At 39.4% G+C, this 66,229-nt stretch overlaps 8 protein-coding genes across 8 annotated transcripts; 3 read left to right on the forward strand and 5 right to left on the reverse strand.

Annotated features, from left to right (window-relative positions):
* Nucleotides 1-2,450: 2,450 nt before the first annotated feature.
* Nucleotides 2,451-3,665, forward strand: Asppvi_003763 (M4 family metallopeptidase; the record flags this gene model as incomplete). Its single annotated transcript, XM_043299724.1, has 1 exon — nt 2,451-3,665. One exon carries the CDS (start codon nt 2,451-2,453, stop codon nt 3,663-3,665), a length of 1,215 nt encoding a protein of 404 aa, XP_043155659.1.
* Nucleotides 3,666-10,807: 7,142 nt separating this feature from the next.
* Nucleotides 10,808-12,142, reverse strand: Asppvi_003764 (uncharacterized protein; the record flags this gene model as incomplete). The annotated part of the gene is made up of 4 exons (XM_043299725.1): nt 10,808-11,245; nt 11,294-11,638; nt 11,688-11,846; nt 11,909-12,142. 4 exons carry the CDS (start codon nt 12,140-12,142, stop codon nt 10,808-10,810), a joined length of 1,176 nt encoding a protein of 391 aa, XP_043155660.1.
* Nucleotides 12,143-13,130: 988 nt separating this feature from the next.
* On the forward strand, nt 13,131-15,349 carry Asppvi_003765 (uncharacterized protein; the record flags this gene model as incomplete). The annotated part of the gene is made up of 7 exons (XM_043299726.1): nt 13,131-13,347; nt 13,406-13,605; nt 13,661-13,763; nt 13,821-13,860; nt 13,919-14,171; nt 14,222-14,359; nt 14,414-15,349. The coding sequence occupies 7 exons, from the start codon at nt 13,131-13,133 to the stop codon at nt 15,347-15,349; spliced, it is 1,887 nt and encodes a 628-aa protein (XP_043155661.1).
* Nucleotides 15,350-34,176: 18,827 nt separating this feature from the next.
* Asppvi_003766 (SGNH/GDSL hydrolase family protein) lies at nt 34,177-35,213 on the forward strand (the record flags this gene model as incomplete). The annotated part of the gene is made up of 3 exons (XM_043299727.1): nt 34,177-34,292; nt 34,348-34,814; nt 34,876-35,213. The coding sequence occupies 3 exons, from the start codon at nt 34,177-34,179 to the stop codon at nt 35,211-35,213; spliced, it is 921 nt and encodes a 306-aa protein (XP_043155662.1).
* A 647-nt stretch (nt 35,214-35,860) lies between these two features.
* On the reverse strand, nt 35,861-38,463 carry Asppvi_003767 (uncharacterized protein; the record flags this gene model as incomplete). The annotated part of the gene is given in 5 exon segments (XM_043299728.1): nt 35,861-36,229; nt 36,246-37,088; nt 37,157-38,090; nt 38,146-38,293; nt 38,445-38,463. The coding sequence occupies 5 exon segments, from the start codon at nt 38,461-38,463 to the stop codon at nt 35,861-35,863; spliced, it is 2,313 nt and encodes a 770-aa protein (XP_043155663.1).
* A 1,916-nt stretch (nt 38,464-40,379) lies between these two features.
* Asppvi_003768 (uncharacterized protein) lies at nt 40,380-42,510 on the reverse strand (the record flags this gene model as incomplete). Its single annotated transcript, XM_043299729.1, has 3 exons — nt 40,380-41,919; nt 41,970-42,339; nt 42,444-42,510. 3 exons carry the CDS (start codon nt 42,508-42,510, stop codon nt 40,380-40,382), a joined length of 1,977 nt encoding a protein of 658 aa, XP_043155664.1.
* A 1,938-nt stretch (nt 42,511-44,448) lies between these two features.
* On the reverse strand, nt 44,449-45,936 carry Asppvi_003769 (uncharacterized protein; the record flags this gene model as incomplete). The annotated part of the gene is made up of 1 exon (XM_043299730.1): nt 44,449-45,936. One exon carries the CDS (start codon nt 45,934-45,936, stop codon nt 44,449-44,451), a length of 1,488 nt encoding a protein of 495 aa, XP_043155665.1.
* Nucleotides 45,937-49,339: 3,403 nt separating this feature from the next.
* Asppvi_003770 (uncharacterized protein) lies at nt 49,340-50,663 on the reverse strand (the record flags this gene model as incomplete). The annotated part of the gene is given in 2 exon segments (XM_043299731.1): nt 49,340-50,080; nt 50,094-50,663. 2 exon segments carry the CDS (start codon nt 50,661-50,663, stop codon nt 49,340-49,342), a joined length of 1,311 nt encoding a protein of 436 aa, XP_043155666.1.
* Between the last annotated feature and the right edge of the window lie 15,566 nt (nt 50,664-66,229).

Below are 66,229 nucleotides of genomic sequence, written 5' to 3' on the forward strand. Positions count from 1 at the left end.
GGAGAACAGTCACTTGAAACGCATCCTATTCTTCAAAGATGGCGTGATCACATGCTCCTCTTGAACAGAAAATAACATGCGACCCTCAGAATAAACTATCTGATTGAATATCAGACTCACATTACGCAGCAGGTCAGATGAACCATTTAAGAATGACACGGCAGGCACTGCATGCGGTTGGTTATGGGTGATCTAGGCCCTATTCTGAGACCCTGAAAGCAGCCCAGCTCCTTGGCATCCGTTGACTCATGTTTTAAAACCCACAACCCACCAGTTGTCAATAGAGGTCAAGAGTGGATGGCGCATCTGGTAGGTCTTTTATTTCTGGAGTATCGCAGTGAGGGTGAGCCTTCAGTTTCCATGTTTGAACATAGTCAGTTGAATGATGTGGTGATTATTATACTAGGTTAGAAGCGACTAATGGTCCAGGCTCGACAACGAAGTGTCGTATCTTGTACGCTGATTGAGCCACGAACGTGATGTATTGTCGAACACAAGGCGAGTGACGCATCCCAAAAACGTGTAGTAAAATGCGACAAAGTACGGCTTCGCATATTAAGAAGAATATATTTTAAACTTGGTATATATAGACAGGTACTCTATGACATAAAAATCGGTGCCAACGAAATAAATAGAGTTAGTAAGGTTTTTGAAGTATACATGGGTAGAGCTCGATAAGGCCGAAGTTTGGGCCGTGCGTGGGCTGGACAATCGGCCCAAATACTAGTTTACGCATGATATGTGGGTATGTATATATATATATAGAATATGTTGAATTAGATTACTGCTTACCGAATGGAGAAATTCGGCCATTCCTTTGATAAACCTTCCAGTATAGGTGATTCAGCTAAGATGATCATGCATACACTAGAAATCTATAGAATTATGATTATAAATTTGATATTACTAATGCAGAAGCATTCCAAGTCTGAATACCTTCATTTTCCAGGGAGTATAAGCCATTGCGCAAATTACCTGTCAGTTACTAGACTATAGTTATTCACGCGCGCACATACTGGTAGCTGGTAACTAGTAGCTAGTTTAGATCTTCCATATATTCGGAATTTTCGTCATTAGAGAACATTGGGATAGCAGTGATCGATCATGAAAATCAGTTAATCACTATAGGTCTAACCAAGTGGGTATGTTTTGTGTTCAACCCGCAACTAAAGTTCAATGCTCAGAGAGGTCCGTACTTTCAAGGAAATTAGTGTGAGGGCTAGTCTGGACATGGCTAGTGTGTTTATATGCCTTATAACTTCTCTGATCCAAATAAGGCATGCCTTTAAGCAGCTATTTCCCCGTTTGGTTCCACTTGCGATCAACCAAAAAGAATAGATTATTAAAGGGCATTGCGCAACTCACAGGTAAATTTTATCCACTAAAAATCGCCGAAAACCAGTAGATCTTTTGGGACTATCTAAGAACGGAGATAATGTCAAATAGAGTCAAGGGCAGCTCATTCACACCACTGTAGGTAGTTATACTTGGGCTTTGTACTGCTTGGAAATAAGAGGCACATGCTAGAAGTTAACTGAGCAGTCTTCCAAACTACTAAAGATATTATTACTCTAAATTCCCGGCACTGTACTATCGTCTCCTAAACTTGTCATAAGTAGACCAAGTAGACTACCACAAAAGCACCTGCCCCCTGAGGTCATCATTTTGTATAAGCTAACCTCTGACCCATGGACATTGTAAGCTTTAAATACAGAAAGATGGATTAGCTATGCAGAAGTGGCGGTTCTTTAAAACTACCTAGGGAACAGAGCCGCCTGGACTGAAGGCATTCCCTGGTTCAGACTGGCCGCATGAGCATAATAGGGTTGGTTCATTGCTGCAAACGGTCGCCTTAAAGGGAGACTGAGACCAGGACGTTTGGTTAAAATAACTAAAGAGAACTAAATCAGTTTTAAATATCGACAGGGCATTGTGCCAGCTAATTGATTTACGAAGGGCGTAGCTCGCGTAGTACTATCACGTGCACAAGACAGTTGCATGCGACATCTGAACTCTAAACCAAATCAGATCCCTCAACCGGGCATACACCCCATTGCGGAATACAGTAGAAGTAGTAATTCGCAGTACTTGTGAGGTATTTCATGCATCGCATCCATAAAAGCCAAGGCAAATAAGGCCCAGAACATTGTCTATCAGGGCGGAGATGAAGAACAATGACTAGCCTGGCTGCATCCATGAACATAGACGGTAGAAAGCAACACATATGACGCAGCCTGAGATATATTTTCCCTTTGCCATAAGACTTTCGTACATCAGCTGAGCAATCATGACGACATAGAGGGACAAAAAAGATTAAATATATTTATCACGTTATGCCTCCAAGATCCTACAAATAGGAGGCAGTATGCTTCAGCAGGCAAAACTTCTTGGTCCTCAATTACAATATTGCCATTTCTGTATTGCCCTTGTATACACGCTACAAAACCAGCATGGCTCCAATTTGTTGCATTATACCGGAACATGTACACCAGAAGATCATTGAAACAGGACAGGCACCCCAACATGTCATCAATGCCTGTCAGTCTACCATTGATAAAACAAGGGAACTACAAACTATCCGTGCCCAACACGGCCAGAGTCTCCTATCAGCTCACGGCCAGCAGCAGCCTTCTGAAGGTATCATTCCACCTTATATCCTTGAAACTATTGCCCGGCATGCTGTAACAGAAGAACAACGCGATTCATCCATCTATAGACTTGCGCATGATACTGAACATCGCGTAGTCGCTGGAACCGTACGCCACTTATTTCGTACGGTCTATAATGCACATCACTCAAGTGATGATCTTCCCCGTGATGATATCATGATCAAGGAAGGAGGCCCTCTCATCACCAAGGAGCGAGACCCAAGTCTCGACGCAAATGAATGCTACATCGGATTTAAGAAGACTTATGACTTCTACTTTGACCTATTGAAACGGGACTCAGTCAATGATCAAGGCCTCAAGCTCGACGGCTTCGTGCACTTTGGTAACCAATTTCTGAACGCCCTCTGGGACGGCAGAGAAATGGTTTTCGGTGATGGAGACGGTGTTCACTTCAAAGGCTTCACCGATGATCTGGACGTCATTGCCCATGAACTTACTCACGGGGTAGTACAGTACTCAAGCCCACTTGAGTACAGCTTTCAGAGCGGTGCTCTGAATGAGTCACTTGCCGACGTCTTTGGAATCATGACCAAGCAATGGGGGAATGATCCAGAGAATCCGCAGACTGCAGATCAATCTAACTGGCTGATTGGGGAAGGTATTTGGGCCGATGGCATCAATGGAAGAGCTCTACGCGATATGAAGGCGCCTGGGACAGCTTACAATGATAATAGAATCGGATCTGACCCCCAACCAGCGCATTGGAAGGACTTCAAAAAGCTCCCAATCAAGAATGATCATGGTGGTGTCCATATCAACTCTGGTATCCCAAACCATGCCTTCTACCAGGCTTGCAAGATGATTGGAGGGTATGCCTGGGAAACTGCTGGCCCTGTTTGGTACAAGGCTCTGACAAGCGGTAAACTCGGCGAAGATGCTACGTTCAAGGAGTTTGCAGACCTTACTATTCAAAATGCTGGTGAGTATGAAAAGGAGATCAAGGAAGCTTGGAGCCTGGTTGGGTATCCGTTCGTTGAGAACGGAGATGAGTTGTGACCGCCTTTCGGATGGGCTAGGGCATTCCATCATCCCTGAAAAGTCAGTCAACTGCTGAATATTCATAAAAGTGTATTATTTTCCGCGCTCCACCGCACATCTTTAAATATTCCATTAGGTCACTCTTAAGTTGCATTTCTGGTGACACCAGGATCCAACAACTTGTAGACTAGGTCAGTTGAACTCCCGAAAATGGAGACGCAGAACACAGTGGCCCAGATCCACTGGCCAAACCGTAACTAACATCTCATGGTCCTGGAAGATCTCGGCTTGAATAATTTGAAACGCGCCCGTATTTACTATTCGTCCCCAGTATCAGTCAGAATGGTGCCATCACCAGAGAAACTTGAAATATAGCTCAGTCGAAACTCATCAGCCCGGCTACTTCGGGGTTCGGCTGATCTACAACAGATTTGTCCGATTTCCCGCCCCGCCAGCTATCTTGCAATCGCCTGTAACATCCGCCTTAAAACGTAGCAGCTTCTTAGAGCTCAAAAAACCGACCTGACCACGAACTCCGAAGGTCTGCAGAACTTACCGCATTCAACCATGATATATCAGGATCTGCTGCATCCCCAAGCCTATCGTAGTGGCACAGTTACACGCGCAGCCACTTTGTACGAAGAAGCACAAGCGTTACTCTTTGGCGGTGCTGATACAAACGGCACAACGGTTATGCACGGCTCTTTTTTATGTATTGGACCTATTGAACTCGCCAACGGCGTATGAAAATTGTAAGCGGAGCTGCGTTCCAACTGGCGAGTTTTCGATAAGTCCCCAGCCTCTCCGCGGTCGAGAAATTTCCGTATCCGGTAAACATCTCTTCTTGCACAGTCTTTTGCTGGATTGCAGATTGAATCTACTTGTGTGTATACCCTAATGCCCCACGAACAATATACTGCTGGACCCAATGCCGCTGGCACCGTGGCGGACCCCGGCTTTAATTGAAATTGATACTGAACAGGACAGAGAGAAAGCAGAGGAAAAGGCTTCCGCCAGACAGAAGGCAGCAGGCGTCACATTGTTCTCTGACGCGTCAAACCACCGGAACCATCAGCGGGCTGCAGCGGTAGCCCTTGACCAGGATGGAAAAATATCCAATCCCGGCAGATCTGCATTGGTTCGATGGAATATCGGTGTACGCTGCAAGGGCTCACGGCAATATACTATGCCAATAGTCTGATCTATGAGATCACACAGAAGAAGCAAGAGGCCCCAAGCACCAATCATGAGCTTGCAACTAACCTGACTGACAGCATGTCCGCACTACAAGCGATGGCAAATTCATGGAACAACTCTGAGCAGCGCATCATCCAGGCTGAGCAGGGCCATGGGTACATCATGTGGTATCCTTCTGTGTAGGGAGGGAGAAGTGGCTAAAGAGCCAGGATACTGTGCGGCCACATTTGACCTACCTCCCTTACCTTGCAGTCCTCCTCCCAGCATATCTGAGATATTATTGAATGCACTTCCGATTTTCCTCCGTAGTATGTTCCGCAAAGTCTTTAGTCTCGGTCAATCCACTAGCATGTGGACGACTGTTCCTTTACTCCAACTCGCACTTGTCGTTCTCCTGGAGGCCATGTCGCTTGCCATGCGTGGTCAGCCAGGAGTGGCCGGCTCGAAGCTGCGCAAGTAAGTAGGCTGGACTCCGCGGTCCCGGCCCATACATCCGCCGCATGCGAATTGAGGGTAGAGTCGCATCAATCTGGCGGAGGTGCCCTCCATTCTTAAAGGGTTTCCATTCATTCTTGTTCCTATTCTTCCTGAACTTTGCGGCAGATGGATCCCTCCTTCCCCGAAAGAAGGTGTTGGAAAGGGTGCATCTTGTCAGTGCCTACTGCTTCTCTGGCCAGGCGGTCTACTGTCATTCCTCTGATCATCGCAGTGTCCGAGGACACATTTAAGGCGGAGGAGAATCACACGCGCATTCAACTCTGGCCGATTGAAGTATGGCCTCAGTCTTAGGCATTGCTCTGTATGACGGAGTCTGGGTGGGCAATATTCAGAATCATGTGGTCTTTACAGATCACGCCATCTCCGCAAACCTTGCGGTTTTCAATTTTATTTGCTTGATTTACTATCCATCATAGGTAGAATGCGTATGCTTGTCATTAGTTTTATGTTAGTTATATGTTGTTTCAAAAATTAAACGTGCCGCCTGCAGTCGCTATGATTGAGGAACTGTTTGAAAACTTGACAGTTTGTACGTACAACTATCTCATCCGTGCCGTAAGCCAATATCAGCTGTCTTCATGCATTGTTCATAATCGGTAGTCTCCTTCTATCTAGCTCAAAAGTTAAGCGGTTATCCATCAATGCATACGGCGGGGATAACCAAGGTTCGGATGAGCTGATAAATGTTTATTGTTGATCGAGTTGTCTAGACAAATCGGGCCGCATGCGATTTCATTAGGTTTTCCATATTGACTTTTACATCCGCAGGTATGTCTTAAGAAATACTTTTTGCAACTGAAAACGGAAAGTGAGCGTAAATAGACTATGTGAGCAAACGTATGACACTACAGCTAAACGGTATAAGTATTTGGAACCACGGTAGATACGTAGTATGATCTTATAAAATATGACTTAAACTGTGATTCTTGGATATCTTCTATGTTTATGTCAAGTGTCAGTAAGGGCACAGAATAACAAACAGGATCTTGTCTAGTAGAATTCGGAGGATTAAGCTGCTGGTCAGCGGGCACATGACCAAAGCTCCTTCACTTGAATCACCGGTATGAAGGCTGAATAGTTGTTTTAGTGGTTTAAAAGAAATATCACAGTAATTCTCATCTTTCCAAACGAGGAGGCGGGAGTCTTCATCTAGTGACTTGACATTAATTGCGGCCTCTCGCCCTTTCTCGCTGTTGTGGTTATCCCGGAACCGAAGATAAATATGGGGCGACGGATCATGTTGACTAGTGCAGTATCGCGTGGGTAAACCCACCCAGACACCATAGGCGTGATTGTCATTGTGGATTTATTGAAGAAAAAAGGCTGATTGTAAGTCGTAATATGATGAAAGTAATCAAGGGCTCAAAGAAAAATGTCCACATTCGATGGAGACTGCGTAATATACAGGAAAGTATGGAAAAGCTTACATTTTTTTTAGGCCTCAGGAATATTCGAAGTGCAGACAGGCCAAATATGTTGCCACTGCGATATCATAATGCGGCTAGACTCATGAGGCAACTCGCTGCCAAATTTACCATTTGTATCCCTTACACTGTGGCTACTGGTCTCGATCTGGCTGGCGTGTGTGCGTGATCTCCTGGAGGTTCTTAGTGGGATGCTAAGTTCTATTGTTGGCTGCTTGAGGGTCTCGCATGCTCACTTTCCCCGTTTATATTGCTCTCTTTTCTTCTCTTTATTCTATCACCTTTCAGCGTTACTTCTGCGGAGCTGTAATAGCGCTCCACGAGAAGAAAGGAACGCATGCGATGACTATTTAGACTCCTGGGACAATCTTCGCCCGAGGCATCATGGGTAGCTACAATTGTAATTCTTTTACTGAGGCAGTGGTTAGTGGCCCGTTCGCTGTGGTGTCACAGAGATTGACATCAGTTATAATCAGTATCAACCCGCCGGCATCCACCAACAAGCGTCTTCCACAGGTGGGAGGAGCCGGTGTGCTGGCTGAAGCAGAACCGGATATGTTACACCGGACGAAGAAAATCTGGTTGAACTGCTGCAAACTCCCTCCTGTATCTCTCAGGGCCTCACTTCTGGGTCGGATGCGTTCAGTTCCATTCAAATATTATTTGACACTATCCTGTCATTTGTGAGTGCGGACATTGAACAAAGAAGTTATTTTCTTGAAATTCAATCTAGTACAATAGGGAAGGTGCTCATCATCATTAAGTGTTTTAGTGGTATCGGGGCTCCTCCTGTTAGTAGGAAATCATATATTATTACTATAGTTTACACAGTTTTGAGAAGGACACCTTACAAAAACCATCTACTGAGGCTGCAAGCATTTTTGCCACTTAAGTATTGAGTTTGGAAACTTAAGAGACTTAAAGAAACTCTGTTTGCAGAAAAGAGTATCAAGTACCAGGTCTTATATTATAAGTAACTTAATAATAACAACCATCCTACTCTTACTTAGAATAAATGCTGAAACCATCCAAAGATATAAGCAATAAGATATATCAATAGGATTACTGTGATATAATGGACCAGTTCTAACAAATCACTGGGAGTTACACTAATCCACTGATGAAAGATTTAAGGTTCCTCTCTAGATATCTTCAACCCCTGTCTCTCACTGACTTTATGTATAAAGGTAAATCTACATACTATATATTAAGCTCCATGTATAGAACTAGCCAAGTACTAGAATTTTAATCTATATAATTCCTTTAATAGTAAGTATTAACATAGATATTACAGCTAGCGCTCTTGCAATTACACTTACTATACTTATAATTATACTTAGATAGCTTTTTTAGTAATACTTTACAACTGCAGAGGATTATAGGCACTATTAAGAAACTATTATTAGGCATTAGGTGATAAAAACACACCTACATTAGCAGTAGCAGGAATTCTGCTTTAAGATACTCTTTAGCACACCTAAGATCTACTTATCTAGTGATGGTCAACCAGGAAAGTTCAGAGAGATAGTTATTAATAGTACTATTTCATCATAATAGAAGACTCTCATGCCAGTGAACCCTTTCCATAATAGAATATCTATATATAAAGTCTTAGGAAACCCCACAGACAAAATAGCATCCTAGCTATCCTTTCTTTATTAGATTTATAATACATCCAAAGCAGCAACAGTTCCTAAACTATATAGAAGATTAGGATACACACCATCTACACCTGTAAGGATTCTAACTCTTATCTTTCAAAAGTAATTATAGGATCTCTAACTACCTAATATCATCCATCCCCTAGCAAAAATAACCATCTCTACTATTACAGTTATCACACAGTACATGGAAATGAAATAGAAAGACTTCCATCCTACAGAAGGTATTATAAGAGCTAAGGAATACTTACATATCTTAACATCCACAACTATGAAGTCTCTTAATATTATATTATAGTATAGCTATATAATATAAGGCTAATATCTATAATAAGCTGAAATTAATATATATAGCTATTAAGACCAATCATATATCAACAGAGAGCCAGAAGAAATATACATCCCTTAAGCAAGAGCTGATAGACTTAGCTATGGCATTATCTATAGCAAGCCTAGACTTATAATACTAGATTTCACTATTGGTACACAGCATGAAATTATTATTACTCTTTATGTACTAGATGTAACTAGTAACTCCTCTATTATTTTAAGAAATATTCTAAGGAATTATCCTGAATTCTAGTTATAGGTGGCAGATATTATTATAATGTCAACAAAAGTAATCCATTACTACAGGTCAAGCCTAGTTTAAATCCCTACACCTAGTAATAATATCTATAGTTTTACAACCAGTGCAGCAGGCCAAAGAGCTTTTCAATCATGCCTTACAGACTACCTAAGTATAATAATTTTATTTACCTAAAAGCAAGGGAAACCTTAGCATTATGCTGTAAATTAAGCAATAAATATAATAAGTAGAATGACTAGGAGCAGCTATAGGTTATCACACAGAGGCCTAAATATCTTAATTCTATACATAGAGAAGCTGACACTCTAATATACTACCTCCAGCACCTCAACTGGGATCAGAGTACTTTTAAGTTTCTTAATCTATTAGGTACCTATATTCACTTCACTATTTTCTATATTAATGGTGAGATGTCCCCACTAAAGGCTAATAATCCTAATTATTAAGAAGATATAGTAGGCTATTTTAAGTAATTACCTCAGATCATAAATTATATATATATAACTAGCTTTGATAGTAAGGAGGCCACTTTAGACACATAGGCTGCCATAATACTATGTACATATTACTAGGGCACCTACTATTTCTTCATCCTATAAGAAAGAGTCCCAACAGCATACTTTGGGAGTTAATTACCTGTATACTTGGGCTAGTTGTACAAAGATTTAATGTACACCCTACCCCTCAAATTCACTATCTATGATGTTAGTTCATTGTGCCAAAGATGAAGAAGGTAGTTAGTAAATACTACCTATAAAATCATTTTGGCTAGTGCTCCTTGGATAAGAACACTTAGAAGTTATAATTTATAAAGTAGGATTTACTTAATTAATAGATATAGTTCATCTTAAACATAGCACCCCTCACTCTAGCAGCTTAATATCATGTTTTTCTCTGCTGCTCGCACATTTCAGTCACTTTAGTTAGACTCTTTTCTCTTAACCATGACCAGAGTGCATCCTGCAACTTGGCAGCTCGACTTATATTATGCAGTCTGTTACATAGTAAGACCTGGCCATTAGGGGACAAAAGGACAGGGGAAAAAGGGATAATACTAGTATGCAAAAATGGTTGACTGCAGCTTGATTTTCGGTATTAGGCACCAACATGTATGAACATTGAGAGATTAATCCCTCGCCTTTTCTCCCCTAGCATCCTCACTGCGTGATTAAGCGCATCGGCAACAGCATCATGCCTGATTGTTAGGTCATTGTCCACACCACCTTTTAGATGCTGGTAAAATGATCCCAAAATTTTGATCGCTGCCTCATTGCTAGTCTCCCAAAGTGTCCCAATCGCATGAGGATAGCCAATCAACTGGAAAGCACTTGCAGCATGGATCACTTCATCAGGTAGTTCTTCAGATGAGTTCTCAGCAGTGGACAAGCACAAAGGAAAACTATGACCCAAATAAGACAGCGGCCTGAGGTGGAGGCTTGCCAGCAGTTCGCCACATGACAGTGTACTTGTTTAGAGTATCTCATCATCAAGACTTTCATGAAATTAGGCTTATTAGCCTCGACTTACTAGTCCGCCTAAGAGGAAGCATAGGTAAAAGAAAAGATAATATTATTTATAACTTAACTAGGACAACATAACTAAACGGAAAAGAAGAGAGCAGAGTCCGCTCTGCTAGCAGTGGTGTTATTATCATGCCACACATCCACCCTAGGGGTGATGCCTTAGGGCGGGCATTAGTAATCTCAGCAACAAAAAGAAAATCACTTCTTAATTCTCTGCTACACCAGCTATCCATGCTCAGTCCATTCAGAAGGAACAGCATCCGATGGCTTAACGCAGGCTTATGGCAGCGATTGCAGGTGCATGGGAAGCAAAAATGCATGGCTCTGGGTCTACTGTCACGGTTTCTTTCGCCACAACGCCAGTGACCCCCATCTTGATATAGTCGGCGAATTGAGCGCCATATTGTATGTATCTCTCCCTATCTGTGTCCCAAATGTCGCCTACAGTGAGTTCCTGGTTATTGTTTCCGACAATACCTCTCGGAACTTCAATGTGTATGTGTAGGCCTTGCTTCTTTTCCTTATGGCCTCGTGACCAGGTGATGGTCCCCTCCGGTAGATCCCTAAGATCCTGTTCATCACCATCTCGTCCGTTGTAGTCCAACTTAAAGACGCTTTCCTGAAAATCGTGAATATATAGCCCGATTGGGTTTGCAATGGATATGACGCTTTTTCCGCGAGCAAGGCTGTTAATAGCTGAGCCGATCTAAACAATGTGAGTCTCATATTGAACTCAGTTGAATACCATTCTTACATGAGGATCAGAGTTGCGGTCGGGGTCTCCATATCCACTGCATCGAATGAGTTGATCAGGATTAGTGATTAGTTTATCATTCGAATCCTTGCGAAGAACAGTGGCTTGCGCGGCAATGTCAACTTCAGCACTGAGAGTGTTGTTGCGTTGAATAAGGTGAGCAATTGTCCCACTAGTCGTAGATGAATTCCAGCGGTTTGTCGGGTTATACTGTTTCCGCTCAGAATCCATGGCATTGGTAGTGAACAGGTCTTCCCGGGTGATCTGCGACCTAAACTGCGGGTTCAAGTCCTGATAGAGCCGCACAATATCCTCAGGTTGAACGGTGCCGAGGAAGCCCCAGTACTGTAGAGATATCAGTTGATTATGACAAACTGTATGAGGTTTAACTAACTTCTGGGCCCTCACATGTCATAACGACTCTTCGGACCTTGCTGGTTGTTAGGTCTGTCCCATTTCTCTCGACAGACCATTCCAAATATTCATCCTGGACTTCGCGGCTTGAATCCGCAGTCAGCCATCGTTGATCATCTTGACCATGATTTTTTAAGACCTGTTATACATAGTCTTTAGTTCGTTTAATCACAATTGAGCACAATGGCTTATACAACATACTTTCTTAGGGAATGCTGTCCAGGTAATTGCAACCCCTTCCTGACTCTGGTCGTATGCTGTTTTGGTGCCATTGAAAAACTGGTGCAACTGAGCTCTGTTGAAGATATCCCCTTTAATCTCATCATCTATCCACTGAGAAATGTATTGCTCCGACCACTTTTTCTGATTAGTAAGGGAAAAGTCTTGGAGTTCTGCCGGAGGTGAGAACTCTTTGAGCTTCATCTCATTACCCATGATTGGATATAACGAGTAACTAAGGTACAATTTTACAATACGATCTTAGTAAAAGAGGGAGGACTAGCGTTTATCGAGTAGTCGCAGGTCTCACCTTTTATCTGTCAATGCACCGTTAATCAGAGTGCATCGACGTTTTGTCGGTGGCAATCAAGAGTGGCAAGTTGGATCACTTCATTTTCCGTTTTCAGACCTGATTTGTAACGCTCGAGCTATCCCCAGACGAAATTCCGCCTAGTTCCCAGGTCTCAATATCATGTTGCTCTTCCATCAATGCAGCTGTTTGTTTTCCAAAAAATCATTTTTCTTAAAAAAAAAAAAAAAAAAAAAAAAGAAATAAAGGGTGTTGTTGGATGCCAGAATCTGTCGTCTGTTTGCCTTGACATCGTTATTACGGACAGGCCTACGGTCAGCTGCCATGAGGGGTTAAAACGCATGAATGCTAACATAGGTGCTTCCGTGAAACTGGACACCGGCACCTCGGTGATGTTTTTTCATTCTGTACAACTGCACTGGGTCTTGCCCATGCAATTGATAGCGCGATATAGGTTCTAGGCTTTGTCAAAGTTACCACAGGGTGGGATAACATCTGGAAAGCTAGTTGTATTCTGCGTTGCGTGTGGCGAAGAACCCAGATTACATCATGTATGTGTAGAAGGATTGGAACTAGAATACTGGGGTGGTGGTCTCTTAGCGTCCTGGCTGCTTTTTGAAGATTGTAAATGTAACCTTTTGTTGGCAACAATAGGCCACCCACTCCTTCTAGGTACCAAAATATCTTTCGTCCATATATGACCGAAAACGTCATTCAGGATATATAAGTAACGATGTCCCACTGGAAGTTAAAAGGAGAATACAGTTAAAAAAGTAAAACACGTATGAAATGTAAGCTACTCAGTTTTCCCAACTGTATAGGCATCGCTCATACATCACATCTAAGCTTTGAACAAGTCATCCATATAAAACGTCCGATTTGGAAAATTCAACCATGAATAACCTTTGGTGGCGCCGTTTCACGCACGGAGATCAACCAGACCAGGACATACTTGCAGATGATGCATTCTTGAAGAATAATTTTATGGACCATTTTGGAATTTTGCTTCAGAATGTTCAACTTAATTGTTTCCTGACGTTTGACCAAGTTATACACACATTCTGGGACAAAGCCGACTACTACTTGCAGATCTTTTGTGTCGCCGACGGGGGTACATTTGAGTCTGTCCTCTTCCTTGCCCAAAATAGCCCGACTGATGCTTGGACCAGCTGATATCGCATATAACAATTCCACAAGCGCATGGTTTGATCCTGGTGTGCGCTTTGCAGCGGTCGTCTCACCAAAGAATATCCGCCCGTTTCAGGACACTAACTGGACCATTTTTATTGTTGGCTCTGCTGAATTCGATTCCAAGGAAAGGTTCTTACAGGTGGCCAGCTGGAATGGTGATGCCTTTCGATTCTATGGTGTACGAGAACCATCTCCTTCCCTAGGAAAGCAGGGGATGCTAAAAGAATTTTTAGCGTGGACCCCTTAGCCATGATTACAATATAATTTCGTGGATATACCAAGGTTCCTCGTGGGATGCTTTCAAACCTGAGTCATCCTACCTTGGACCCTTCAATGGTGAGTGCCCTACAGTAACTCTCATTAGGCCTGTTCTTGCTCAAATACTCACATCAGGTCACATCAACGGTGCACCCATAATGAAGGAGCTCCAGAAGTGAGTCCATCGTCTCGAAATCTGTCCTATTGGTCTGGAAGCTCATGTGAAAGTAAAGCCCCTGGTTACACTGGCACTCAGCTGCTGGAAGTGTCTCTCAATGCCTTTCACCCGCACAAACCGAGTATTTCAAGACGAAGCCATACCTATCAACAGATGACTTGGTACTTGGCAAAGTAAAGTTCGCTGACCAGCTGGAGTCAATTGTGAGGAGTGGCGTATCGGAATGGTACGCACAACGAATGAAACATGACTTCAAAGACAGTAATGGGTCACTAAAGCAATCTCCATCGAATATACCAAGATGGGTGGTTAGTCCACTTTCAAAGCAGTGATTTCTTCGGCTAATGAATCATTTCAGGCTCATTTGCTTCTGACAACCACTATCAATATCCACTGTGGTGAGCTGAATGGAGGCGACGATACTCTGACTGTGCCTCCCAATCACTTTTTCAACGATGAAATTCTGAAGTCTTATCCTGGCAGCGGGAAGATCTATGTGGGTATTTCTACCTTGCCTCTAGAGAGCATGAGGAACTGATGAACTATGCAGCCTCGTTTTGGAAGCCTAAGTGTGCGCCATAAGGACTACGAAAATGCCTGTAGTCAACTTGGTCTTGCCCTTCTGAAAGAGGTTTCCACATTCGACAATGTACCAGAGAACCTCCAAGTGACACTTTACCCAGGTTCCCTGGGGGCTGGGAAGCATTCGGGAAACCGTACACAAGTCTTATTCGCGAAATGCTTGGTTGGAGAAGGCAGCGGCCCTTTCACGATTCTCACACCATCCCTTGAGGACAGTCGGGGAGTTCTGAACTTCCAGAAGATTACAAAAAATGTCTCATTGGTCTCTCAAAAGCTATTAGATTGCTTGGTCATGGCCGATTATTGGAACCCTGTTTATTCTTGGAGGAGGGGGATACTGATGCAATATATGCCAGCTTCAACGACTCTTAAAGGAAAGACTTACGATCTGGAAGAGAACTTTATCCAAGCCCTAAAGAGCTCGGCGTACGCCAAATGCGCAGGCGAAGTGGAGAATGAGTTCCTCAGGCTATATGAGTGTTACGACCTCGATAGCCTGGCCAGCCGTATTTCAAGCTACGTTGGAAAGGTCCAGCAGAAACTAAGAACATCCGCAGGTGTACTGAACTACTTGTTGCTTGCTGAGTCACGGCGGAGAATATATCGCCCTCTGCCTTTGAATGAGTTTGGGCTTACTTTACCCTTCGCCGTCAATTACCCGACGCGGGAGTCTCTTCCACTCAAAGAAATGACGGAATCCGGAGAAGTTGTCAACATGCCAGAACGCGGGAAAAAGTTCCTCACAGAGTGGACTGGCACTCTGTGGTCTGATGAGCCTATGCTTTTGCCATCTCCCAAGGCATATAGTTATGATAACAGTCCCCCTGGATGCCTTGCCCCAACCTCGCCTCTCGCTCTGCCAAAGAAAGAGAGGACACCCAAGAGCTCTATAAAAAGGAGCTAAAGGGACGCATATGTGCTACTGCTATTAAAAAACAAAGGTATATTTAGAATAATGGTTATTCTATAGCCTAGTACATCGTAACTAAAGGGTACGGCCACATTTCACGCCCTGCCATTAGCTACTAGTGCGTCCTCCTGCTCCGGCAGGTGTGTTGACCTCATAATCATCATCCTAGTATGTGATATATAGCATCCCTTAATGGGCTAGGGAACATATTTATCACACGTTTATTTTTCAAACTGATTTCGAGAGGGTGTGCATAATGAGTCTTGCTATTCGGCGGATTCCTCCAGATTCCTCTGGGCGTCTACGAAAACCACATATTCAACTTGCAGTGCAGCATCACATCTGTCTGGGTTTAACTGCCAGTCCCAGTATCATAAAGATCTATCTACCACGACACATCTATTGAAACATTTGAGAAAAGCATGGATATCGGCCAGTCTATATCAACATCCGGAAAATGTCCAATATATGCTTTCATGAACCTTTCTTGAATACATACTAACTCATTGCCTCCGCCATACACTTCCATAGAAACTAGCTTTGAAAGTCTAAAATTGCGCCTTCTTCAGTGGCGCGTCCTACATCTCCTGCATCTTATCATTCCCCATCCTAGTCTGATATTGTCCTCGACGCGAAGGTTAAACTCCGCATGACAATACCTGCACCTTGAAAATGAGTTGGCTTTAGTCATCAATGCATACCTGAAAGAGTCCTGTGCACAGAGGGTAATAAGGTGTTTATACTCCTCCTCTGAATCAACGAGCTTTTCGAGCACTGCTGTTGAAAGGGCACTGAATTCTTTTAGAACCTCCAAAATTGATACTTGTTCAACAAGGCTCTCAGCATTTTCAGATATCACATTTGACAAGTCCTCACAGAGTCCTATTCCTTGAGGTGTAGAGCTGATAATTTCCTGGACAGCATCAGGGAAACCCTCATCACGCCAATTTTTCTCTGCCTAACGGACTAAACAGTCTTTGATGAGCTTCTTCAAAGGATAGGTGCTAAACTTGTCTGCCACTATATGGACATGAAAGTTATTATGCCCTATTTCATTGACATCTGTTGATGATGCAGCCTCTGTGATAATGCTAGGTTGTGCTGCATTAGCATCTTAGATGTAAGATTCTGTGCCTGTATTACTAATTATTTAAGGTTAGCCTACTGTTGCCCTGGTAGTAGCCCTGGAGGTATATAAATGATAAAAATTATTTAAATGTATCAGTACATTTATCTTATAATTTAATTTTGCCCTTATAATTTTCCTGTTTTAAATCAGAAGTGTCTAGTAGCATGAAATGTCACTTTAAAGTCTCCACTGACCACAGCATGAAAGGAAGGAGACTGTGAATAAATAATTACCCTGTATGTGTTGAAATCTAGTCCTTACTCTGTATAATAAGGTTGGAATATTTGTCACTTAAAAAGAGTTCCTATAAGAAAGGAAGGGGCCTGGATGGTTCTATATTGATCTCTTTCACCAGTTAAACGAATGTCTAATTAGACCACTAGCTTGGGGGATATTTTTATATCTTAAATTAGAGTCCTTTTACAACTAGCCTGTTACATGTGATTATACATTTAGGATCAGAAACTTAGGTCATCTGTTAGTAAACTGTAAATTTCACAGGTTCCACTAACAAGTACTTTGTGTGACAACCTGTCACTATATTCCCTGCTGACTCTTTACACGGAGCTTTCTGCCTATCTTGACTGCTTACCTCTTTAGGGTTATTTAGATTATTTACACCATTCCACCCTCTGTTTATATATCTCCCTGCTATATATATACTTTCTTCTCTCTCTTCTCTATACTTAGTTTTCTATTAAATTACTACTATACTATTAGAATATAAGCAGTACTATTATATAAAACTAAATATTACTTCCTTTATTATCTCTTTTATTAGAAGGTTTAAGATCTAGTAAGAAATACATTCTTCTTTATATTAAGTACTAATCTTACCTCCTCTTATAAAGAACCCCTTATATACTAATAATGCTAATAGTTGGAGATAATAATATAATCTATTAACTAAGATTATAAAGAATTATAATAGCCAGACCTATAGCTTCTACTAAGGAGCCTAAGAACTAGTAAGGAGCTAGAAATAGAACCTATAATCCCTCTACTTAGTATACTAGAGTAGACCTAAGTTTTACTAGAAGGCTGACTACCCTACTTAACTAGATAGAGAATAGTAGTCTTAATAAAGACACTTATAAGCTAGCTAATAGCATCTCCTATAAAGAATTTACTATCTATTAGAGAACAGACCCTAAGCGCTGCTAGGAAGCTATCTCTTAAATCTATATTACTTTAGATATAAAGGCAAACTAGAACTATGCAGAGGCAGCTCTTCTAAATAAATAACTTATTAAAAGCTAGAGTAAGACTAATAACCTTAAGTACTAGAATGAATAGATCTATTAGGAATATAAATAGACTTAGGCCTAGCTTATTATTACTAACCTTAAATATAATAAGGCCTAAGAGAAGCTTAAAGAGGTAATCTATAAATAAAATAACTTTACCCTATAGGTAGTCTATAGATCTAATATTAGAAATACTAGTTCCTAGGCTTTAGCTACTAGTAGTAAGTTAGTAAAGATTCTAGATCCTCCTCTCCTTAGTAATAGAAAGGACCCCTATTTTAAAGATTAGTTATTAGCTATTAAGTAGAAGCTTATTACTAATACTAACTACTTCCCTAACCCTATAATAAGAATTACCTATATAACTAGTTATACTAAGGGTAATACCTAGAAGTATATTACCCCTTAGCTATAGGAAGATACTATTAACCTATACTAGGACTCTATAGACCTCCTTAAGTACCTAGAAAATATATTTATAGACCCTAATTATAAGTAAGTTACTAAGTAGAAATATAACACCCTCTATATAAAGCTATTAGTTAAATAGAATAACTTTATCTCTAAATTCCTATACCTTATAGTAGAAGTAAGTGTCCCTAAAGAGAGCTAGAAAGATAATCTATATAATAAACTATCTCTCTATATATAAGAGCTTACTATACCTACTTATAATAATAATTATAAGACCTTCTAGGAGTTTATAGACTACTATAATTATATAGTAATAAATATTAAGAATATAGAAAGAATTAAGGCTCGCCTAAATAGCAGTACTAATACTTATACTAGAGGGATAAGAGTAATATCCTATACTACTACTCTAGCTACTACTACTCCCTCTATAGATAATACTATCTCCTATAGTTATACTACTACAGCCTCTCCAGCCCCTAGTAACCTTAATAATAAAACTAGGAAGTACCTTATAAATAAGGGTAAATGCTTTATATACTTCTAGGTTAGATATACTAGCCATAGCTGCCCTATAAAGCAGGCTATATAGCTTAAGGTATTAGAATAGCCTATTAAGTCCCTCCCTAAATTAAAAAATAAGAGTGCCTAGGGGAAGTCTCMTTCCTAGGCAAGAAATTAGTTAACTTATATAACTTAGACTTATAGAATCTATTAAGTAATAAGGAAGATAGTTTTAAAATAAAATCTCTTATCCTTATTAATAGATTCTTAGTATCTATAAGCTCCCTAGTTAATACTAAAGTAAATATATATGCATATATAACCACTTCCTTAGCTATCTAGATATCTTAATATTTTAGAATACCTACTATACCCCTAGAAAGGGAGTATATAGTTATAGGGTTTAACAGAAAGTAGTCTATTCCCCTTACCTATATTATTATATTAACTATGGTAATGGACAATTATATTATAAGATAGATGCTATTTCTTATACTAGACCTAGGATACTATAATATTATACTAGGAAGGATATAGCTTATAGAACACTATATACTAGTAGATTATATAGGGAAATAATTAATCTAGTCTACACTACCTGCCTACTAAGATGAGATAGCTATATAAATAAACCAGGAGGTCTCTTATAACTTCCTAATTAGATTACTTATTAACTAAGATTATTAATATAATATAGTGTACTGCGCTAGGTAATAGGCAGGGTATAAAAGAGATATCTTCCCTCTCTTAGCTCTATCTTCTCTTTTCTTATTAATTATACCTAGCCCTATGGTTCTTCCCAGGGTAGTAACTAAGCCTTTAAATATATATAGCTTAATAGAAGAACCACAGGGCTATAGTATAAGGTTATAGCACCCCTTTTCTAGAATGATCTAAGGGCCTCTGCAGACCCCTAAACCCTTATATATTTAGCCTCTAGTACTTCCTCCTATAGCTCCTGAAGAGATACCTAAGCTAAATCCCCCTAAGGAGTCTGATCTAATAATACTAATAACTACTACTTCCCCTTTCTATAAGGCTAGATAATACTAATCTACTAGAATAGAGAAAATTAATCAGCAGCATTGCACCCTTAAGATAGAATAAGCTCTATAAGGAAGAAGTATAGAACTAATATTATAACTATAATCTACTTACCCCTTAAGTAAGACTATAATTAATATTACTATAATAGGTACAGTGGCCTTCTACTAATATATATATAGGAAAGATACTACTATTTTCTTATCTTCCCTCTATGAGCTTAATAAGTTAATTAATAAGAAATAGGGTAAATAGCCTCTTTCCCTCTCTTAGCAGCTAATAATTATAGCTTAGTCTCTAATATTTTAGTTAACTAATTATAGTCTAGTAATTACTAAAGATAAGATTAGTAAGATTAAGTAAGTACTACTAGAACCTTATTAGGATCTAGCTAATATCTTCTCTAAATATAATTCTAATACTCTACCTCCTTACTATAGGGAATTTAATTATAAAGTTAAACTAGAATAAAAGAATGCAGTTAGTTACAGGCCCCTATATAAGATAAATATAGAAGAATTAGAAGTAGTAAGGGAATATATACTAGATAACCTCTATAAGGGATTTATTATATCTAGTAATACTCCCTTTACTTCTTCTATTCTTATAGCAGAAAAGCTAGGTAGAGGACTATACTTCTATATTAATTACTATAAACTAAACACTATAATATATAAGGACTGTTACCCTCTCCCCTTAATTAATAAGATCTTAGAGTATATCTCTAAAGTAAAGATCTTTACTAAGCTAGATATCTACTAGAGTTTTTATTAGATTTATATAGACCTAGCCTTAGAGGATCTTACTACCTTCCACTTATAATATAGTAGCTTTAAGTATAAGATAATACCCTTTAGACTTACTAATAGACTAGCTACATTCTAGTACTTTATAAATAGTATTTTTATAGACTACCTAGATTAATATCTAACTATATTTATTAATAACCTACTAATCTATTCTAATAATAAGTTAGAGTACTAGCTATATATTTATACTATTCTATAGTACTTACAGGAGCACAGCCTATAAGCCTTAATTAAGAAGTATAAATTCTATATAATAGAGATATAGTATCTTAGCTTTATTATCTTAATAAATAGTATTAAGGTTAACCTAGAAAAGGTTATTATAGTATAGAAGTAGAAGGCTCTTACTACTATAAGGGGGGTCTAGTTATTTCTAGGCTTTTATAACTTCTATTAAAGGTTTATATAAGGATATAGTTATATTACTAAACCCCTAGTTGCATTAATAAGGAAGGATATCCCCTTTATATAGAATAATAACTATAAGGAGGCATTCTACTATTTAAAGGTTACCCTTACTAAAGCTCTACTTCTTACTTATTATAATCTATCCTTACCTATAAAGCTAGAGATAGATACCTCTAATAGTATAGTTACTAGTATACTCTCTTAGTAGTAGGGGGAAGAGTAGTATCCTATTATATACTTCTCTAAAACTATAAATCTAGTAGAGCATAACTATAGCATCTATAACTAAGAACTATTAGCTATTATATATACTCTAGAAGAATAGTAAGCTAAGCTACAGGGCCTATAAAGAGCTAAACTATTTAAGATATTTATAGACTACTAGATATTATAATATTTTATATAGAAATAGTAACTAAACCCCTAATAGGCCTAATAGAATAAGTTCCTATCTAGCTTCTGCTTCCTTATTACTTTCTAGCCTAGGAAGCTTAATACACTAGCTAATATACTCTCTAGGCTAGAAGACCTAGAAGGGACTAATAATTACTAAATTTAGTTAATGCTTAAGCCTAACTACCTTAACCCCTAAATCTTAGTAGCTATTACCCCTGGCCTAATATTAATAGTAGATTAAGTATCTAAAGTAAATTAACTATATAACAGCCTCTAGCCTAAGCAAGAGCTTATATAGGTAGGTAGTGACTAATAGGAACTCAGAGATAGACTTCTACTCTTCTAAGGATGCCTAGTAGTGCCTAATAAAGGTAACCTATGTACTTATCTACTGGATGAAATCCACTACCTACTATCTTCTATACACCTGGGCAAGGCTAAGATGAAAAGACTTGTCTATACTTACTATTATTAGACCTCCTGGAGATAGGATATGGACTACTATATAGATAATTATCTTATCTATTATTAAATAAAGACATGCAGGGACCCTCMGCTGGGTCTACTATAGCCCCTTCCTATCCTAAACTAGACCTAGGCAGGTGTTCCGGGTAACCCAACTGAAACATGTGTCAAACCCAACTTGGGCTGGGTTTTGGGCTTAAGGGGGGTATTCTGGGTTGGGTTCTGGGCTTTTATATAGAACCCAACTGGGTTTTAGGTAACCCAGTTAGGTAGATAAACTAGATAAATATTAAAGATCATGTGATATACATTAATTATATAGTCTAGTCTTATATTTATAGGTATTCAAACTATATATCTAAGTAGGAGAGTAACTATTCTAATTACCCTTCTATTTCTTCTCTAACTATTATAGGCTAGAATTCTAGTACAGGGCTATACTCTAAATATCCTAATAGGCTATAAAGGAATAAAGTAGAATTACTAAAGAAGGAAGAAGCTAGGTATAGGTAGCTTATATTATATATAGTAGGAAGGCCACTGAATACTTAAGCTCACTAAGTACTTATAATCTACCTTAGGCACTAATAAAGTCCTATCTAAGGTAGATACTAGCTTAAGGTCCTGTCTAAGGCAGACACTAGCTTGAGGTCCTGTCTAAGGTAGATACCAGCTTAAGGTCCTGTCTAAGGTAGATACTAGCTTAAGGTCCTGTCTAAGGTAGACACCAGCTTAATCATGCAACCTAGTATTAATTAATATATTAGTTAACTCTTACTATATAATTATAGCTGCATACACACAGTGTGTGTTATAGGTTAGCTTATAATAATAATAACTAATAATAAAGGAACTAATCATCCTTACGCCTTATATACTTCTGATTTTATCTAGAGATATACTATTATATATTAGATAAAGGAAGAACTACTTTATTATCTAATAGAAGTAGTTCCTGGCCCTCTTACTCCCTATTAGATACTATACTCCTTTATCTCTTACCCTATATATGCTTAGATAGCTACTAGGTAGCTAGCTAGTCTATACTAATCTCTAGGCTATTATCTTCTTTATTATTACTAATTAGCTTAAGAGTATCTTGAAGCTATTAAGTATCTTTCTCTTTATTAAGGGCTTACTATTCCTTATTTAAAAGATATTATTTTATAAGGAAAAGCTCCTTCTTTTCTACTTTAAACCTTAATATACACATGAATAGCATTAGATCTTAGATTATTATAGAATTAAGTAAGCCTTAATAATAATAATAAATATCTTAAGCAGAATTAAAAAGCTACTTAACACTAGTACTAGTAGTAAATATTAAGAGTATATTATAAGCTATTTTTATAAGAGCTAGAAATTTATATTTATACTCTTTCCAGAATGTCTATAGAGTAATTAGGGCTATCTCTATTAGATAATATTAATTAGTAGAGTATTAGCAGGAATAATAATATTACTTACCACTCTTAAGGTACTATATTATCTTATTAGTACTTACTAATTAATTAAAATTAGAAGCAAAAAGAGCATTAATCTTTAATATTTAAATACCTAAAGATAATATTTATAGTAAGCCCTGTATAGCTAATAAGTATTCCTTATAGAGATCTATATAGGTTTTAAAGCTTCTATAATATTAATTATATAATTTAGGACCCTAATCCTTATTATTAAAGAACTAAAGCTTATTTTATAGAGTAAGGATTATCCTAATTATAAATAGATTACTATAGATCTTATCTATTTCCCTATAGTAAATAGATAGCTTCTCCTTTACTGCATGGAGAGCACTAAGTATAAGCTTCTTCTAGGCTACTTTCTTCTATTAAAGCTAATAGATTAATACTTTAAGATAATTAAAAAGTTTATTATAGATACTGAAGATAATATAGATAGTTATATCTTTTATTTAAGAGAGTGTAGTAGTAAATTTAAAGAATAGTTAAGTAATCTAAAGAAGATACTTAATCTAATATTATTCTTCTTAGTTAAGTATTAAGTAATTATAGCTATTCTATAAGCAGAACTAATTAAAGATTAGCTATAGTTTCTTTACTCTTTAGAGTATTAAGAAGGTAGAATTCCAGTAGGTCCTAATATCTTAGATTAGTATAAGCTTTAATACTTTAGTCTAGAGATTATAGAAGGCTTTATAATATTAAGGGCTTATATTAATAAAAACTATAAGTACTCTTACCTAATAAAATTTATAATAATTAATATAATAATCTAAATACTTTATTATAAAGAGACTTACTTTATTAAGGGTATTAGTAATCTCTTACTTTTACTACCTTACTTATAGTAACTATAACTAGGCCTCTAACTAATTAATCTCTATTATCTTATTCTTTAGATTAGCTTTTATCTAACTAAGAAGCTTCTGTAAACTTAGCTAGATTATATATATAATATAGGGAATATAGATAATTATAGTATCAGTGCTAATTTAATTTAACTAGATTAAATCTTATATACTTTCTATTAATATAATATTATTAGATATATTATCTATTATAATAGAAAGCATATAATCTGTAATCTTATATTACTAAAGTAGGTTAAAAAGAATAGTACTTAGGTTAGTATCTAAATAAGATCTATAAAGCAGTTTAAAACTAAGCAGAATTTCTTAATAATTCTATCTATTATTAATAAAATATCCTATAATTACTATAAAAGCCTATTAGAATAGAGATATCTAGTAATTAAGGGTAATTAATAGCTTTATACTAGATAGAAGCTTATTAAGCATCTTTTATTACTATATCTTTATTATATCCTATAACCACTGTTACATGGTTTAGGAGGAAGGAATATTAGGCTATAAAGAAGTAAGTTAGGTAAATTTAATTAATTCTTAAAACTTAGAGTATTTAATAAGTTAAAAAGGAAGCTTTATCCTTATAATAAAGATAAGGAGCTTCTCCTCCCATACTTACTAAGAGAAAACTAGTGTAGTTTTAAGATGTTCTAGCTATTAATATTAGTTAATATATAGAGAGGTAATAGATAAGATAGCTTACTATATCCTGTATAAGTGCTATAATACCTTTCTACTTTATATAATTAGTAGAGATATTATAGCATTATAATCCCTTTAGATGCCTTGCCATAGTTAATATACTATACTTATTATTATAGGGATAATCTAGTATACTATTATATTTCTTATATATAAGCTTTACTTTGCTATTACTAGCCTAAGTAATTTAATTAAAGCTATTCTATATACTTAAGGAGTACCTATTACTATTCTAATATATTCTTTTCTTTACTCTATACTCTGTTCTAAGCCACTATTTAATAAATTCTATCTTTAATATTATAGTATAAAGTATATAGGATTTCTTTTAATCAGGCCTAATGTACTAGAGGGAGGGGGGTAGTAGTAGTACTAGAGTTTAAAATATAGAATAATTATTATCTAAATTAAAGCTCTATTAGCTATGAGAAAGATTAGGTATAAGGCTATCTTATAGGATATTTATAAAGGTATTAATACTATTAGATCTATATAAGGATGGAGTGAAAGAGTCTAAGAATTAAGATATAGTAAAATATATACTAGGGGTAAGAGTAAAGTAAGTAATAATTAACTTATAGAAATCTTTAAGTCTAGAAAATAAAATATTTAGATCTAAAAGATAGGGGGTGTATTAGTCAGCTAGCAGCTAAATTAAAGTTATTAATATATTATATTTTAACCCTCTTACAGATAGAAAAGGTGGTATAATTAGATAGTACTATTAAGATACATTAGGTTTTCTAGGCTACCTAATAGATCACCTGGAACATGTTCCAGAATATATTCTGGAATAGGCCTAGATATCTAGAAAACCTAGATATCTAAGCTTAAGATTTTCTTATTATAGGCTTAAATATCCCAGTCCAGGGTGTTGCAAGCTAGGAGCTGGTTTAACCTATAACCTAGATTTAGATAGTAAGAAATCACTATATAGTGGGCAAGGCCTGCTAAATACTTAAGCTTACTAAGTACTTGCAATCTACCTTAGGCACTAATAAAGTCCTATCTAAGATAGATACCAGCTTAAGATCCTATCTAAGATAGACACCAGCCTAAAGTCCTATCCAAGCTAGACACTAGCTTAAAGTCCTATCTAATACAGACACTAGCTTAAGGTCCTGTCTAAGATAGACACTAGCTTGATCATGCAACCTAGTACTAATTAATATACTAATTAACTATATTATATAATCTATAGCTAGTGTCTAGTTTAGATATAACTTCCTAACAGCTATATAGTTTAGCTAGATAGACTAAGTATCTAGCAGGCCCTACCTGCTACAGAGGGCTGTGCTTTAGATAGGCTATAAAGGAAGGAAGTAGGATTATTAATAAAGGAAGAAACCAGGTAACTATAGGTAGCTAATATACTAATTAATATAATAATATACTCTTACTATATAACCATAGCAGCCTAATTATAATATACTTACTATACTCTATAGTTTAAATATATTTCTATAGTCATTAAGAGTACCTTTATATATATAGCTTATTAACCACCATAATATAATAATATTATCTTAAGGCTTAGATAATAGATGATTACCAGTGTTAATTTAGTAAGAGACAGCCAAATTACTTAAGATTTTATATATTTAAGGACTATATATTAATTAAAACCACAGTAGTAACTAGAATAGGTATAAATAATAGTATTTTATTTAAGTTAGTCAGCAGAATTATACATCTTAGCATGGCCTAGTTAAGAAAATTATACTAAAATAAAATAACCTGGGTAACCCAACTGGGCTACCCAGTTGGGTTCTGGGCTGGGCTTAGGCTCAGAGGGGGTGTTCTGGGTTTTACCTGGGCTGGGTTTTGGGCTCAAGGGGGGTGTTCCGGGTTGGGTTTTGCCTAGGTCTATCCTAAACCAACCTTAGTAATATATTACTATAGATTTCGATTCATTCCTATACTCTAAGATAGGTTTTAACACTGCATTTATTATAGTAGACTAACTAGGGAAGAGAGCCTTTGCCATTCCCTATCATAAGATAACTACTGCTTATAATATAGTGCATCTCTTTATTACCTATATTTACCTATAGACTGGCTTACTAGAAATAATTATCTTAGATAAGGGAGGATAGTTTATCTTAGACTTCTGGGATAAACTATATAAAGTCTTATAGATCTACCTTAAGCTATTATTAGGATATTATCTATAGACTAATAGCTAAATAGAAGTTATAAATCAGTGGATTGCATAGTAACTATAACTATTTATTAACTATTACTAGGATAACTAGGACTAGTAGCTATCTATACTAAATTTTACTACTGTAGTACTTCTAAGTAAATCTATAGAGGTATTATCCTTCTTTATTAAGAGAGGCTTTAAACTATATATATCCTTTAACTAGTTAGTAGTTACTACTCTATTAGACCTTAATATTAATTATAAGCAAGCACAGTAGATAGCTAGATATATAGAGGAGATCTAGTTATATACTTACAGAGGTATAGAAGCTACTTAATATTAATAGAAATAATAGGCTAATAAGCATCACTGTACTATTAACTTTAATATTAATAATTATATCTTTATTACTATATTAGATTAGAAGCTTAACTATCCTAGTTAGAAGCTTACTAACTAGCTTATAAGGCTATACTAAATTATAAAGTAAGAGGGGAATACCTTCTAACTAGATCTCCCAGACTCTATAAAAGTCCACCCTATCTTTATACCTAAGAAGCTTTATAAAGCCCCCTCCATACCTCCTCTGTCTAGCTAGCTCTAGGACCTAGCTCCCCTACTCAAAGTTAACAGCAGGGATAAGTAGGAGGTTAAGGAGATACTAGTATCCCAACTCTACTATCACAAACTCTAGTACTAAGTAAGGTGGCTTAGTCATGATGTTAATCTTACCTAGTATCCAGCCTAAAATTTTAGAAACTCCCTAACATTACTCTGCAACTTCCATGCCTAGTATCTAGCTATGCTAGGCCTGCTAATACACCTACTAGAATAGCTATAAGTAGTAGAAGATAAGGTATTCCTTAATAATCACCCTAACAATAATAAACCCCAGATAGGGGTATCCAGAGCCTAAAAGGGGGGGTAATATAACAACCTGTCATTATATTCCCTGCTAACTCTTTATGTAGAGCTTTCTGCCTATCTTAACTGCTTATCTCTTTAGGGTTGTTTGGATTATTTGCACTGTTCCACCCTCTGTTTATATATCTCCCTGCTATATATATACTTTCTTCCCTCTCTTCTCTATGCTTAGTTTTCTATTGAATTACTACCATACCATTGGAATATGAGCAGTGCCATCATACTTTAGAGACAGTTGCTGGATGTGACAGTTCATTTTAGTCAACCTTGCAATTTGAAATTATGCCACCTAGTACAGCCCTTATTATTAACATCATTATTCATATACCAACCTCTCACCGTCATGGAATGAAAGATATCAAAGGCTGCAGATCCACCTCACAAGGGGTTTTAGTCTGCATGCAGGAGCTTTGCTTTTGAACCTTAGCAATATCAGCTCAGACAACAACTTAATTAGGCAGCGAATTAATAGCAAGCTTGTCTTCATGCTGAACAGACTCAAGCTGGACTCAGCCATTACCATCAATATTGTTTGAAGTAGACAGTACTCTAGGCTTTGTGGATTCCCCAGCGGTAGCTAATCTAAGGGAATTCAGCCTATTCCGCCCCTTAGTATTCGTTAAATTATCTATACTAAAGGTAACCTCACCCCAGTTCGCTTGGCGGCAAGCCCCAGCAACCCTAGTTAATGTCATCTAAGCCTAGAGACGTGCCAGGTCTTCATGTTTGCACGTTAACGGTGCGGATTTTATCGCTCTCCATAGAGAGTTGTATTGAAGTAAGAGCCAATTCAGGACATCATCGCCCACAGGCAAGGGGAGCCAGGGTTACAGCAATGCAGGATTGCAGTCCCTTACTTCACCATGATCGTTATATTAAGTCATCATGCAAGTTTTAGTGTTGTTCAGGCGTATTGTCTTTAAGGAAGTGATATATTTAAAGTTTGTCTTACTAACTCATTTTCCTGTCCACTGTTGCCTGTGCTTTTTGAGAGGATAATATTGTAATGCCTTCCAACCAAATCCAGCTCCTCACCCTTGATGGCGGTGGCGTCTGTGGCTTATCCTCCCTTATGATCCTTCAACAGCTCATGGCAACCATCGACCCTGAGTCACTACCTAAGCCCTGCGACTACTTTGACATGATCAGTGGCACTAGTACTGGTAGCCTAATAGTGATAATGCTTGGTCGCCTATAGATGACTATCAATGAGTGCATTTATTGTGACATCCTGGGAGTCAAGTGAGCCATTGCAACAATATTAGAAGCCACGTTCTATTCTTTCCACGTTTCAAGGCAGTCAAAGTCAATGACCGGCCCCAGCGGGAGCTGAAGATTGCTCTCCAAGCATCTTAAACCTTTACTCGCCTCTAAAGTTCCTTATACCAGCTGGAACTAGCTGCGACCCATTCGCAATCTTCTTACTGACATCGCTAATCGGGGCGCTACTCGTTAGATCAAAAATACTTAAATCGCTCTTAAGTTCTATGGCCAACCAATTTCGAAGCTCAACCGCCACAAGACTATCGACGCCGTACGTATAGACAGGCTTGCCCGTATTAATGTCGGCTACAGGCAATGATATAATCTTGGCTATTCTAATTAGTAGAATTTTCTGTGCTGTCTCAATGGCCTCTTCCATTGACTTGGATCACCTAAGAAGTTCGAGGAGCTTCTTGCTCTCGGCTCTATTGCCATCATCAGGTGCTACTTCGATTCCCTGGATGTCCACCTATCGGAGGTAGGCAAAGGACGCCAGAGTCTGGAGCTAGTAGAAGCCAGTACCAGGATTCACCTTCTAAGCCGATTGCATGGGGCCCTCAGTGCCAGCTCTGATGAGAAGTTGCCTTATTAGCAGTCTCTCGCCGTTGGCAGTACCTGCAAGTGCGCATTGGAGGAGATTGAAGAATCACTGCTCATTAATACTTGTCTGCATGGACTATGTTAGTTAGAGGCTGTTCTCCTCGTCTGGAATTAAAAATGGGGAGGAGGGGGAGGGATGCTTGCTTACCAACCTGAACTGACTGGTGTGTACTGCAACATCTTGGTGTTCCTATACATAGCTGAACCCCCTTATAACGGCGAGGTCGAGACTCTGAGCTGGTAGCCCCTTTGCATGTCAGTAATGGACCAATGCATCTTGATATATATTTCCTGCTGCGTAGTTTGCCTGTGAGACAGAGCCGATGATACCAGCCAGGGAGGACAACAGGATAAAGAAGTCAAGAGTATCTGGAAGTAACCTGTGTAAGTTCCAGCTTCCTATTTAACTTAATCATTAATTGGACCCGCTCATTGGACGACAAAATGGATATTTATATTCCTTACCTCTAATCTTTGGACTTGCCGCGGTAACCCATTGGTGGTAGCTCATCTTGTGGAAGACACTATCATCTAGCACCATTGCGCCTTGGATAACTCCTCGAATAGGGGGCATGAATTGGGAAATGTTTGTAAGGATTGCCCCAAGTTGGGCCTCCATGGTTGAGGTCCAGTAGTTCCTGCATCTAATCTGCTGTCTAGCATTGGTGGCATAGAGAAAGTCAATACTTTGATTTGGATAGGGTAGGAGTGATAGAATGTGATATGATACTGAAATCATCTATTTGCTATATGATCTGCAACTTTCATAGTATTCCTTGATGATGTTTGCTTGCTAGGATGAGTATGTGGATGAATAGAAGCATATGTAATAGTGGTGTCTTCTATAATAAATAGGATTGTCCTAAATGCTGTGAAGTTGACAGGCTGTGAAGTTGACAGACTGACCCTAGGGCCTGAGCAGCAGAGCAGACTATTAATGACTATGAAGCGACTCCCTGTATATATAGGTGTTTATAGAGACTAGTGGACTGTGACTAGACCAGAATATAGAGTGTGCGCTACTTAGCTGTGTTGTCCCAGAAGGAGATATAAAAGAGGGGCAGTTGAAAGCATGTCTGGAAGCCTGTATGAGGTAACCAGAGATATACCTACTGGCTAGGTTGGATGGTCTAATGGGCTGGCATGGTAATCTTGATGTGAAGGAGCTTATGGAAAGGTTGTAGAGTTATGGTGGGCTAGGCACAGCCTAACTACTTCTTGATAAGAATGGTGTGAGCTCTAGTGGCTGTACTTAGCACTACCTATAGGATCCCTGCACCAGCTAAATACCAGCAGCAGCTGGAATGCAGGTCCTAGGTATGATAGGATAGTGCTGCTATGGCTGTGATTGTAAGGATGTAATGGAGTTTTATAGGTATCTGGCTATGGTGTTGGATAATTATATGCAGGGTTATGGGGATTATTAAAAGAAGTAAAGTAGCTGCTGGCATCTAGTTAGATCTATTCTATTAAACCTTTGAGTGTCTTTTAGTGACTGTATACTGACTAGAAGAGGAGTGTAATGGCGCCTTAGGGAGAAGATTATATTATTGGCCCTGGCAATGGTGCTAGCCCTATGGAGAATGGAGTGGGCAACTGATATAGCTAAACTACTGGTGTATCGATGTAAAGGAAGAGCGGCCAATTCTAAGTAGATGGGTTGGGAGGCTAGAAGTTAGTCTGGTTTAGGTTGGAGGCAGCCAGTATGTGAGAGCCTGGTTAATGTATTGTAGGTGCAGGGACCCCGTACAAATTAGACTAGGTCCTGGGCAACTTTCCCGTAGAATTGCGAATATCTTGATTTCCCCAGTATCAAGCGGTATGTATGCCCATGATAACTCAAGTAGCGCTCAGGATTGTTTCTTCGGTTCCAATGTTATGGTTAACCTGTGCAACCAGTATGTGGGCATCGGTCTGGTAGCATACAGCTACTCCAAAGATAGTCTCACCACCATCTACTGTCTTAAAGTCTCCCGAAGTCTTAAACCAAGAATGAATGACTATCTTTTGGCGGACGGCTGGTAGATCTATGTGACAAGATTGTGGATCTGGAGTCAGGCGGCTTAACCACGACGGTACAGTAGCTGGGCAATAAGAACGTGGAAGAATGTAGTCGCTGCCTGATCCGTTCTTTGATTACATACAGTGGTTTGCACAATTACCCTGCCTACCTTTATTTTTCCGGATTCATTCCCAAACCCTGCTGTGGGGTGGTTGTAATATTTTTGGGTAGTTCAAAACATTCAGGTGGCTTAGCTCGTGCTATAGTCGTGAACCCCACCAAATTGGAAGCGAGAAGGTTGCTGTTCCAAGACTCTGATGTCCCCGCACGAAAGGGAGGAATACGGATGACGGATAAATATCAACCAATTGGGAATGGTCAAATCCCGATCCCTGGAATAACCCTGCTATGTGCGGAGTAAAAGCTGGATCATTTGGTGGCATGGGCCAGTTGGGCAAATTCCGAGACGTTAGGCATTGCGAAACGAGTGACTAAGATATTTACCCGTCATTTCTTTCATTGGTCGTCTAGCGGTCGAGAAATTCTTCAGCATGGAAGCCAAGCTGGTGTCATTTACAACACATACTTGGTAGTCTTTTCGGCTTCATTGGCCTTTTGGAGACCAAAATCACACTCTTTCATGTGGTCATCAATTGTTTTGCCCATCTAACCAATCAAGCTAAACATGTACTGGAAGTTACTATCACGTATCTAGCAGGGCTAAGTGCCGTGAGAAGAATAAAGGTTGCGTCAAACTCGCGGGCAGTGATATAGTTTGAAAGTACAGAGTGAAATTGATTCTAGATAGCCTGTAAGTAGTGCTCTTTGAGAAGATTTGGGAAGAGGAGACTATTCTTACTTGATATTCTGTTAAGCTGAAGACCCATCTGCGGCCAGGGGCTGGGATCTGTGAGCCTCCCGCTCGTTCATAATTATATCCAATATCCTCAAAAAATTGCACCTGGACTTGATCAGAATGGAATGAAACAGTAACGGAGCAAAATGGGGAAATCCTACTGGAATCTGGTTCACAGTATCAGGGACTCCATATAACAGTCCCGATGCGAAGTGCTGGGGCTAGCCGGTGTTTTGATTGAAGTTCACCCGGGCTGTGACACTGTTTCTTGACCTAATGGAGCTTGCAGAAGCCAACTGCGCAATGGCAAAAGCGTATGCTAAAGTCCGGCGCATCTCAATGGCTCTATGAAATCCCTTAAGCAGCGGTAGAAACAAAGGCTAAGGTGCTTTCTTCGGGCAGAATCTCATGGGGTATTATGCTGTTATCTTGCAACTTCTTGTCACTCTTATTATCCTAGCTTTCCATGCATAGTTGCCCCTCCGGATCTTGGGTTGTTCCTCTCGGTAATTCCCGACCTTTAGCGCAACTTGGGTTCCGGCGGGGAACCTACGCACGGCTAAAATTCAAAAAGATGCAGAGGAGATACTAGGAAATAACTAGGCCCTTAAACTATCCGTGATGAAAACGGAATTGAGACTGGAGCCCCGGTGAAGCGAAACTTGAAACATGAACACTTCGACCAGACTGGGACAATACTGGCTGGCAAGCCAAATGAAATCTCGGGTTATTCTTGAATGAAAAGGTTGGGTGGCTTTACAGATCTCATGAGGTTTGTTGAAATACTGCATTCGTGCCACGAGCAGACCCTTTCCTACGACGGATTCCAGACGGTACGTGATCTCCGGAAGAAATCAAATAGCCGCCTGCAGATTCCGGGATGAAACGAAAGGTAAACTTATGCCAGGGATCTACTGCGGGGCTCCACGCGCTAATGTTTTACTACCCCGGAGTTAACAGTACTTGCTGTTAGTGTTGATGATTATGCCACACACCTGACAATCAGCCTGCCAATTACTTTTCTTCAAACCCGCAACCCAAGCGCCACAATCGCCTCGACGGAAGAGACATCGAGATAGAACCTTCAACCGCCTCTCCGCTTCTCCACGTTTTCCCCGAGGGGTTGACAAACTTGACATCAGTTACCGCCAGTTGCAGAGGATCGCCCCCATTTCGCCCAATCATCGATTACTACAGGATTCCCACCTTGCTAAGAAAAGAAGTCTAAATATCCTGGGGTGACGGGCATACGGATACTTGGTTGAACAGGCTCAACGACACAAACTGCGAGCTCTCGGGTGACCGGAAATCCTGGTTTGATGGACATAAGTCCTCAATTCATTCTCGAACAGTGGCAATTTTGCATCCCCCGCTTTGGTTTTCATGTCTGAGAATATCCGAACTAACCAATGTTGTCATTGCTATGGATCCGAACTCTGTTGTCCCCTTGGCCCTACCCACGGTGGGCTCCAGGTAATATACCGCTGCTCTCCCCCGCGGGGTTGTTGATCTTGCGAACACATTTCCAGCTTTCCGGAATAGAATTCAAAGCAACGAATTTTGTGACGCACTAGCTCTTCAAGATGGCTAAAATTATAGTCTCGGGTGTTTTATTTACCCTTGGTTTATGTGCTGCTACCCCAATCTCAGCGCAAGGAGCTGATAGTTTGTCAGCTGGCACAAAGTACCTCATCACATTGTAAGTCATTGTTTTTGGGGGTTGTGAAATATCAATGCTCACTCATCATTGTCAGTGGCGATTCCTATTCTACAACGGGTTTCAATATTCAAGGCAGTTATCCTTCCACTGCAAACCCTCTGGGAAACCCAGCATTTCCTGGTCAGACGACAGACGGAGGCGAAAATTGGGTCGGATTCTTGATTGCCAAGTACAATACATCGCTTACGTTGTCTTTCAACTTTGCCGTGGCTGGAGCGACCACAGATGCCAGCATTATTGCTCCCGGGGGCACTTCAATTCCCGATCTTCGCCAACAGGTAGCTCTCTTTAGCAATAGCATTGCTTCCAAGCCAGCATCCGTACCCTGGGACAGTCACAATACTCTGGCCGGTATATGGATGGGAATTAACGACCTAGGAGGAATCTATGCGCAGTCTAATCTAGACGAACTCCTTAGCAAAATAATGACTTCGTACTTTGGCCAGTTGGAGATCCTTTACAAGGCAGGAATCAGAAAATTTATGTTACTTGCTGTCCCTCGTGAGTTTATTCCCACACGTCCTTCTGGCTACCATACAAAAGCTAAACCTTTCACTTATAGCCATGCAGAGGACGCCCGTTTTTATCGACCGAGGGAGCGAAGCCGTTAGTCAGGATGCTGCTGCAATTGCAAAATACAACAGCCTACTCCAGACTCATCTTCACGACTTCCTGTCGTCCCACCCTAACACCAAAGCGAAATTCATAGACACGCAACAGCCGTTCAACCAGGCACTCAACAACCCAACCGCCTACGGTGCACCAAATGCAACTTGCGTCAATTGGGATGGACATTCATGCCTCTGGCGTGATCCCTATCACCCGGGGGTTGCGATCCAGGAGCTTAACGCGCAGTATGTCAAATCAGAGCTTGAAGGCTGGTTCATGCACAGAGATTAGTTTCATCTGGCGCCCTTGCATTTCTCGCTAGGGGAAGATCAATACATGATGAAGATTTACATTCGGTCTTCTTGGCCAACGCCAGCTATTTCTCTGGGTTGAGAAAAGCAGATCAGCATGGAGGGCTTGTTCAGGTCCACGAAATTGTAGTATAGAAAACCAGGATTCATTGTTCTATCATCCAGTGGCCCTCAGTGCCCGCCAATCAGATCACTCAAAACCAGATGGCATATCTACGGACATTTTCCCAGCGTTACACAGTCTAGTTGGCAGGTATAGGAACCATACGAAAGTTGGTAAGGTTCCCAGCTTCGACCCAGACTAATACCAAAGAAATGTAATTGATTCCCCATCGGCAGATGTAGAGTGCTCGTAGTGGAAACTCCTTGTACATGTCCTGGGGTATGAAACCTCCAAGCCATGGGTATCCTCGAGGGTAGTTCAAACACCTCGAGGTTTGGATAGTTTAGTTCCCCAAAGTCAACACTCTTTTTACCTCATCTCTTCTTCTCTTCCTCTTAATTCCGTTGCTCTGGTTGACCTATAAATTCTTGGTATTTCATAGCTAGTACAGTCCGTCTTAGTTACTTAACTGCGATACCTATCTTTCGGTGGCGGCGGGCGGGCTACGCCTCAGTCTTCACTTTTCAACGTACATATTGATATTTGAACAATTTTATTTGGAAGATGACTTTTTGAAAACAGATACTGGTCTTCTTTACAATAATCTTTGTCCACCGGCGGAAACAGAGTTTCTCTCGTTCATCGACCCAGTCCACTTCTGTATCGTTATTATCAGAAGTCCTAGTCAACCGAAGAGTCTTAAGAACTTGATCTGTCTGGCCCGGGTTCACTATCTCGACGACGGACTCAGCGGGCAAAGTGCCATTCACCAGTAACTGTATCCCGTGCAGCGCATCTTCCTCGGGTGTCTTGAGCTTAGGGTTCGTCATGATTACCGAGCCGGGGCGAATCAAGATAGGCATCGTGGCAAAATCATGGGCCTCAGCATACCACTGCCCACCGACATACGACTTTGAAGATTGAACCAAGATGTCCACTTCCCGTCCCTTCCTCAGTCTTGGGCACGTAAAACGTAACCTCACCGGCCTCGTTGAAAACCTGCGCAACCAACAAATTCGACCCAAACATATACTGCGTATCAATTGCGTACGTGTTCAGGTCCTTAGTGAACTCTAAGAAAAGCGCCCTCATCAGTGGCGTCCCATCGCGATGTCCACGTAAAGCCTCCGCCAGGATATACGGCGTAAGAAGCATTTTGAGCTTCACACAATCACGTATCACAATCGAGCAATCTTCGCCGCAGATCCAGGGTACACGGAATGACGATGACCCATGTAGTCGCGAGTGCGACGAAAGCAAGCCAAACTGTACCCACCGCTTATATAGCGCTGGTGAAGGTGTCCCTTCGAAGCCGCCGATACCAGACGCCCAGAAAATGTACCCACATAGCATAAGGCTCAGCCCGCCACGTAGTGATTCGGCCATTGCCTCGAATGTACTCTCGCAGTCGCCGCCCCAGTGGACAGGATACGCTTGTCCACCGGGGGCGGTGCTACGCGCAAAAAGAAGGCCCTGGTTATCGCCGACGCGGGTGCTCAGAGTTTTATAAACTGTTCGCTTGTATAGCAACGCGTAGTAGTTATGCATGCGTACCGGATTAGCGCCGTTGTGGTATTTAATGCTCTTTACGGGAATACGCTCGGCAAAATCGGTTTTGAAGCTGTCGACGCCTATCTCCATAAGTCGCTCTAGGAGGGTGCTGTACCAGGTGCAAGCGGCTGGGTTGGTGAAATCGACGATAGCCATGCCGGCTTGCCAAAAGTCCCATTGCCAGACAGACCCATCGATGCGCTATAAAGTGGGTTAAAGCTGTATTTCATAGAGGGTGGTGTGGAGCGAGGGGCGGAGTTCTAGCTGACCTTGATGAAGTATCTATTCGCTTTTCCTTCCTCGAATAACAGCGAGGCCTGTGCGACGTAGGGATTGATCCAAACACTAATGCGTAGTCCACGCCCCTTTAATCGCTTCAAATACCCGACTGAATAAGGAAACATTTCCTCATCAAATTGGAAGTCGCACCACTGGTAGGACTTCATCCAGAAGCAGTCGAAATGGAAGACACCCAGCGGAATATCGCGGTCGCGGAACCCGTCAAGGAATGCTGTTACTGTCCGCTCATCATAGTTCGTCGTAAAGCTAGTCGTCAACCAGAGATTGTAGCTCCACGAGGGAACCAACCCTGGACGCCCCGTTAGAGCAGTATATCTTCGCAGAATATCCTTGGGCGAGTCGCCGTAGACGATGAAGTACTCGATCTCCTCGTCCGGAACAGAGATGTTGACTCGCGTAGTCCGTTCAGACTGCACCTCTAGACTGATATTGCCGGGGTGATTGATGAACACACCGTATCCGTTCGAGGAGATGTAGAACGGGATGTTCTTGTATGCTAGCTCGGACCTAGTACCGCCATCCTCGTTCCCTATGTTGAATGTCTGCCCGTTTTTGGCAAAAGGACCGAAGCGCTCGCCCAGCCCGTAGACTTTTTCGCCAACGGAGAGATCTAGCTCTGCGAGCATATAGCCTTGCTTCGCGGCGTAGAGGCCGTCTTCGTAGCGGTGCGCCTCGTTGCGTTGATCTGCGACGTAGCCGATGGAGCGGAACGAGTGATCGGTAAGTTTCTTGCCGCTCAGGGAGCGGAAGACGAAGTCAAGTTCGTTGGCTGCGGTGTTGACATCCAGAGCTAAAGGTCCACTGGCGTACTTGAGCTTGTTGGCAAGGTTATCGTGGATGATGTTGGTGTGGCCGGAGGTTGTGTTGAGACGATCGTACGGACTATTGTTCACTTGTCCTGCCCTAATTAGGAGGTCAATCTTGTCTGCCTGCACTACTAGGATGCGTGAAGTATTACCAGTGGATGAGCTTCACGCCGATAATTCCATCCTGCGGGGAAGTGACTTGCGCCGACACAGTGGCTGCGCGCTGGTGAGCATGGAAGTCATCCAGACTTGGGATTATCGTAAATACGTACGCGAATTCAGTGTGTTCCCGCGGTGCCTCTGGAGTTTATTAAGAAGTAGGTAAACTGTTTCATGCTCAACGCGCAATCTCTCGACGTTGCTCATCCACTCAATGCGAACGCCCTCCTGCAAGTCGAGAAGTTAACATACCTCTGATCTTAATTACAGCGTAGAAATTGTCTGCACATACCCGCAGGCACCACATTCATTCTCTGAACTTCATCTTATTTCGACCTTGTTATCCTTTGCAGGGGAATTATAGCTCGAAGTGTAGAACCGTGGTTATCCTCCCGGGAGTAGCCCCCAAGGTCGTGATTTCCCTTACACACTTCTTGTCAAGCAAAACAAGAGAAGGGAGTAATGAATAGAGGAGCAAGATGAGGTGCAGAGGGAAGCTTATATCTCTGTTTTCGTCTTCTCAACCGTTTCCGATTCCCTTATTTGACACGAGGCTGTGTCCAGGATAGCCAAATAGCGCGCGAGTGTGGTAAATCCACTGTGCTGTTCTGCTGGAGTCGTAGCAGGGCACCCCACAGTTTCTCAGGGCCCGTACCGATTATGAGTGGATAGCTAGGACCGTATCTTGACCCGACGAAACCCACCCAACGCTCGCCAGGGTTAAATTAGCCAAAAAGTCACCGCCTAAATCAAGTGCCGAATTACTTGGAGATGTCAAAGTAATTCTTTACGTGTGATAACCGTTTAGGGTTCGAGCTAGAGCTGAAGTGAGGGTCCATCTATAAAGTTAAGGACATTGGCGCTTGAAAGAGGTTCTTCGGTGTTACTCCACACGGCTAAGGCGGGAAAAGTTTATGGGGGCGATTTCTCTACACAATAGCATCGGTGAAAAGCGGAAACGGCGGCGTGAAAGTCGAGCTATTGGCTGGGACTATTGAATGCTGGGTTATCTTATTTTGACTTTGGTGGCTTTTATCCTCTTCTATTGGCCGAACGTATTGAATTCCGAGGTAGGGACACCCTTCGCAACCGCGCCCAGGCAAGAGACCAAGACAAACACCGCCAAAAGAGGAACCCGCAAATTCTAAAGAATAATTAGGGCAGGACAAGTGAACAATAGTACGTACTACCATAAATTGTGGCGTCATTGTGCAAAGTAATATCACTCAATAGAAGGAGCACTTCATAAATATCGTAATCTAGGGCCGCTGGCCCAGTTGGCGGCTTTGAAGCCTTATGGTCGGATGAGAGGACAGCCCTCAATTCCGAACTGTTTAACTAGGAAGACTGATGCCCGATACTAAGTTTATTGTTCAGCGGCTCCCATCCTACAGCTAGGTAGGTGAGGTGCCTACAGTAAACGCGATTCATACCGACCAGAACTGTCTGAGCGACGGTCAAGGGCCTTGTGAATTTGTAGCTCGGAATCTAGTGCTACAATAATACCAGATGTCTCACCTTGCCCATGTTAAGGCTACTGTGTCAAATCAGAGCAGTATATACCAACCTTGAGCACAAAATACTGGAGTATCGCCGAAAAGTACCTTTTTGGCGCGCGTTAAGGAACTGGAAGCTATATACACTGACACCTTCGCATCCAGGATGTGGTTCACGAATGAAGCCTCAGGTACCCAAAATAGCAAGCAAAGCTAACGAAATCCGTTTACTCACTTTCTCTCTATCGAGAATACTTCTAACGATCATTTTTTGCCACAGTGGCCGTACTGCAAGGTATCTCCGTTGCCGTAAATAGCAAGACTGCTTGGGGCTTCCAAAAAAATGGCTTGGCGGGGAGGTTTCCTCCCTGGCTGCAGACGAGCCCTATTTTCCTAATTACTCGAGATTTTTCAATTATTTCTTTTGATCGTTTAGTCCGACATGCTAACCTATCCTCATGTCAAAATATACGCGCGATCGGGTGATACATGTATGTCGGAGCAAGCTGAGACAGTAATGGCTAGTAATCTGAATAGGCGAATGAGATAGAAGAGAGAACCAAGCGGAACCAATCTGGGATGCAAAGATAGCTTTCTGAGCGTTACATTTATATTCAGAGAAAGGAGGTTACTATCCACGACACTTTCATGCTCATTCATAGCTCAAGTTTTGATATTGTTCCCGATGAGAGTACTCTGGACCTTTGAGGGCTAGAAGTGGTAACAGTAAGCTAGTCAAGATACTCAAGAGGTAAATCCAGGGCACGACACTGCTCAATTTCATCCAAATCCGCCATAGCAGACGGCCACTGCAAACGCTGAAGCCGGTAGTTATCGTGCTTGAACGGCGTCCACTGGCCAGCCATTTCAACGTGTCGAGTTGTGTTGACGTATCCCCTTGCCGTCGTGTATCTGACGTCCGGCGTCGGTTTGAACGTTCGGGCAAAACTAGCCCAAGAGTCCAGCACAAACTGCTGGAATGGCAAATCGTATTCATCCCTCAGTGCAAGGCCTTCCCGAACCACGTTGCCAAACACGTAATACAGTTCCCCGGAGTGACACTTGAAATATTCTCCATTGGGATCGCCGTTGGGATACGCCGATGTCACGGGAGGTTGGCACAGAGGAGGATTGGGCGACCAGCCGGTCAACTGGTAGGTGCGGTTGAACTCGTAGAAGTAGATTTCGGGGAATATCTTGTTGGCAAATCCAGCGTATGCAGTTGCTTGGTCGATACAGCGGAACCCCCCGTTGGTGGCCACTCTTGCCGTTGTATTGAAGATATCAAGTGTCTGGTTGGATCCGGAGGGTATAGGGAACGCTGGACTTGGGGCAACTGTTGGCGGCAGACCCGTCTCGCTCAGGAACTGGCTGATTGTTTCTCCTGCTCTGGGATAGCCTATCATGGCAGCACCGTCATCTCTCGTCGTTCCTAGCATCAGAGGCACGCTCGCAGTAGATCTTGAGTCTTTCAGATTGAGCTCCGAGCTCGTGAGGTACTCGCCATCTACAACGAGGTAGCGTGCAGTATCTCTGAGGGTGGAGATCGTTGTTGCTGGAACGGCCCGTAGACATTCGAGCTGTGACGCAGCATGCGTGCAATTCGTTTCGCTGAGAATGGCGTTGCCGGCAACTTCCATCTCTTGCTCAATAGTGTAGTACTTCGAGTACGTCGTCCCGGTCACTCCCCCGAGATTGCTCTGCATGATCGCACCCGCAAACTTGCCTCGAGCTTTGGGCGATGCCAACAATGCCCGGACCGATCCAGCTCCGGCCGATTGTCCGAAAATAGTGATTTGATTAGGATCCCCACCAAAGTCTTTGATGTTGCGGCGAACCCAGTCCAGCGCGGTAATCTGATCTGCCAGTCCGTAGTTTCCCTTTGTCTTCCGATCGTCCAAAGCGAGGAAACCGAGAGTGCCCAGGCGGTAATTGATAGTGACAACAACCACATCACCTCTTGATGCAAGATTAGCTCCATCGAAAGTGGTATCACTGCCCGTACCGCCTATGAATGCGCCGCCGTGGATCCAAAACATCACAGGCTTCAGTCTCTTGCCACAGTCGGCTTTGGGATTCGGCAGATACGGAGTCCAGACGTTAAGAAAGAAACAGTCTTCTGAGCCGCTTGCCCACTGGACACATTGGGAACCGTAGTCAAGAGCAGACGCATGATCGGCGTTTCCTTCGAAGTCCTTAGAGTAGGCCCAACGCTTTGGTGCTTCGGCGTAGCGAATACCGAGAAAGCGAAAGCTGAATCGATCTCGGACACTAGATCTCGGTTAGACGACGAATCTGCTATGACCTCGGTAGAGCCTCACCCAGTGAGATGCTGGCTGTTAGAGTTGACTGTGACCTGCCAGGTGGTGTTCGTATCAATTTTATCGGGCGTAGAGTAAGGGGCAGTCTGTGTACAAAGTACTGGAAAATGCTCATTTGCGGGAGCCTTCTTCACGCGACCACCCACATCTACGGTAGACGGTGTACCTTGGACTGGAGCAATCCAGTATCTCTGGTCGTCGGCGTATCTCTTTTGGAAGACAAGATAGTTCAGATCATTTTGTATGCTGTCAAATCCCGCAGTTGACTTCCACAGTGACTCGCCAAGACTGTTGCAGCTGTTCATAGCTTCCTGCAATGGCATCGCATCCAGCAAGAGCACGCCAGACCCACCATGGGGGCTGGAACTTTCTATGAGATGTCATTAGCATCAGCTCGTATCAATTCGATAGACAGAGATTTCTTGCCCAACAAATCATTGTGAATAATAATCGATATGTCGGAATCCAAGGAACCCGGGCTAACGAGTGCTCTAGCCGCTGCCGCCAGTAACAAGGTAGCGTACAGGGAAGCACGCGCCATTCTGGTACGAGTGTATCCCAGATAGTACGAGCTCAATCCCTGCCGGGCGTTGTCATCACGCAGTTTTTATCTCTTCTGAAGAATCAGTGTTCTTGGATCCCTTCATTTCTCCGTGCCCCTTTTAGCCATCTACTGCCAACCCCGCGCCCGCGCCGGCAACATAGCATTCCCCCACAAGAGCCACAGACGGTGCTATTCGCCCGGCGACATGGAAGACGCCCCGTACAATAGCAGTCTCTTTCATTTGTCCATCATCGGAGAGGATTATTAGCCTATACTGTCCTGGCTGGCTCAATGATGTGAAAGATCGACTTTGGCCTGCTAACGTAAAGGGCAGGCGGAGCTGCATTGGAATACTGTCCAATATGCGGCGGAGAACTGGCGGGTTTGGTAGTCGCTCATTGGAGATGATCGCATGAGGAACATTTTAACACTTATACGTCTTTTCCAATGTCTGGAAACGACAAGTCTCTTGAGAATCAGACTTCGCTAAACTGAGCGGCTTTAGGCTCTGCAGATTGGACTGTGGGGTGAGGGGGTATTGGCGGGTTTGGCTTTCTCTCATTGGTTTAGATCGGGTGAAGGATGGATTGGTACTGTACTGTGTATTTTACTCTCTTCTCGTGTACTCGTAAGGATGACAATTATTGGCCAGATTCTCTCGATCTCCCAGGGCATCAGAGTCCTCAGCCCGTGATTGTTGGGATTTGCTTGATGAGGGAGGCTGCAAAAAGTAGACGTTTTCGAATTAGGGCGGGCGGGATTCTTAATGGGAGTGTTCGATATGCAGAGCGACAAACGTTCGTCCGAGTCCTTCGGAAGCGTACCAGGCCATATCCCCCCGGCATCTCGCATGTAGTTGGGCATAGTAGCTTGCCATTCATCCAGATGATGAGATGCGCTCCTAACGGCAATTTCTATCTGGACACTATCGTCTTGTCCGATCACTGCCATGTGATTGATTCCGTGTATTTGGTCAAGATTTGGTTCAATTTGATCATTTGTGCAACTAAAGATGCCTTTGAATGAGGCGGGATCTCGACTGGATTTGGGTTCTCTCGTTCTAATTGGAAGAATACTTTTTCGTCGATCGGCAAAGGGATATCATCTCGATGCTGCCTAGTCGAATGACTCTACCACCGTCTCCCCTTTGTCCAAGCCCGTTGCGCCGAGCAAAACGCATGCTTGGACTGTGATCAAGGAGTAACCACGAGACCTAAAAGTTGACCGCACTTAGTGCTATACTGCCGGCCATTTTCACGAGCTTCGGAGTCTCGAATATGGAGGTGCTTTGAAAATTTGAATCGGATCAGAGAGCAACTTCGCAACAGTTATCTGGGAAGCAGGTTTCTATACGTCCTCAGCTCTCGCCTAGCTTCTACGTCCGTGTGCCTCCTCAGGGTTTAGCTCTTCCTAAAAAGAGAAAAGGAAAAATAAGTTGCACAGGGAGTACATCCTCTTTAGAAATCATGAACAAGCGTGAGAAGGAACCAGACAAACATGAAGTTGTGGTCTGATACAAATCCTCAAGTTAAGGAAAAACCTTGCACTGCTCTTTTACAATATCATTTATCATCTGACCCTTCTACTATAGGCTACGGGCTGAGTGACGACGGAGACTGAGCAATATCTAGATACTAAATATATAACCTGAAGCATGCTAATTAGCCTAAGGAGTACATTAAGGCACCGTAATAGATATATCGAATCGACCACCCTATCCGTGCATAGTCTTTAATAAATAAGTAAATTAGTATTTACCCTATTTCTTACACTCAGCAACACTATCCTACTGTACCGATAATCAAGTAATATTACTTTCTCGTCGTTGATATATAGTAACCTAAACAGTTACATTTGCTACTGTAATTAGGATGAACGGCTCGCTTGTGACTAATATTATATTTAGTTCCTTGATAGACAACTGGAATGCAGACTTCATTCTGACCAAGTAACATTCACCACATGGGCACCAACCCACATCGGTACATAATCAGAGACAGCGTACCATGGTGCCTTTTGCATTCCTGACCAAATAAGCTTGCCATTGATCTTCAAACCTTCAAAGCTGACAAATTCAACTTGTGAATTCTTGTCATAACCTGACAAGATAGAGAGATTGCTATCTGAGCCGTTGTATTCGACATTTCGCACCGTAATGTTAGACAAAGTCCCACCGGCATAGGAGTCATACTTGGGATTGTATGCCACTTTAAAGCTGAAGAGCATGCCCAGGCGGAAGTCTTCTACGCGAATATTGCTGAAAAGCACGTTTTTCACAATATTGCCGTTGCTAGTACTCATGGCCATACAGCCCTGGTAGTAGATTTGCGGCTCGTGCTGATCAAGAATGTCGATGTTGTCGAACGTCACGTCCGACATTGTCTGGTTTCCTCCGAAGCCGCCCACATTGAGGGGATGTGCCACATCTGCCCACACAGCCGAGTCCCGGACGGTGATGTTCTGGCTATCGCCGCTGTAGCCTGATGATGCAAGATAGAAGGCCAAAGAATCATCCGCGGTTCGCATGAACAACCTCTCGTAAATGATATTGTGGCTGCACCACGTGTCTATGCCATCGCCCCACTGGCCAGAGCTGATGACCCGAAGGTTGCGGACCAAAACATTACGGCTAGAGCCGACACCGACGGATGCGTGGAGGGGGCTGAGAACGGTAGGGCCGTCGACGACGATGTTGTTGGAAAAACTCACATTCACAGCATTAAGGGTGCTCCCGTAGATAACACCATGTCCGATGAGGCGAGCGTTGTCGGCGTGGAGGAATAAGAACGATCCCCAGACGACGGCGCCTGGGGCGAGATACACAGTCTCTCCGGATGATATTTTGTATGTCTCGTTGAGTTTATGGTAACCGGGGCCAAACGAGGTGACAGTTTCGCTTTTCTCCTGTTGAGGAGCGCCAGTGTCCAGTTTGTTAAGAAAGAGGTGGAGAACCTGGAAGACATCTCCATTAACTTCCACAACCAGGTTCGTAGGCTCCACGAGTGTAAGCAGAATGGTGCGCCCATCGAGCTTCCACGGAATGTCATAAGATAAGGGTCGGATTCTAACAGAGTCGACAGAGGAGAAAACATCCCGGCTGGGTTCAATACTGATCTGGATGACACCGTCAAAGTCGAGTGTTCCCACGCTTGAGTTGTGATATATTGCTGCCCCAGTCGTCACATTGGCCACCATGACCCGGGTCCAGTAGAGCTCGACTGGTTGCCATTGCGTGTCGCTTTCTGCGCGGACATTCACGATGTAATTATTAGACTGAGCAATAGGGCTGGGGACCGAAGGCACCAATAGGCTTCTTGGCTTCTGGGACTCAGCTGCCACGGCGATAGCGGTGATTGGAAAAAAGCTGACAAAACCAAGTGCAGCAACGGCGACTCGACCTAGAGACTTCAAAGAATCGGCCATTTTCCAACTGGAACTAGAAGCTCAAGGATATTTCTCTTGTCTGAAATAGGTCGGATATGAGAAGGGAGCTATCTGACTATAAAATAGGAAATCAAATATCCCTACTACTTGAGCAATGTTCCAAACCAGAAGTAACCTGCGGAGGAAGTCCCAGACCGACATCCGCTGCGTTGCAAGCGCGATCATCTCCGTCGGTTTGCCCGGTAACACACGGGGCAAGTTCCGGGGCCTGACCGTGGCAGGGTTCTTCCTGAGTAAGATCGATCTAACTCCGTGCATTTGGCCGAGATTCCTGAGAATAGGGAGATTGTTCGTGTTGTAAAGCAGAAGGAGGTTGGATTAATGTCATTCCAGAGGGATGCAAAAATGTCATGTATATAGCAAAATGTCATTTCAGAGTGCGATGGCGAAGAATCAAATAGGACGGGGATCTGGTTCCCCTACGTAAGAGTTGAGTAGCATGAGAAAGTCCCGTTTCTCCACGATTGAAAACCCCTGAAGAAACCTCTATCGATTCAAGCACAGTGAACTCTGTAATGCAAGGGGAAATCCTCGCGTGTTGTGAACAGATGGTCGCAAATGTGCTTTCCTTTATGTTTCTTGTTGGTGGGTGGTGGTTTACTTTTATCGCTCTGCCGTTTCGATTCCCACCAGCTCCAGTCTGGACTTTGATCCCGTGGCCAATCTCCCTACACCCACTATACCTAGGTGGAGCTCTCTTCGCCAGTTGGTCTGCCTGAATAGGCAATTCGCCCTGCGTACGGGAATCTACCGCAGGTGCTTCTGCTGGTAAATCTAGCTGCGTAACTAGCTGTTGGCCCTCTTCGACGGTTAAACCCTCTTTGCAGAGTATCTGATTAGTCGACCGAGTACGCTTCATCACCACTTTCCTATTCGCTGCGCGTAGATTCGCGTTCTCTTGCGCTAGTAGCGCGGTGTTGTGTAGCGCTATGCAGTGACCCTCGATGATCCGATCTAGCATAGTTTTTGATGGGCACTGAGGGCTATTCGACCGTTGCTTTAGCAGACTGAGTATTGAAGCTTGCTTTTGTAGCTGAACCACGGTTCTAGGTGTTTTTGGTGTGGATTGGCTAGATCTGCTGTTTGGCCGGCTGCATGGTGGTGTAGGCGTGCGCAGAGAGATATTAAGCTTCGAAAGCACTCTTTCCTCTTTCTGCATCGACTGACACTAGGCCACTAGCTGCGAAACTATTCTGAATATTAGCTGGCTGTTGGAAGGCCTCTTGCTGCGCGCGTTGGTAGTCGTCCAAGAAATCGAACTTGTCGATATGGTTATATCCTCTACGCGCAAGATCGCTTATGAAGCGACCGTACGCGCGCTTAAGCACTGCAAAGCACCTAACATCAAGCGGTTGTAGTAGGTGCGATGAATGCGAAGGCATATAAAGAGAAATAATATTGTTTTCTGCGCAGCAGGCAATATTCAACCCAAACGCGTACTACAGAGATGGCGCACGACATGCTAGGGACTTGCTGTAGCGACCTGACAACTATCCTTGCCCATTTCATTGCACTTTTATGTTCTAGCCTCTTATCAGGAAGTGTTTTATACAACTTCGTGACCCTTCCACTACCAGAAGTGCAGAGGAAGCTGTCAGAAATGAACATTATGCTCTTTTTCCTTCTCGCGACCATATTATTCTCTGTACTTTGCCTACGAAGTCAGATCCTGGGAAAATCGTCTGCTCTGGAAAAGGCCTCAGTAATCATTCTAATGGCTGTTTCGACCGCCTCATTTGTGCATTGGGAGTTTCACAATAGAACATGGTGGTGCCTTTGCTATTTCGCACTTTTGGGCACCTCTGCAACAAAAGTCCTTTCCTTATTCCTGGACTACAGAATAGTACATGAGATATGGAATGATCACCATGCTCCCAGTGGCTCACGCGAAGTTATTACCACTGGCTAATCATACAGCGCTAGCGTCTACCTTTACCAAATTGGTGGCTATAAATACTTACAGGGCCCTGATTTATGTCTTTCAAGTGCCAGAAAGGCTGGGGAAACTAGTCTCCAGCAAACTTGTGCTGCACTGCATCGTTGTCTATTCAACAACTCTGCTATCAGACAAACTTTTGACCTCTTATATGATTGGGCATGTCTGACCAACTGAATAAGCAGATACGCAAGGAGTGCAAGTTGACCATTGACAACATAATACTCTATGCTGAGAAGAGTACTGTCTGTATTGGAATGGCGGAGGAAAAGTCCAAGAGTGACATCGCATACTGATGATGGTCAATTCGCAGTGACTAACGCATTCCTTGATGGCGCTAGATGTACCATCCTTATCTTGATCTTTTTTGATGTGTTTCTGGTACCGTAGACCCTGTATAGCAGAAAGATTTTTCCAACTGTGCAGGAGCGCAAAGCGTTTACTGTGTTTCTGGCACATCACATCAAAGCAGTTTATGATCCTACCAACCAAAGCAGCCCCGATCTAATAGACCCTTAGTCCAACAACCCATAGCAGGGGGCATGGGCCATAACCAACATTGAAATAGCATGCTTGCAGTTTTGTATTAAGCTACCATCGCAGCCATGAATATGAGTGCGCATTGGTATACGCCATGGGCGTGTTTGGCGGCGGGGGAAAACCAGCTGGCGGAACCCCGAGAGTCATCCACCGATATCGCCGTGGTGGTTGGATCACAGATGACTCCCAGATTATTCTGATCGCTCCCCATAAACTGCCCTACTGAGTTAGTCACAACCCCTGCAAGATGAAAGGCAATGTCCGATTTCATTTAAATGCGGCTAGCGACGCAAGTTCCTTTAACCGTAGAACTTTTTCTAGACCTCTGGTTCATAAAAAAATCCAACGAGAAAAGAAATGGCAATTAGGGCAGTCAACCTTCGTCGCAGCGTTTCACTTATAATATGGGCGAACGCAAACGTATCTGTCATCGCGGCGGTTATGAGACAGAAAACAATAACGTATATTCTCCACGTTGTTAACTCATCTCGTACCACATCTGTCATGGCTGGATGGGGAGCCACTCCAAGCATTAACACTGAAGCAGCCATCGCGATAAAGCTTGCTCGGAGCGATCCGCCAGTCGTACGTCCACAATCATCAGCGACCATGCCGACCAAGAATGAAAGTAGTATGGATATCGTCATGCAGTATGAGAATTTGAGTACCTCAATCTCCTCAGCTATGAGTATGCCCCAGCGTTGCCCGTTAGCAAGGACTCTACGTAGCTCTTTAAGGCACTCTTGGGAGTCTGTCTCCAATGGGTGATGCCAGGCGAATGATCGTATATTATGAGGGAGAAGCCTTGGAATTGGTAAATCGTCTGTAGACGCGTAGGATGCGACTGAAGCGCGGTGAGTTGTATACTGTATGCATTAGTCTCCCTAGAATGAATATGAAATGGAGCTAAGCTACCTTGACGAATTCAAGTCGCTTCACATCGAACCAAGAGAGCCAAGCCAGGGACTTCCATGGATGTGGTAAATCTATCCTCCACAGGCGGTGCTGCCGCTTTGCATACGCTGCACGCATCTGAAGGTAGAGCTGCTTATCACTTTCGATGTCTGCTAGCGAGATGCGGAAAAAGCCTGCTCGCCCTCGGAAACCTCCATAGAGAACAGATACGTATCCCGGGTCGGTGTTTGGACCTGGATTCCACTCGACAACACTGCGGGAACTTGTTATATCTGCGATAAGCTGGTTGATCCTATCATCAAGCTGTGTAATCTGAATTCTCAATTTGTCCCTGTTATGATCTGCAAGTGTGGCATCGTAAACTTCCATCCAATCTTGGCACTTCTTATCTGAGTCTTTAATCTTCTGCATTAGGCCCCCGAATTCATTGAGCTGGAGGACATCCTGAACTATTAGTATGAAAGAACCCCTTTGCAGATAACGTGCCAGCTCGATTTGGTATGTTAGAATGTTGGAGTAGAGATCGACGACACTTTGATGCAAGTGACTCTTGACGGAAGGTTCATGTTCATTTTCCAGAGTGGCACTTTCGAGATAGACCTTTTCAACCTGTTTGTAGCGAGGGATTAAAACAGCTACATTCTCAATGTCGGCTGTGGCTTTTTCTCGCGCTTCGGAGTTGTTGACAACTAGCTGGAACGACTTATCAGGCATATTTGACTTTTTCGAGGTCTGAGGAACTTACAGATAACAGAACGCAAACACCCGCCCACGCTGGCGCTGCATGTACAGGATCGAGAGCCACTACAGCGGCCCCTACGTCGCGAATCTTCATCACAATTTTGACAATACGATCGATCTGCTCCCGAATCCTAATGGTCGTCCCTGGCACATTCCATTGTTTGGACTTCATTTCTTCGAACCTCTGATTGATGACCGCTCTCATTTTCTCGTTGTGACTGGCACCTTCTGGCATATTTATACCTTCTTTCAGCATGTGCTCGTACGCTTCCACGAGTTCATGATTGTCATGACGGAGTCTCTCGAACGCCAGATCCCAAAGGTTGGACCGTGCTGTGTTCTCCGAATGATTACTTGTGGCCGGGCTGTGTGCATGGTCTCTACTGCAGGGTGAAGGTTCTACCGAATCCGAGCTTTGTACGATCAAATCGGATGAGGGTGTATTTGCTGTATCAGATAAACCTGCAGAAGAGCTGCCACTAGATAAATCTGGTACAGGGGAAGCTCCCTCAGTAGTCCGGATGCGCCATCTGCGGCGCAGCCGCTTAAAGATTCGGTCGATTCTTTCGGACATCAGGGTTGGCAAATTAAATTCGAGAAGCACCTAAGCAAGATTAGGGATTGTCTCCCAGGCAAATCCTCCCTTGACTTTCAGACTCACAAAAGCGCATTCTCTGCAAATGAATATGGGCTTAGCTTGCAAAATATATGTTGAAGATTTTTTGCTGCGACCGGCACCAGAGCAGCGTAGACTGGCGGCACTTGATGGCAATCAAGACTGAAAGTCCGTGGCAAATCCGTGGCTTCCAAAGATCGACGCTTGGTAGATCGAGGCGGGCTGGACCGTAGAAATTGATTGGGTTAACCCGGACCTTCGAGCCTCAAACATGGGCCGAAGGGCCTGGAATGGTCCAAAAAACGTCAAGAGTACGAGCAGCCTTCAAACCCACTAGTTTTCTATCTTCTACCGAGAGACGCTAGGATTGACCAATGGGCATCCCCTCCTTTTACGTGATGCTGCAGCTGCAGCCGTGCTCATCAGAGAGCAAGCCCCCCGTCCCCACCCACTTGTGAACCGCAGCAAGCCAACCAAAGGACCCCAGTTGCATCTGATTAGAACAGTTTATTCCAACGCCAATGACTTTCGTACTATTTACAAGCCAATATCATGGTGTGGCTCCCTTGGCAAATGCTTACAGCTCATTTTTCAAAGTCAGCAGGGTTAGCTACGTTAATAATGTAATCACATTAACAGGGATGAGATAAGACAAGATGGGCCAATACAGTTAATAGGAGCCTATGTGCGAGGGACCGCGGTCCTCCGGGGGCTGCCCACTATGGGATCCGCCACCCCCCAGTCCAGTGACTGCATTGGGGGAGGACAGGCGCCCCAGCCGGCCGGTGCGCATGATCTGGGTATTATCTAGTTCCTTACCTTCTGTGACTTCCAGCTATGCTAGTTGCAGTGTCTAGATCCCCTGGTATAACTGCTAAATTAGTATGTACCTATTAGGATTAGCTCTGCTAACTAGTTTTACTAGGTGTATAGCTCCTAATTAAGGCTGCACCCCTTCCCTAACTAGATTATCTAGGCTATCTAGATTACTTAATAGACCCCTCCCTAGTCTAGTTCCTATAGGATTACCTACTCTAAACTTAGTACCTACTAGGGGATAGAATCCTGTACTAGAGGTGCACCTCTACTATAGTAATATATATCTCTATATCCTGCCTAGTTAGTGCTAGTAGGCTAGTAGTCCACTTACCCTTATAGCTAAAACTAATAACTTAGCCTAGTAAGCTAGCAACCTCTAGACTGGTTTACCCAATCCACAAATCCATACCCAACCCACCCAATCCACACTTTGGGTTGGATAAGGGTTGGCCCTCATCTAATCTATATGTATATGGGTGGATGATACCCAACCTAAATAGGTATGGATAACCTATTTGGGTGCATGTGACTGGCAGAATTTAGTAGGTTTATAGATTTAGTGGTTTATCTAACCTATTTAATTACCTAATTATCTGTGTCTCTTAGCCTTCAGAAGTTAAATATAAGGTAAGAATTATTAAACCTTTTAATCTACAGTCTTTAAGTATCTATAATCTACCATTAAGAGATTTAATTATAATATAGTAAGTATATAATCCTAAATTTTATTCACATGCTAGCTAGTTTATGATAGTATCCAGGTTAATGTATACTATTGCAAAAAGAATGTGTGGGAGCTAGAGGCTGAGGCTTAGCAGGCTCAGCAGGCTTAACAGGCTTAGGTTGTGGAGGCTTAGCTAGCTTAATAGGCAAAGATAAAATAGGCTTAATAGGTGAAGATAAAATAGGCTCTACAGGCAGAGGTATAATAGGCTCAATAGGTGAAGATAAAACAGGCTTAGAAGATAGAGGTAAGATAGTAGATGTAGCATTGCCATTACCATCTATATTATTAGGGAAAGTAAAAGCCTTATTAAGTAAATTAATATCTTTATTAAAGAAATCAGGATCCTCATAGTTATTAATATATATTTAACTTATCATATTATCCACCTCACTCACTAACTGATTATGGTAGTGATATAGATCCTGTTTCTTAAGTGGTTCCTTAGACTTAGAGATATTATATAACTTAGTATAGTCTTAGGTAATAGCAAACCTATCTATATATATCTAGATTATAATTAACTTAATAGTAGCTGTGTGTAATTATATATAATAGTAGTGATAAATATCTTAAGCACTATTAAAAAGCTATTTAATACTAATACCACTGGAAGGGATAGTAAGAAAGTCAGATGCTATATAACTAAGTATTAGAAATTATCTAGAATTCTGTTACTACTAGTTAAGAATATCTAGGTTTTCAGGGACTTTAGTACCTAATCTCTTAATATTAGATTTAATAATAGTAAGCAGAGGAAATTATACCCTCTTAAAGATAGGTCTCTAACTCTGGATAGAGTTGACCTAACTAAGATAGCTATTTTTATTTTTATTTCTAGAGCTTAAAGATAGCCTGCTGTAGGCCTTCCTTTTGCTTTAGCTAGATAGAAGGGGTGGTAGTATTAGGATATAGGAGGTAATAATAATAAAAGAGTTCCTAAAAAGTTATAGTATACTTTTTATACTAGTTAATCTACTCCTCTGCCTAAGAGCCCTTCTAAAAATTTAATAGCTTCTAGGAAGGATTAAGAATTATTATAATAATATAAATATACCCTTCTGCCTAGTAAGTATAGCTATAGTACTTCTTTAGCTTATTAGAGGCTGCTTACAGTGCCTTTATAAGATATCTTTTCTAAGGGGCCCTCTTCTTCTCTATTCTTTTACTTATATCTTTTAGATAAGTAAATAAGATATTATAGACTATATATATATTATACATACTAGGTCCTGATATTAAAAGATTTATTATAAAGGTAAAGAATGGATAGAGAAGTTTAATTAGATATTTAAGATATTTCTACTTAAAATTAGAGAGCTGAAGATACTTAATATTAGGCTAACTCTAAGTATTTATAAAGATGTTTACCTTACTCTGTAGTTTTAGTGCCTAGTAAAGTATTAAGTATATTAAGTTCTATTATATCTTGTAGTCTTGTAGGAGAAGGTATATCTTTTAAGATTCTTAACCCTTATTATATTAGATTTAAATAAACTTCTATTAGTATTAAGGACTTGCATTTATGAACTTAATAATCTTCTATATCTATAGAGAGAAATTATTAGAAATCTATTAATAAGAGATTAAGTAAGTTAAACCTTCTTAAGAGACTATTTTAAGTTAGGTGGACTTTAAAGATGCTAATTACCCTTAGACTAAGTCTTTATAATCTAGTTATCTTCTAATTTAATATTTAATTAGGTTAGGAAAGCTTTCACTATAAGCTAAAGGACATGGGCTAGGTAAGGTATATATTAGATATTATTAATAATCTTTCTTGTTGAATGAGAAGTTGACTATATATATATATAAAGTATATCTATAAGTCCTAGATTAAATATTATCTATTAAAAAGAACTAAGCTGCAGTCCTTTCTAGAGTTTAGTTCCTAATACTTATATTATCTTTCTATTATTACTTGCATTATTAGTGGTGATAGTAAGAATATAAGATTAAAGACTATAAAGAGAAAGGATATTTATAATAATCTCTATAAGATAGTTTCTAGTATACTTACCCTTAATTAGATAAAACCTAAGGAGTATCTCCTAAAATTTAAATCTTTTATTAATAAAGTAAGTAGTAATAGTAAGAAATAGCTTATAGTTAGGACTTATCCAGTAGTCCAGAGCTAAGGAAATTTTACTATTTAGTAGAAGTTTTATAATAAGTTTTGAATAGCTAATAAGAATAAGTTCTTAGAGGCACTTAGTAAGAGTGATATAGGAGGGAATATATATATCTAGATTTGCTATTTAAATTATACATATAAATTAGATATATTTAATTATATAAAAGGAGAGTTAATAGGTAATAATAAATTAAAGGAGCTAGTTAATAAATTATTCTGGGGTATAGGTGCAGTCCTAATAATTAATATATAATCTAATAATAAGAGACTAAAGAGCAAACCTTAGTAATAAGATATTATTATAGACTTCTGTCTGATCTATAACTATCTTAAGAACCTTAATATCTTTTTAAATAATAATATAGATTAGTTATCCTATTTTACTTTAAGAAGTTAGGGTGAGTAAATAGAGCTCTATATTTATTAGTTATATAGTGAAGCAAGGGTTTACTAGAAGGGATACCTGCAGCCTCTATAAAATGATTCTATACTTTTACTTACCTATATAACTATCTTAGCTTAATATTCTTTGCTGTATAGGTTTTAGTATAAGATATTTTATTCTACTAAGAATAGAAGTCTACTTATAGCTTAATATTTATAGGATAAAGGACTATTTAATAAAATTTTTTACTGCCAGGGACTTACTTAAGTATAGATAGTATAATAGGAGATTAAGTAGAGGATAGGGCTATAATCTTAGTTAGTATAGCCTCTGAACTATTATTAGGAATAAAGTATAAGATAGAAGAACTTAGCCTAATTATAGATTAATAGGCTTAAGTCTTAAAGGAAGACTATATATCTAACTGCATATCAAATTCTTAAGAATTATCTATAGATAATAATAGAGTAGAGAAGAGTATTTTTAATTTAATAAATAAAAATTTTAGGGATTATAGAGAGACTAGAATTAGAATTTTTTAAGAAGATAGGAAAGAGTAAAAGAGTATAGGTATAAAGTATTTAGGATTAAGTAGATTTCTAATTTTAGATACTAAATAATAATAATCCTACTAAACCCTAAATATCCTAATAAGAGATTAGGAATAAGTAGGTACTTATTTCTTATACTAACTAAAAAGAATCCTACTAACTGCTAAATCTCTTAATAAGAGATTGTATACTAGTAAGAAAAAAAGGAAAAGAATAAAAAAAATAAAAAAGAAAAATGCATTACTATCTATAATATTAGAAGTAGTACCCCTATATAAGGAAATAAAAACTAAAAAGAGTAGTGGTAGTGCTGGTAAGATGATTATTATACTAATAGTATAGAATATGTCTTGCTATGAATAAATAGCTAATACCTTCTTTAAGAAGAACCTCTTGCTAGAGGACTTGCTCCTAAAGGACCTACTATAAGGGGTATAGAGTCTGGCTTTTAGTGGTTTAACTTACTAGTGTTATCTAGGGGATGTTAGTTATCTATTATATTCTCTTAATAAGAGATTATAATTAGTAAATAGAAAATATATACCTTTTGCTTTTACCTTGCTAGTCTTTCTCTTTAGTAAGTTTTCCTTAACTAACTTTATATTTATATCCTTTAGTGCTGTTATCCTATCTGCTATTAAGTAGTTACTAAATTCTAATAGCTTAGCTGCTAGAAACCTAGTCTTTTTAGGGGTACTAGAGGATAACTTTTGCTGAATATATATAGTATACTAGGTAAGGTCTTTATTAAAAAAGTCTATCTATAGACTCTAGCCTACTTACTCTAGGATGCTAGCAAGTTCTTTTAGTATATTATAAGCTTTATTATAGTTATCCTAGTTAAGATTAGTAGATGTAGATTCTCTTATTAAGAGACTTATAATATACTTAGTTCCTAATAATCTCTAGTTTAGGTACTCTAACTATATTCATCCTATACTTAAGGGTTATAAGTATAGCCTACTTTAGTAGTCTATAATAGATTATAGCTCTAAATACCTCCCCTTCTTTAGTAAGGATCTTCTTCATATTCTTAGTGCCTAAGGCTAGAGTCTATTAGAATATTAAATTATCTTTTATATTAGTGTCTATGATAAGAAAACCCTAGTTAGACTCTCTAATAATATTAATCTCCTTATTCTAATAAATATTAGTATAAATCTTATATTAGGAGATTTAATTAGCATACTCTATAGTCCTTCTTATTAAACTCTGCTATAATACTACTAAAGTAAGGGCCTATATAGTTAATTATAGACTATAAGAGGTATATCTAGTTTTAATATCTAAACTATTTATAGTATATTACTAACTTACTCTTAAAATTTACTATAGCAGCTTTATCCTCTTTTTTCTATCCTTATATAGTAATACCTATAATAGTAGCTGGTTTTTCTTTTTATAGATCTTTGTCTAGCAGGGTAGTCTAATATAAAGTTAATTAAAATCTACTATTAAGTGATTAGCCTTATTAATATAGTGGATGAGTTATGCTATAGTGGATCCTAGTCTACTAAATTAAAAACCTTGTAAATAAAATCTTATAAGTATTTAAGAAGGTCCTTATTAACTAAAAATGGCCTAGTTGTACCATTGGTGAGTGTTAAGGTTAGAGAGATATACTCTTTAATAGCTTAATCCTATATAAAACTTTTAAGGTCATTAGTTATGGCAGCTGGATATTTCCAGGATGGTTCTACCTAGAATATAATATATTTTAGTACCTCCCTGATAATTGTACTAACCTTATATTTTTTTATTAGTAATGACCTATACTTTTGTTAGTATATGCTAGAATCTAATAATAAGAGATTTACTATTCTTTAAACCTTTCCTCCTTGTTATAAAATATTATAAATATATAGATATACTAATTATTATTCAGGGCCTCTAAAAACTGTGGGTGATAGTATTTAAGTATATAAGTTTTGATAACTACTAGCTCTGCTAGTACTTACTAAGTTAATAGGTTATTACTAATACTATCTAGCAGCTGAAGAAAATCTAAGATGTTTTAGCTATTAAAGTCTTTTTTTAGGAAGGAAGAGAGTATATATAGTATTTAGATAATGATTTTCCTTCTTTTTAAGCTTGAAGATATATTTCTAATTATTAAGAGAGACTAATAGGCCTATATCTCTAAAGATATTATTATAGAGCTTCCTAAACTTTTTAAAGAAGGGTAAATAAATCTAATATTAAGAGAATTAGTATCTATATATTAATTCTTTAGACTCACCCTTATAAAATCCAGCTTCTGAGAGATGATGGTTTCTAAGTACCTAAGGGAGGTGATGTCCTGGCTATATATTAATATAAAAAACTTAGCAGTAGCTTGGAACTTATAATATCTTAAAAGAGTAAGAATTCTAGGTACTGATTTTTGGTCTACCCTGAATATTAACATAGCCTATTTAATGAAGAAGGAAGGGCTGAGTTTATAGATATTATAGTCCCTAGGGAGGTTATTAATAGTATCTATAATGGTATGTATTAACTCACTACTTATATTTATCTTATAGACTATTTTATAATTAGCTTGTAGGTAATATAGTAAGGGTTTATCTAATTACTCCTTATCCTAAATATTATAAGCCTATAAATGTATCTATAGTAAGTTAGCTCTGGTATAAGTAGAAATCTCTTATTAGGAGATTTCTTACTATATTATTAGGTAGCTTAATCTACTTACCTTATATATTAATATTACCTCTTATAGTAGTCTTACTTATCTCTCTGCAGAGACTTATTAATACCTCTCTTCTATACTATCTAGCCTGGAGGACTAGTACTGTAATACCTAGGATTAGCTATGCCTAATTAATAGTAAGTAAGTCTGTGGTCTGCAGGTGGGATTATATTATAAGTTTATCTAGGTTATCTAGTGTTAGTTATGCATCATTAGTCCTTGTAAAAATCTAAGTAAGGTAGGTATTAAAGTCTGACTTAGATAGTATGACCTACATCCTATCATCTAGTATGTACTAGTGGATATTTATTATAAATTACTATTTAAGGTTATTAATATATTTTTAGTTTAAGGTATAATTTTAGCCCCTTCTCTACTGAGTCTATAGTAGGTATATATTAAAAATAATAGTTCCTAGAAAGCATTACTCTAGACTCTGTATTATTTTATCTTTGCTAATCTTAACTTCTTATATAATAGGGATATTAGCTTACTTATCCTTCTTTTTCCTTCTTATATTGCTTTGAATCTCCTAATAAGAGATTATAAGGTGGGAGTAAGGGTTATAGAATAGATAATGAATGGGCTAGTAGATTATAAAATCTCTTAATAAGAGATTTTAAGAGTGGGTGTCCAGACTTAATAAATAAATAATAAATGGGCTGGGAGATTAAAAAAACTGAATTTTAATAAAATCTATAAAAAAGAAGAGAAAGAGGTTCTGTAAGGTTAAGGAGCATTCTTATTAATATATTTAATACTAGTATTATTCACCTCTCTATTGATGATATTTAATAGTGAATATTATTGAGTAGAATTAATTGTTCTTTATATTATACTTAATTAATTTAAATAAGTAAATAAATAAAGAAAGTTTGATATTTAGTTGGTTATATGACTGCTTAGTAATCTCTTCTAATAAGAGTATTATATAAATGTGATTATTATTAAATTATTAAGTGTTGTGAATTTGTGATATAGGTTCTATATATTAATTAAATACTACTCTCTATGCTAAAATGTATTAAATCCCTTATTAAGAGATTTATAATATAGCCTTCACAGTAATACTTATCTTTTTGTTATTCAGAAAGACTTTAGTTATATAAATATAATATTATAGTATATATATTAGCACTCCCTTATAGGTATTTTTAAATATATAGTCTATCTACCATATATATTAAAATTTAAATAATCTCTTATATAGATTAGAAAAGTGTTCTTATATAGTTATATTTCTTTTTTCTTTAAGTATATATCACAGTGTGTGGGTAGAATATTAAGATATTAATATTAAAGGAGAAGGTAAAAAGAAGTTATCTATAATTTAAATGTGCTATATTAGTAGGTAAAAACTATATATTTCTGCTACTTAGCTAACTATGCTTCTTAATTATACTTTATCCTAGTAAGAAATTATATAGATATATAGATAATATATTTAGACTATACTGCCTTACTATGACTATTAAATCTTTATAAGTAAATTATAGAATTACTTTCCTATAAACTTAAGAAGTCTATATAGGCTATACCCTATACTTCCAGAGCTAGGGACCTCTTATTAGCTAGAAGAATTTCTTACTATAGAGGTCCTAATAACTATTAGTGCTAGGAGACAGGCACTAGTTTTAACTAAACTTAATATTAGGGCTGGGTAGTTTGCATCATGATACTATTAATTATAAGGCTGAAAGTATTTAGAACTAGGTCTTTTGCATAGTTAAGTATAGCCTTTAAATTATAAATTAAATTAAGACAGTCTGTAGGATATAATAAAGATTAAAGATAAAATTAATATATAATATATTATAATTTATAAACTTATAAATCTAGCCTCGCCATGTCAGCGTTCCAGTATGTTTATAATAATATTAATGGGCTTATGGGTTATAGATTATCCATAATATCTATAATATTCTCTTAATAAGAGATCTTTCCGCCTACTAAAAGTAGTATAGTTTAAAGTTATGTATAAAATATAGGTAGAAGGGGTATCTATAATCTAACCTACATGGATTTTAAGGTGGATGACTAACATTATGGGTTAACCTAAATCCTATTTGGGTTGGGTTGAACCCCATGTAGATCCATCCAAACCCAACCCATGACCAGTCTAGCAACCTCTAATATCCCTAACTACTATTTATCTACTGTTACGACACCAACACAGCCGCACTAGCGCCAGGCGGATGTGACAGGCAGAATGAAGGGATTAATAAATACCAATCAGTCCTGAAGGGATCACTAAGTAATCTGGGAGAATGCTTAATCTGGATAGGGATTCTATAGAAATACTATTTAGTTATGCCCTACTATATACTTATTAGGTATTCTATATAATAATAACTAATAGGCTAATTCTAGCCTCTTATAACTACTACACTAGAAAATAGGTAATACTAAGATAAGGAGTATTAGACCTACTCTATAATCTACTCTAGAGATACTCTAGAAGTAGTAATAAGAGTTATAAATAGAGTTATAACTAAGGAACTATATAAGGATACTTATTATTATTATATCTAGTACTCTTAGTTTTAGTTCCTTATATTTAATATAAATTATTTACTTAAGTATAAGATTACTAGTCTAATTTATTAGTTACTCTCTACTATTAAGTATATATACTTAATAGGCCTTGCTTCTATCTCTACTATTAATATTCTTATATTACCTTAGATTATCCTTAACCCCCAGAAGGTTATTATATCACTATACTATTAGGCTACTAGGACAGTAGACCTCAGGCAAGTATAGGTTATAGTCTAGGGACTATAATACCCCATTCCCAAAGTAGGTGACTAGCAGAGAACAGCAGAGATGGATCCCAGGGTGTAACAAACAGATAGCTGTATAGTCTGAGCTAACAGCATTCACGATGGTGCAGGTCACCTTAAGAATAAAGCAGGCATAGTTCTCAACACTACTACCCTACTAATTAGTTTACGTATTAGTGATATCTTAGATAAACTAATCAACTAGGTAGCTATTAGTACTATAGCTCTTAATGCTATTAACGCCCACTGTGATAGCATTGCATGCGGCCTACACAAAGTGCTGGATATATAACTAGATTTTATCCTTAGTTAAGGGCCTTGGGGCTGGCACCTCTGCAGTAGCAGGAACATCACTAGTAGAGATAAGGTCAAATCTAGAAACATTTAGTATATCTATGCTTGCTACACAGCCCAATGCCTATAGCTGTATATAGATGTAGGAGCCTTTCATATATACAGCATTAGTAACTTCCTTCTAAGCTATAATCTAGGCATTGTTTCAGATACTAGGTACATGGATAACTACCTGCTTAAGGGGTGATGATGGTTCCTTTAGTAATGAGGAGGGTTCCTGGCATGGAAGCGCGCTGGGCATAATGCTCCTTAACTAGGGGGAGAGGGACATGGGCATTATTAATGCGAAAGTAGGTTATAGAAGCTATTGCTATGTGATGAGAGAGCTCAATATACCTAATATATAAAGGGGTGAAAAGCTTGGTCATAATAGGCATAGTAATATTTAAAAGTATTGCTGTCTGGTGATGGGCTAGAGCTACTAAACCCTTAATAAAATAATAAACTAAAGTAAGACTTAAATAAGAAATGCTGTTAATGAAACTCAAGTAAGCACTATAATTATTATATAGTTTATATTATCTTGGGCCACTGAGCCCTKAGAGGATGATTTCTAATAGGATAATTTGTCATTAGCAGTTAGTAATAAACTGTTGGTCTGAGGTAGTAATCATGTCTGAGCACTGCGAATGAAGCATATAAAAGGAGTTACCTTAATTAGCTAATGTAATTAAGTGTGGGCTTATAATTATCTTTCTTCCACCACTTTCCACATTGCAACATTAGTTATCTATATCAGTTGCACATCAGGACAGGTGCTAATATTCAACATTGATCCTTAGTGACTCCTACACCATCTGTAGGCGGTGGCCGCTGGCAGCATTCCAAATCTGGATAGCTATATTATATAAGGCAGAAGCAACTAGCTTTAGATTAGGTAATAACTAATAAGAGTGCATATTTCACCCTAACTAATCTATATTAGCCCTTAAGTATCTGCAGGCAACGGCCGCTGGTAATATCTTAGATTTATTATATTATATACTATTCTGTGGAACGTCACTACATAGTCCTACTATAATACTAGAGACATACCTTTCTTCCTGTAGGGGTACTTATTATAAGTTTTTATGAAGATATTGCTATAGTTAAGGTACTAATAATTTTTTTTTAGTTTACTATACTTGGACTGGCCTAAATCCATAAAAAGTAATGATGAATTTTCTCCAAGCTATATAAGACCCATACATCACCTAAGATCTGTGAATAAGTAAGATCTTCTAGACCCAGTCTGATAGAGCCTCTTTCTATAGTCAAGGCCAGTTAAAAAATTAGTTTATATAGTTGACTGTGATTAGAGTGGCATAACCGACCTGCAAAAATCAAACCCAAACCTCACTGAACTCACAGTGGTGCGGGGTCAGGGGCAAGCCTAGGGAATCACTTTGGGTTTGGTTAGGCTACCCTAGACCTGCTCTAGGTTAGGTAAAAATCATAGTTTTTAGTTTTTATAGTTTTTTAAGTTAGGTTTAACCAACCTACACTATTTTACCTAGAAATTATTAAATTCTAAATATTCTTAATTAATATTAGTATTAGTAGATAGCCTGAATCAAGGGTTATCTAGTGATATAAATATTATTTAAAAATACCTAGTGGTTATTAAGATATAAGGGAATAATTATCTCTATCATAGGTTAGTATGAAAGTAGTACAGAGATATATATATAAGGGCACCAGGGTCTGATAACTACTATACCTTTTAAATAATTTTTAACTACTACCTATCCAACCCTATAGATATCAAATTAATATTTTAGATCTAGATTAGTATGATGATAATTACTATATATTTTATATAAAAATCATAATTTTATATAAGTATGCTTGATATAGGGCCTCAGAGGGGTCCTGAAGGGGGGAATAGTAAGGGTTAAAATAGTTAAAATTAGCAGTTTAACTAACCTGAAACCAAACCGAATCTAACTATAGTTAGTTAGTATAGCCTATCTAGGCCTAGTAGTAGGTTTTTACAGTGAAAACCGCACCAAACTGCATCGGATTTGATTTAGATTTGATTTCTAAAATTTCAACTCAAAATCACAGCGGTTCGGTTCCAACTAAGGTTGGACTTGCCTGAACTCGCACCAAATGCAACTCTAACTGTGATTACTCTGATAAATACAAGGACTGTAACTGTATAAGGAACCCAGATGTTGCATGATTGAATTTCTTTAAGCAGGACCTTAAATCAGAAACAGTCACACTAATTAGCTGGAAATAAGGGATCTCCGCAATCACACGCGTTCACTAAATTGCGATATTTTTCGAGCAGGTAAAGGCAACATCAACAGATTTGGTCGATATGTAGTTATTTCTTAATCTAACTATGGTTAGATTTAGTATATTTAGATTATCTTATTAGATATAAGAGAGGCTGAGAGCTGATATAATATATGAAGTTCACCATTGAGCATGAATAATCATGATGTTTATGTATATATTTATATATTTTATCATGTTTTGAGCTGTAAACTATGAACTCACCTAACATGGCTTAAATATATTATTTATGAAGTCAGGATAAAACCTTTATATATAGAGTCTTATATAAATAACATTTTGAATTAAAATAATCAGTATATAAGGAGATATTGTAACATCTTATAGTAATAAAATATTAGTTTTAAATAGTGGTTTATCCAACCCAAAACCTCCCTAACATTATAATGGCCCATCAGGAGGGGACCTGATCATAGTAAAATTAGGGTTGACAAGGGGGGAGGTGATCAGGGTCATCCATCAGTACCCCCCAAACTAGTCAAACCTTAATATTTTTGAATGATTTAAAATGATTTATGATGCTAACTAGCTAGTCTATTAGATTCTAATATTAGATTCTARATTAATCACTAGGAAGGTGGTCAAACTAGGGGGGTAGSGGTCAGGTCGAAATTTTTGGTTGGGGTCTGCCAAGACCACTATCTGCGGGAAGCCTATACCCTTTTAGGCCACCATCTAGTATGGATTAGTGCCTGAGGCATCTGGTAGGCTAGTAGGGCCTAAGAATTCAGGCAGAAACTAGAAGAAAAATTAATTCTTAGTATTCACTAGGGGTCTAGTACTAGATAACTAATTATAATTATTTTTAGTAAATAGTAGATACTTTTAGCTATAGAATAATAATAGTCTGATTAGGTAAGCATGATTCCTAATTTTTTAAAAATTCTAAAAAGGTAGTTTAAAATTTATTACCTACTAACTAATTATAATTATTTTTAATAGATAGGCCTAATTTCTACTAGTCTAGTGATATATAGCATACTTAGTAATATTTAGTCTAGAATTTTTAAATATTCTTAGAAGTTAGTATTTTATAAATTTTATACAGTAGAGTTTATATAGATATATATTAAAGAGGGCTTAGACTAGGGGCCTAGCTAGCTAGATAGTAATAAGAACTAGTTACTACTACTAATCTAATAGGAATAGTAGATATATATATTTTAGTCTACTAGATAGAGATAAGGTAAGAGAGAAATATATATATTTAGAAAGTAAGAGAGAGGTAAGAGAAATTTAGAGAGTAGACCTAGCTATCTAGGCTTACTAGTTTAATAGTTAGTATATAATCTATAGATATATATATAGTTATAGTAGAAGAATATATATTAATAAGTTATTAGAAGAGAGATAAAGTAGAATAAGAATATATATAATAAGTATATTAAAGGGTAATAAGTTATATAGTATTAGAATAAGTATATATATATAGAAGGAAAGGAATATATCTTAGAAGTAGTATAAAATAAGAATAAATAGATAATAATAGAATAGAATATAGATAGTAAGTAGATAAGAAGAAGAAGATAAAGTATAAATAGAATAATAAAGTATATTATTTAAGAAGAGAATATAATAAGAAAAAGAAGGGAGTATATATTAATCTTTAATCCTATTAATATATATAATTAGAATAAGGATAATAAAGATAGAGAGAGGATATAATAAATAAATCTAATTAAGATAACTAAGAAAGAGATTAAAGGTTTAATATAAGAATATAGAAGTTAGAGAAATATTATACTTAGTAAAGAGTAAAAAAGGATAATATAGTTAGTATAAGATATTAAAAGAATTATATTAAAAATTCAAAATATAGATAGTAAATATAGATATTAAAGAGAATAGATAAAAGAATTATTCTAATCTATATAAAATAGATAGTATAAGTAAAGATATAGTTAGTATAGTTAATATTATAGTAATTAAGTTAGAAGTATAAGGATTTAGATAGTAGTATTAAGTACTAGGTTAGTAATTTAAAGATAGTAGAGAGAGTAGTAAAAAGAGAGAATAAGCCTAACCTCTATAGGATAGAAGAATATAAAGTATAACTACTATTAGGTATTAGATCTAGAGTTAGAAATAATCTAATAGAGGGATCTAATAGTAGTAGATAGTGGTAGGCTATTATATAAAATCTAGTAAGTAAATATTTTATTCTCTTACTACCTAGTTATCTTACTACTAACTAGGCCTATAGATTCTATTAATACCTAGCTACCTTAGAAACTAGATATCTATAGGTAAAGAGAGGGGGTAGTAGAAGAGAAAGCCCTTAACCTCTATAAGGTATTATTCCCCCCAGGGAGAAGGGGAAGKGGGAGAGGTAGGAGAGAGGTAGATTAGGAGGTTAGAGGTAGGTAGAATAAGCAGATAGTAGAACTACTATAGGATAGAAGAGTATAAATTAGAACTACTATAGGATAGAATAGATATAAAGTATAACTATTATAAGGTAGAAAGGGGTGTGAAGTATAACTACTATAGGATAGAATAGATATAAAGTATAACTACTATAGGATAGAATAGGTGTAAAGTATAACTACTATAGGATAGAATAGGTGCAGAGCAGAACCACTATATAATAGAAATAGGTGTAAAGTATAATAACTATGGGATAGAATGGGTACAGAGCAGAACCACTATATAATAGAATGGGCGCGCAGCGGAACCGCTATGTGATAGAAATGGGCGCGAAGCAGAACTGCTATGGGATGGAATGGGCGCGAAGCGCAACCGCTATGGGATGGAATGGGCGCGAAGCGCAACCGCTATAGGGTTAGGGTTAGGGTTAGGGTT

This window comes from Aspergillus pseudoviridinutans, assembly GCF_018340605.1.
Source record: "Aspergillus pseudoviridinutans IFM 55266 DNA, scaffold_2, whole genome shotgun sequence".
NCBI lineage: Eukaryota > Fungi > Ascomycota > Eurotiomycetes > Eurotiales > Aspergillaceae > Aspergillus > Aspergillus pseudoviridinutans.